At 33.2% G+C, this 72,089-nt stretch overlaps 1 protein-coding gene across 1 annotated transcript; it reads left to right on the top strand.

Annotated features, from left to right (window-relative positions):
* Window positions 1-13,700: 13,700 nt before the first annotated feature.
* On the top strand, window positions 13,701-64,658 carry LOC123551568 (uncharacterized). Its single transcript, XM_045340602.2, has 3 exons — window positions 13,701-14,446; window positions 56,896-57,056; window positions 62,254-64,658. The coding sequence occupies exons 1-3, from the start codon at window positions 14,173-14,175 to the stop codon at window positions 62,332-62,334; spliced, it is 516 nt and encodes a 171-aa protein (XP_045196537.1). The 5' UTR covers window positions 13,701-14,172; the 3' UTR covers window positions 62,335-64,658.
* Window positions 64,659-72,089: the final 7,431 nt, after the last annotated feature.

Genomic DNA, 72,089 nt, shown 5'->3' with positions numbered 1-72,089 from the left:
GAACTTAGACCTAGGGACCTGGATCTTGCGCATGACACTGTCTCGTGGTGGTGAACATTTGTGCCAAGTTATATCAAAATCCCTCTATGCATGAAGAAGAAATGCTCCAGACAAGGTTTTCATTCTTGTATCCTTTGACCTCTAAGTGTGACCTTGACCTTAGACCTAGGGACCTGGTTCTTGCGCATGACACTCCGCCTCGTGGTGGTGAACATTTATGCCAACATATATCAAAATTCCTCCATGCATGAAAAAGATATGCTCCGGACAAACTTTTTTAATAAAATATGATAAAGGGGAATAACTCTAAAAATAGGCAAGGTAGAGTTATTGTTCTTGCACAATGCACTTCCTCCCAATGTGTTCTATCAGTGTTTGAAGTTTGAAGAAAATCCCTCCAGTACTTTTGCAGTTATGCTCCGGACAAAATGTTTTAAGAAAATAAGATAAAGGGGAATAACTCAAAAAATAGGCAAGATAGAGTTATTGTTCTTGCACACTGCACTTCCTCCCAATGTGTTCTATCAGTGTATAAAGTTTGAAGAAAATCCCTCCAGTACTTTCGGATTTATGCTCCGGACAAATTTTTTAAAGAAAATAAGATAAAGGGGAATAACTCAAAAAATAGGCAAGGTAGAGTTATTGTTTTTGCACACTGCACTTCCTCCCAATGTGTTCTATCAGTGTATGAAGTTTGAAGAAAATCCCTCCAGTACTTTTGGAGTTATGCTCCGGACAAAGATCGTTGCGGACGGACGGACGCACGCACGCACGCACGCACGCACGGACGGAGAGCATTTCTAATATCCCCTTCGCCTTTGGCGGGGGATAAAAAAGAACAGAAAAAAAACTTCTTGAATCAAATTTAATTTAAAGAGTCTTTCACGGAATTTACAATACTCTTAGGTGTGCGGTTGTACATCAACACAAGGTTATTTAGTTTGTTCTTGATAGTATATGTTAACTCCATAGAAAAGCAAGAAACATTTGATGTGAAGTAACTGGAATTAGCAGTTACTGTATTTTATCATACTTCATTAGTGCCGATTTATGTCAAGTGTTATTTAGGTAGCATAGACTATCTAACAGTGTGTATAGAGAACAATTATGTTAAATGTCACTAAAATGTAGGACATCAGCTTAAAATTCAAACTGTGATTAGGGCTGTTGAAAACAAATGAGCTAGGAAAATGTCAATAACATACGAACATGATTTTGGTTACATGCAGCTTAAAGATATATAATTTGTACCCCTTACTAAATATAAATGCTTTTCGCATAGTGCTAATGGAGTTACTGATAAACATGATATATTTGGAAGCTTTGAACGAGAGTTTTAACATATAGAGATGTTTTCTTTAAAATTTTATGTAACAGCATTCTTTAGCATAGAGGCAATGGTAGTCATAATAATGCAGTGGACATTTATAAAAAATAGTTTTAGGTGTTTCAGTTCAGTTTTAAACCTGTCCTACATTAATGGTGAAACAATATGTTCTAACTTGAGATAATGTATTACATATTTACCTCTATGCAGACCTCTAAAAACTGCATTGTCACCACTGTCATTTAAAGTTTTTAAGTTACCCCTGTACACTGAATAAATTGTTATGCTTTTCCAGTGGCGTAATGGAATCAATGCAGCATGGTGGATAAGTGTCTTTAACATGTAAATCTATGATGGCGTGTAAATTTAGCATATTGTACATAAATTCTCGAACATTTTTTTATAAGAGTGAACATTAAATCTCAGGCTTCTAGTTATAAGTTGAGGTTTTCTCGCTAAATGAGTTATACGCGTCGTTGTCGTTAGAACCTAGTCACTAACGATGTCTATACGAGTCATTCTTTGAAGGTCCGATATTCTCAGATAGCTGTAATTGATCGCCAATTTCATCAGCGACTAGAGAAATTACGCATCAGAATCAGTTTACTTCTATAACCTCCGACCTTTTCTAATTCAGGAAATCAGACAGCTCTATAATGCTGCTAACACGCTAATACCTATATTGGTAATACGATATTTCTTGTTATGTGATGCCAAAAGGTGGTTGAATACAGTTGAAAAGCTATCAGAGGCTAAGTGGCTATACAGGTGGACTAAAATGCTTGAGAACTGGATTCAATTCCTGCTTGAGGCTGATATCTCAACCTTTGTTCAGTCATGGTATATGTTTCCAGCAATATCGGCCTAGACTAGAAACTCAGTAAGTAAAAATGATATCTGCGGAGAGTTCGATTGCAAAAAAAGTTGTTCTATTTATTCAGTTTTGGACTTGCCCGTCTACCCACATTACGTTCGAAACCGTTACCATTTTAAGGCAGATGTCTCTAGCGCGCTCATACATCAATGTTCCATAAAGTCATTTCACTACTTACATAACAGGGTACGGCGTCTGGTGCTTTGCGAAGACCAAAATATTAGAAATAAGCCACAATGTGCTTGTAAATTGCTATTATAGATAATGATAATAGTGCTTATTTTTTTTTTTACAGTTTTCAACATATAAGTCGTCTTCGTCTTCAAGTAAACTTCGCTGCATTTATTTTAAAACCTAAGGAAGGTCCTTTTAAAGTATAGGATGCAACCCAGCAAAGCAATAGCACACTCGGTTTTATAGAGTTTGTTCAGAGAATGATAGGTAACGAAATACTGGTATGCTGAAGCCCTAACACCCTTGCACTGCGTAAAATGGAATTTCACTACACATACAGTCAAACCTGTGTTAAAGACCACCTCTGAACAGAGACCACCTGGCTCTAAAGACCACATGTTTTTTCTTCCGATTTTAACATTTACAGTTTATTTCAACCTGTGAATAAAGCCCACCTCCTAATAAAGACCACAGTTTGGCTCCCCCAAAGGTGGTCTTTATAGACAAGTTTGACTGTATATAGAATTGAGTACATGATCATGATCACAATGGATGAAATAAGTCTGGGGGATTTTTACGGCCTCTGTTGTAATAGTTCATAAGTCTATAGGAATATTCTTTGGAAACATTGAATGCAACCAATCAAAATCTAAACAGGCTTATTTTTTTATTGTCTGTTCATAAAAGGTAATGGACACGTCCTTAGTATCAGCTTAAACGGAACTCTGTTATATAAATAATGAAACGTATCAGGTTTTATATGTGAAATGGTAAATTGTATCTTTACAAAGATTGGGATAAATATATAAAATGGCCTGTCAAAACATCTCAATTAAAATATACAATTTTTAAGTTATGACTATACACAAGAGGGTTCATTCCAATATAAAATTATAGCTGAAATTTCTATTAAAAGGTTTTAATTAAATTATAAACTGGTTGTACCTCTTTTTCTGGCCATCCATATATAATTAATAGTTTTTGAAAGTTTTCATGTACTTTTGTTATGGTTTGGTATTCTGGACACATGAAATAAACATAATTATATCTATGGTTTCAATTTACCTACAAGTTTTCTTATAGTAGATAAACATATGTATGTATTTTTATTTACCAACTGCATGTCATGGTTTCGTATAAATATAGGTATGGGTTGCATTTACGAATGTGATGGTTTTAAATTTTGTACATATTCAAAAAGCGTAAGTATATATATGAAATATACGAATATTATGGTTCTGTATTGTTGATATAACGGTATTTGATAACTATATATGTTTAGTTTTCATTTGCAAAGTTCATGACTTGTACTGTGCACTCATGTAATTAACATATATATGTTTATGATTTTCAATTGCATATTTTATGGTTTTGTACATATTTAAAGGTGGTTAATCATATTTTGGTCAACAAATGGATTTGTTCGAAACTTTGTTTTAAACCCCTACAAGTTTTAAAACTTGTTTTTTTGTTTGTTTTAGGTAGTTAAAATATCCTAATAGTAAACACTTTTATTTAAAGGGAGATATCTACTAAAATCATAAAAAGTAATAAAATGTACTTTTTCAATAGGGATCTAACTCTCTATGTAATGGGTCTTTTTGTTCCTTAAATAAATCCCTAACAGAATAGATAAAAACTGAAAATTGTCAGAAAATGTTGCTCAAATGTGACCACCTTTAACTAAACTATATAATTTCCATTTAGCTAAATCATGGTTTTGTAATCTGAAGATACTTAATAAACACATAAAATTATATATCTTTTTTGATGCACCTTCGCCAAAGACGACTGCAGACATACTATGATAAATAATAAATCCACCGTCTTGAGAGTCATTTAAAGGCTAGTCACTCACAAGGAGAGTACAAAGGCGTGTTTTATATTTGAATTATTAATTTGCAATTTGTAGACCTGATAACTGTAGAGGGAAAATAGAAATAAATGATAAACGAACGATAACAGATATTTTGGTAAAATTGCTTTTCAGAAATAGATTCCTTCCTACTTACCACGACGAAATAGTATTATAATTAAATATTTCATGCGGATCGATAAAATAGTTAGCGTGATTAGTCGTACTTCGTACCTTTATTTTCTATTAATACATACGCGTTTTAAGTCAATGAAATTTACCGTGAAGCGTGTATGTTATCACTGATATCGCAAGATTCAATATTGCCCTGAGTTACATTATATACTTAATTAAATATTCAATGGGTTTGCAAAACATCTTAGTGTATTTCTATACTTATTACAATCGTTGCTTTTTATGCCCCCGAAGGTGGGCATATTAGGATCGCACTGTCCGCCCGTATGCGCGTGAGTCCGTGCGTACATGCATCCGAATACATGTATTCCTATCCGGGCTGTAACTCTGCCATCCATATAAGGATTATTTTGAAATAACTTGGCATGAATTTTCCCCTTAATAAGACTACGTGTCTCCTGCGCAAGACCCAGACTCCTAGCTCAAAGGTCAAGGTCACACTTAGGGGTCAAAGGTTAACAAAGTCTGTTTCGTGTCCGATCCATAGCTCTGCCATCCATGAAGGGATTTTGAAATAACTTGGCATAAATGTATACCATAATTAGACGATGTGTAATGCGCAAGATCCAGCCAGACCCCTAGTTCCAAGGTTATGGTCACACTTAGAAGTCAAAGGTTAACAGGATCTGTTTCGCGTCCGGTTTATAACTCTGCCATTCGTCAAGGGATTTTGAAATTACTTGGCATAAATGTACCCCACGTGCCATACGCAAGATCCAGACCCAGAGCTCTGAGGTCAAGGTCACATATATAGGTTAAAGGTTAATATGGTCTGTTTTTGTCCGGTCCATAATTCTTCCATTCCTCAAGGGATTTTGAAATTAGTTGGCAAAAATGTTCCCTATAATGGGATGACGTATTATGTGCAAGACCCAGACCCCTAACGCTAAGGTCAAGGTCACTCTTAAAAGTCAAAGATTAACATAGTCTGTTTCTTGTCTCTCCATAACTCTACCATTTATCAAGGGATTTTAAAATTACTTGGCACAAATGTTTCCCATAATTAGTTAATTTATTATGCGCAGACAACTGTAGCATTCTTGGGCATGCTTCGGGGGCATTTGTCATAGTGACAGCTCTTGTTTTCCCCTTATTTGAAAAAAAAATAATTAAAGCGTATCAACGAGGTGTCCTATGATGGTACAAATGACGACACTCGTTCATTCCATTCAATAACAATTTCCTGCTGCTGTGTAAAGAAAAAATACATTTTGATCCTAAATTACCTTGAAATATTAGATAAACGTATAACTCCTTATACAATTTTATTCATAAATCTCCAAAGCTTTGCGTCTTTGCATTATATTTAGGAAGTGTATAAACCTAAACTATTTTTTTAGATCTTTAAACAGATGAAACAGAACTAAACATAGAGCTTAAAACTAAAACCGGTAGGTCACTAATGCGAATACAATACATTACATAAAATAAACATGAGAAAATCAGTTTGATGAAAGAGAAGTTAACTAAGCATTAATGTAGAAATGCACGTACTATGTACCAACGCACTACATGATACTCAACAATGAATGAAACTCAAAGAAAAAAAGTTCCCATGTTAAATATCTTCATTATAATCAGGTCAAATACGCAAAGTTCTGTCAGTGATTTCAACCAATCTTCTGTCACATTATCAGTTTATCTTTTTATGTGCAACATCCCTCGGCAGGATAAGGCCCAAACTAGTAAATTTTAGTTATGTTAGAAAATATTTGCCATGCCGTTTTATGGAGCGAAATATATTCAAGGTTCATGTGGGCCTTGTATATAACAGTTTCTGTTTACAGATGAATACAATGTATATGTAAAACGCTTGATATTTCCCTATCTGTTTTAGCTGTTTTAGAAAGAAGAACACAATGTTTTGTATATAGAACAAGTACAAAAATGCTTGAGTTAGACATTTGACCAACTTTTTAATGGAAAGTTGTTTAATTATTTTTTCAGTATCGTAATGCTTTGTGTAATAAAGTGTTACCATAATAACATAACATAATAAGATGTATAGTAAAATGTATCGAACGCATAAAGTAAATATTTGTAATATTAAGTTAGCATTAAGGGCGTAAATGTCAGGTAAAATGAAAATTATGTTATATAGTTTTGTTACATTTTCCTATCAATTTAATTGATTCTAGTTAGTGTAAAGATGTTTCTCTGAATTCGTTAATCAGTATATAAGTATGGCACAATGAAGCACACCTGTCTTTAAAATGCAAAGGATAAGGTTTTGCCTGACTCGGTACCCTCATTGTAACCACAAAACTTTCATGAGGTATATAACCCTTACCATGCTAGACACGATTGGTTCTGCCTTTGCGACCAGTGCAGACCAAGAGATCAGCCTGTACAGATGTGCAGATTGATCATGGTCTGCACTGTTCGCTATTCGGTCAGTAAATTTTCAGTGAAATCCCCTTTGAATAATAAGTGGTACTGCCCAAATTGAATAATGGACCAGTCCGTTTTAGAAATTTAGCAGGGTCAGGGTTAAAAGCTCAACGTTATAAATGTCTTTTTTTTTTGTTATTTGAATTTAGCTTTTCTAATATTCAATTATAATTAACTGTAATAAACTTAACCTATATGCCTCCAAATATGATATAATGTATTAAAATCAGTCACATTTGTCTATAATTAGGAACTAGCAGAATGTTTTGTGCATGTCATCAAGATTTAAAAATGAAAAACATATGATTGTAAAAGTGGAGTGCAAACTATGATATTCTGTAAGTCTTTCTGTGTCGTATTGATCAATGCTTAAAACGTTTTTCATGACAAATCCAGTTTACATATAGTTTTGTTGTAATAGTTCTGAAAAGACTTTGTATTATTCACAAAGTAAGATTGTTCGTGATAAAAAATTATATTTACATAGAAGGCATTATATTATAATTATTAAGAAATATGAAGTTGATTTTGCTGTGTGTACTCTTTGTCCTGGGCATCTGATCACATATCGTTCGGCCAGCCTTTAAATAAATTGCAACCTAGTTTCAACCAGTTGATGAAAATGTATGTATAAAACACTTATAGCAAGATCTATATACAAAAAAATGTGCCACCTGGTAATACTACGGTGGCACAGAGGTGACATCCGCAACCCTGTATTTAAATTGTGGCCACAACTTAGTAAATTGTGGCCACAACTTAGTAAATCGTGGCCACAATTTAGTAACTTGTGGCCACAACTTAGTAAATTGTGGCCACAAAGTACTAAATTGTGGCCACAACTTAGTAAATCGTGGCCTCAACTTAGTAAATTGTGGCCACAACTTAGTAAATTGTGGCCACAATTTATTAAATTGTGGCCACAACTTAGTAAATCGTGGCCTCAACTTAGTAAATTGTGGCCACAACTTAGTAAATCGTGGCCTCAACTTATTAAATTGTGGCCACAACTTAGTGACCACGACTTATTAGCCAATCGAAACGATAAAAAGATGGATAGACGGACGGACGGATGAATAGATTGGATGGTACGTACGTACGTACCTACTAATTTATTTGTTTGTACTTCCGTTCGCCAATCTTCCCTTCCTGTATCACACTTTGCAGTGACGTAGACATTTTTGTGCGTTCATTTCGTATGGTTTCTGATTTCTGCCATTTTGCGTTATCTCCCCGCAAACCTGACGAGCGAAAACACGAGATTTAACAAGTTAAAATGCTATATTTTAAACTCTATTTTAGCACTTTTTACCAAGTTAAAATGCTATATTTTAAACTCTATTTTAGAAGGGACGCGCAGCGAAAACACGATAAATACAGGGGTCGCTGGATGAGAATAAGTAACTGGTATGCCGGGGATGGGGAGCGAAAACACGATGATTAGCGCTGCTTAAACGTACCGCGCCCCGAAATTCCAGTTACTAAATCTCACCCGCGATCTTGATAATTATCATGTTTCCGCTCCTCGCCCCGCTATAAAGCGAGATATCACCCCGAGCCCCTGCCATTATTAGTTGTAAATTTCAAGTGTTTTCGCCTGGCTGGGTCACCAGGCGATAAATCGCTATTAAAAGTTTAAGCAGCGCTAATTATCGTGTTTTCGCCCCGCGCCCCAGACATACCAGTTACTAAATCTCCCTGGCGGGGTTTCGACCTGCTTTCTCGACATTTGAACTTGTTTATTCTCGTGTTTTCTCTCGACGTGGCCGCGAGACGAAAATATAATTTAATAGGGATAAAAGGCGGAATGACAGAATTAGCCAATCGAAACGAATGTTTTTTTTTTCTTCGCTGCTGTATAGGAGTGCAAAATAGGAACGCACAAAAGTATCTACGTACCAGCAAATGTTAAACAGGAATAAAAGGTAGATATATGGATGGATCGACGGAGGGACAGACCGATGGACGGATGGATTGACGGACGGATGGATTGGATGGTACCTACCTATCTACCTATTTATTTGTCTTTCTGTCCGTCTGTCTATCTTCCATTCCTGTCTAACCCGGGATGTACACACTTTTATTCACTTCCATTTTGTAAGGATGCTAAATTTTGTCAATTCGCGTTTTAGCCCAATTAAATTATATTTTCAGCCCGCGGGCCCGTCGAGCGAAAACACGAGAATTAGCAAGTTAAAATGTCGAGAACGCAGGCCGAAACCCCACAAGGTGATTTAGTAACTGGTATGTCTGGGGCGCGGTGCAAAAATACGATAATAAGCACTGCTTAAACGTTTAATAACGAGTTTCCGCCTGGTGACCGCGCACAGCGAAAACACGTGAAATTTATAAGTTAAAATGGTAGGTGTCCGGCGTGATAACTCGCTATTTAATGGGGGCAAGGAGCAGAAACATATGGGTTAACAAGATCGCGGGGTGAAATTTGGTAACTGCATGTCGGGACGCGGTTCGGAAATACTATGTTTAAGAAGCGCTAATTATCGTGTTTTCGCTCCCCACCCCTGACATACCAGCTACTAATTCTCACCCCGTGGCCCCGGTAATTATCGTGCTTTCGCTCCGCTTCCCCACTCAATAGAGAGTTTTCAGCCTGCGTCCCCGCATTTTAATCGTTAAATGTCGTGTTTGCGCTCAGAAAGGGTCGCAGGGAGATAACGCAAAATGGCAGAAATCAGCAACCATACGAAATGGACGCATAAAATGTCTACGTCACTGCAAAGGGTAAGACAGGAATGGAAGGTAGATAGACGACCGAAAGTGCTGACAAATAAATAAGTAGGTAGGTACATAGGTATATCATCCCATCTATTCATCTGTCCGTTTGTCTATCCATCTATCTATAGTTTCGATTAGCTGATATAAGTCGTGGCCACAATTTAGTAACTTGTGGCCACAAGTTACTAAATTGAGGCCACGATTTACTAAGTTGTGGCCACAACTTAGTAACTTGTGGCCACAATTAACTAACTTGTGGCCACAAGTTACTAAATTGAGGCCACAAGTTACTAAGTTGTGGCCAGAATTTACTAACTTGTGGCCACAATTTACTAAGTTGTGGCCACAAGTTACTAAATTGTGGCCACGATTTACTAAGTTGTGGTCACAATATAAATAAAGTGTTGCGGATGTCACCTCTGTGCCACCGTATAATACAGTTAAAAAGCAAATGCTTTTAGAAGATATTTCACACCCATGTAGTATAGCTAGTACACATAAATCATTAAATACCTATATATCACGTGACAGCGGTGCAAACCGTATAAACGTATAGTAGACACACCTAGGGTCGTCCTCCACCATCAAATGCTGGAAAGTAAAGTCGCGATATAGCTTAATCATGGGTTGGAACTTTATTGAAACGTATACAAGGCTTCTCCAGCTATTGTACTCAGTCAAATAAAATCAAGAATCTGTTTGAGCAGTAATATTTGAAAATTCCTTGCTGTTATTAAGTGCACATATCTATTTATAAAACAAGCTGTATGTAAATCTGAATCCTTATACTAAACGAAACATCTTGAATGCTTCTTTGAAACGTTCAGTGAACTATTTAAGATGATTTTGTTGGAATAGTTTTGGTAATAAAACCTAAATTTGAAACCTTTAAGCAGCTACATGTATATAAACATTTAGACAGATTTAGAGAGTACAGTTTTCATATCTTCATATTTGCAAGAAAATAGATCCGCGTGTTGGCATTGTTTCATGGATAAAGGTTAAGTTATGGCTGTTTACAGGAAATCGCTGATTTATGGATTTTAATACAGAAATGTCAATATTGTATATATTGCCAGTAATTATCGATGGAAATCCAGAGACAATGCATACAAATTGCAACAACGGAAAAGTCGGTGGTTTCCTGTTGGATGATCAAGACAATCTGGTGATAAAATGCATTCTAATTAGCATTTCGATTGTTCGAGAGGCAAATATCATAATATATGTCCATATGGTGACTGGTACATGTAACACTTTGACATATAAATAATTTTATGAAAACTAAGTTATTTTGATGGCTTCTATGCTATACATTTGTTAGTAAAACATACTGTTGTTTCTCTGTAAGACAGACAGTACAAATACAACGTATTTAAAATGGGATTTTATTTTATATCATAACCACGAAATATTGACCTAAATACTGTGCATGAAATACGTCCGCCCTTCTTCTACAGACTGTTTACTTTAACAGACATGGAGCAATATTGAATGATAATCACACACGTGTGCCTGAAAAAACATCTTTCCATAGATTCATTGTCCAAAGGGGTATGTTATACTTCAGGGTCAAAATTCATACCTGCACTTGTCTGAACTGTAACCTTGACATATATGGACCAGTATCTGAAGTAATAGATGGCAACATTAACCTCAATAAGAAAGCGTGTCACGGTTATGACCCTGGCTTCAACCTTAAATGCCACGAATTCATCTGTTAGATAGAAATAGTTGCGCCGGTGCGAACACTAACATAGTTTCTTACACATAATTTTGAGCTCGATCCAGTCCCCTTCTGAAAAGGGTTAATCAAATCACGGGTTTTTCATGTTTGCCCTTTTTTGTATCTATATTCTAGGCTTTATAGACATTATAATCGAAATGTTTGTTATCAAAGTGCAAATCTAAATATAAATTTAAAAGGGGTTTTCTCTGAAAGTAAATAGAATGCATACATGTATAAATGATTCAAAATGTAGCAAAAGACTGTTATGTCAATAAGGTAAATTATTTGTATATGTTCAAGGTAATATACTTATTTTGAAATGTACTCAGTTCAGCCTACCTCTAATAAGTATAAACATCCAAGAATCAGCAATAGATGCTAACATAATACCTCAGTTATCTGTATATCACAATAGGTCAACCACAATCGATTAAACACATTTACTGAGTGAATTATGTCTTAATTAATAAACACAATAAAATGATTTGAATTAAGGTTTAGGTCAGTACTAGGCGTGAGAGATGTTGCACATTTCATCTGTTCTTATCTTATGAACCGATTCAGTTAATAAAATCTGTAAAAAGATCCATTGGAAGCAAAGAATGCAACCAAACAGAATAATAGTAGACTCGGTTTGATTTAGTCTGTTTATGAGAGGTAAGGAAATATGCAACACTTCTCACGCGCCCTAGCACCGGCTAAATTAGAACTCTATTACAAACCAGTTGAATGGACTCCATGATCCCAAAGACCCAGAAAATATAACACTGAATCCATGTACTGGGAGACTTGTTACAGCCTCCACACGGCATTTAAAGATTGCAGTTGTAATAGTTAGTAAACACTGTAAAAAGAACCTTCGGAAGCCAACAATGCAACCAAGGAGAACAACAGCAGACTCGTTTTGCTTTTATTTCGCGTGGATGTCTTCTATGCTTCCGAAAGATCGTTTTATCCCTTACCCCGCTAAATTTTTCTAATGAACTTGTCTATCTTTCAATTTGGACAGTACCATTGACTGTTAAAAGGGGGTGCTTACCAAAAAGATACTGACTGAATGGCGAACAGTGCAGATCTTGATCTGACTGCACGGATGTGATCCACACTGGTGGCCAAAGCAGAATCAATCGTGTCCAGCATGATAAGGGTTATAGAAAGTAGTCTTTAAGTGCCGCGTTGCGGCTGAAAAAGCCTACCCGACTTGAACTTAGTGTTTTTATATTTAACATGGAGCTCAATCAGTTTAATTATAATAATATTCCGCTTAAAACCGAAGGGGCGTCGCATATTTCAGTACCTCTCATGAACAAACTCAGATAGACCAAGTCTGTTATTATTTTATTTTGTTGCGTTCTATACATTAAAATGATCTTCTTTTACATTTTTATTAGCCTTGAACAAATTATCGCTTCACTTGAGTATAATTAATTTATAAAATGAAGAGTAACTAATTCTTATATTTTAAACCAGTATTCTTGAATATCATGTTTCAGTAAGCGCTGTCTTTCTTTCTAAAGTTGTGGGGAAAAATGATAAAATTGTAGTAATACATGCATATTACATGCATACATATGCATGTAGTACAACAATTTCAAATCAGTTTCAGTTCTTACCTGTATGTTTTAAAACACTAATTTCCTTACTTTTAAAGGGAGTATTCGCATATTTTATATGCTCTGCCTTTGTACTCTTGCGATATAGCTTCAGGTAAGTAAGCAGCGCTTAAAGTGCCGCTCATAGTAATTTTGCGTTTAAAAAAATATTATTTTATCTTCTGTTTGTACTTTTGAAACTGCTTCGGTAGTAGTTAAATTCATTTGCGATATTTCCTAATTTCTAATCAAATATGACTAAAAATACGCCAACTCGCAATACCTGATTTGTCATTATCTGTTCTGAATAACGTTTGCATTCAACAGTAACCTTGATTATTTTTTTATTTACCACCTGGGAGATTCCGCTATTACCCAAGGTTTTTACGCTGAATCGCCGTGATTAGTTTCCATGCCATTATTGGCCATGCGTGAAATGCGATCTGTAAAACAAATCAGTAAACTGCTATGTTTTATCACAGGCGTCATGACTATTTTAACGTCGTTGATAAACGCTTCCGTTATTAATTTTCTTCTTAATAAAAGAACAAATGTTTCAAATCAAAGTGACTGTTAGTTTTCCTTTATTGTCGAGATCTTGACAGTCTTAAACATAAAGAGGAACAATATTCCTTGTTTCCTCTTGGTTTTTCCATACATCAAAGTGTTAATTCAATAACAGGAGAAACGCCGTGAACTAGCGCTTTATGAGGAGGAATTAATGATTTGTGAGCGTCATGAAACGATAATGATAATGTAATGCATTTTGGTAATATTATAGTTTTGCAAATAGGCCTACAGAAAGCCCAGTCAAATGTCAAAATTTGTGCATGAAACAAAATAAATTTCCGAGAAATATTAGCTATTGTATCGATTTGCATCATACGTTAATCTATGATTCAACCGTATTCATTTACAAATATTTGTCGCACCGCTTGGGAAAGCTTTTATCTATTTTCTATACAAAATACGGCGCTTCTGTACGAGCTGTTAAAAATGAATTAACCAGCCTTAACATGATCAAGCTACGTATTGACTATTCGTGGGTGTGTGAGACACCAAAGGCATTCGACAGAGAGCGAATGTCGCATAACTACATGGAACTTCGATAAACTTACTAGTAATTACAGCGAAAACTTTCAACTAGTTGATATAACTCTCCATGCAGCTGAGTACGCTTTTAAGTAAAGAATATTCAACACGTAAAAATAATGAAGAAACCAGAATAGTAATTACGGAAGTTCTCATACGATAATTTCGGAGTTAATAAAGGCTGATAATAACAACATACATCGGGCAATGAAGATATGCGTTTTGCTAGTAACAGCATTTCTGTGCTTTCAAACGACATACTCCTTTGCTGAAACTGACAATATCATGGACTGCCACATGGGGAAGTGTAAGAGTGTGAAACCAAATCGGCGAGTTCGGATCCTTAAGGATCTTGTGAGAAACTTTAATTTAGAACCGACAGTTATTGACATAACGCTCAAGACATTACATAATAGGAAGTATGGTACTTTCGGAGAATATGTAGAGGAAGATTCACAAGAACACGACATTCCCAAAATAGGTGAGTTTTAATAATTATCTGAAAACATATTGTGCATATTCAAAATTCATACATTCTGTTTTTGTCAAACGTTTTACACCTTACAATGCCTAATTGTAAATTTATACGTGGGCTATTTTTTTTGGTTGATAATGCTTGCAATACTGGATTTCTTTTACTGTATTACTTTTCGCAATACCTAAATGTAAGTTAATATATAATGTAATCGCGTTTTGGTGAATATGGAACTTTAAAGAAAAAACAAAAAACAAAAAAAAAAAAAAAAAACAAAAAAAAAAAAAAATAATATTAGTGACTTTTTTTATCTATACGGTACTGTATCAGCTGTTCCAGTGCCATATATTTGTTGGTTTATAAATCAGTTTGCTACGGTAGAAACGGCCATAAACAGTTAAACCACCTGTTTAATTTTAATCAAATATATAAAGTTCTTTTCTGGTTAACAAAGATTCAAGAACTCGCTTCCTTCACCTAAATCACCTATTGCACTTCCTAGATGATAATTTCCATAAAAATCGTTTGTTTAGATGAATGCGACATCCGTTATTTCTTTCAACTATATATTTTGTCAAAAAAATAAGAGAACATATTGTATATTTGCTTTGGTCAACAGGGCACTTGTCAGTGGTTGTTTTTTCTTTGAATATAAAGTGCAATACAAGACTGAACTGAAGCGAACTTAAGACAGAAGTTTGTTACGGTTGACGAAACAGTAGACATTGGTTTGGTCAAATTTTCCATTTATATTTTCAATATGTAGATGTAAACAAAAGAACATACAACATTTGCATAAGTATTTTTAAAAGTATAACACTACTTTTAGTTACTCCTATTTATAAAACGTTCTTACTTATTTCTACTGCTTGTAATCTTAAGAATCAAAACGTATGTTTCTAGACGCGGTTCATAGTCAGTGTGCATATCTAAACATATATAAATGCGTAGAAAATAGCAAAGTAGAAATATACATTAATTATATTAAAGATGACAGTTTAAACACTTTCGAGTTCTACAATGCTAGTATGAACATCAGGAAATCAGTTTGTTAAAATAGATTATTTATTCCATTCATAATTCTTTCTTTATGATCTGAACCAGTAGGAAACACCATTTAACTATTGACTTATAAATGTTGTCTGTAAATTGCCTACTACACATTAATTGAAACAAGTTGAAATGCAATTGTTTCTGGTTTATTGAAGATAACTCGCTTTTAGATAATTAGAAATAAATTAATTATCAGATATTAATCCCTTGTGCTTTTAGCGCCTGACATTGAAAGGACATCGCTATTATTGTTTCAAAGGTTATCGCAATATGGTCAGGATTAATGTACTTGTAGGCGGTAAGGTACATGTGTATAAGGCAGGAGTTGTTCTCCACGCCCACAGGCCCGGAGTATTTGTACTGAGATTTGGTCAGTGCAATGTATGTCGTAAATGACGATTTTGTCCTTTCGATTTGCAAAATTCAAATTTTCGTTTTCAGTATCTGACCTGGCCGTCAATAATGGCATCGACTTTAAAAACACAAAATAGAAAAATAAACCCATTTTTTGTCGGGCATCACTTGGAAAATTCCTTTCCTTTTCAGTTTGATGAGCGCGCCAGAAAGAAATAGTTTTGATCCATAACTCTAAAACATGTGAATGTGCATTTCTAAAGCACATATTGATGGCTAAGCAATGTTGTTTTAAATGTAAGCGTATCCAGATATTTTGTTAATTGTATTGCAATAATTACGGTTTGTGTAATTTGCGTAATGATATAGGCAGTAGCTGCGCAAATGTTTCGTACAAATGACCTATCTGCGCGATAAATCTTGGAATTTTGTAATCGCGCAGCGCAAGAAACAAATTTGTGATTTAAGACCTACGACAAAATTTCATAAGAGGACCTTTTATATAAAATTGTTTAATGATACAAATGCCAAAAACCAGACATGCTTGGTGTGAATTTTCCGAGCCGTTCTGTTTTAAGTATACATTTCTTTAAATAATAAAAAGGGTGATCTATATATTTATGCAGTTATATAAAGAAGATACGTGATAATTTATGTACTATTTCTTTAAAAGTCGTCATCCTATGTGTATTTTATAAACACTTATTATTCTTAACTTTTTAATGCTTTTATTGTTTAACATTTAAAAACTATAATTGTAACTTTCACAAATACACGAATAAAATATCAAATCCAAATATTCTAAGTACTTTCATACAATTTTGTTAATTTTACAAAGGACGTTATTTGCGTCCTTAATGTCATTTTTGTATGGCATTATAGTTCAAGATTAAATTATGCCAATAGGTAATCTAAAGAGCACATTAGTCTTTCCTTTCAAACTGTGAGTTACACGCCTCTTTGTCCAGCCTTCATGAAACCCCGTCATCTGTTTGCCTAGTGTCTACAACAAAGACATCAGCATCGTTATATCACCTGCTGTTCTACAAGTACTACGTATATTGCTTTGTCCGGCGCGCTGTTTCCCTTTGCTGCATCTTGCAGCAACTTTCGTACTTGTAGGGTTTTGTGCAGTACTTTTTCTCCGCTATGATTACGGCAGTTGTTTTTTCCTTTATCGCCTATATACCGCGAGCCAGTTGTTATCACAACAGAACAGAAATATTTCCTAAAAAATTGATAACATACCTTCACGTGAAATTATACGACATTAAATGCCAAAAGTTCTTTTCAATATAATTTGATTGATAATCTAGTCATTTACTCTTAGAAGATATAACGATAAAAACAGTCATCACCTTTTGTCGAATCATTTAAAGAACACGTAAAAATGATCAATCTAAATGTATACACGTTTAATTGAGTGAGTAAATTATTAAATGACAAGAACTGAATAGCGTATAACCTTTTTATTAGGTGTAACTACGAAAAATCGTCTACGAAAGAATTTTTATCCTAGTCTTCTTGTGGTGTTCTTATGGTGTATATCGCGGCTTAGTGCAATATGTCTTGTTTTCATACTATGAGATGAAAATCAAACCTTATTAATGATGAAACATTGACTCTTCTGTTTATACACAAGTGATCGGAAACGTCTTTTTTTTACTTTTTTGTTTACAGTTTGAATGAGCGACAACAACCATATTTTTCCATACAGACGAAATGTAGTCGTTTTTAAGTCTTATTTACTAAATCAATGAAATACTTTACAGCATCATCGAAGAAGTTAAACATTAAAAGGTAGCTGCACGCGTTGTGTACGACTCATGAGTAATGAACTACACTTGCACTTTAGCAACATTCATAAAATAATATTACTAGTAGCGGATAATGTCTATTTATAAATAGTATTTTTCGTTTTAATGTGCTATAAACATTTGAATTGTTTATCTGATGTTTAAGTTAATGAATTGATGTTAGTTCTGTCTGCATAAATGCCGTGTTAATGCATTTTGTTATCGTTTGTTAACATTTGGGCGCGGATTTTATACCTCTTATATCTACGGGAAATATAAATGTTAATTGGGAATCATCTCCACAAGTGTAAGATATCTTGCAATCAAATATTTTGCGATTTCATACCAGAAGTCTACCTGAAGATTAATTTTCCGTTAAGCAGACGGATGGTGATATCTTTAGACGGCTTATCCTAGCTTGCCCTATTGGTTAAATAGGTAGAGCACAAGATTTCTAATTAGATTGCCGTTGGTTCAAATCCGTTTCACTGCGATTTTTTTGGTCCATGATGATGGCACAAGAATATTCGGCTATGGATATACGTCTTCCACTTCTGGTCAATGTAGGAAAGTTGTCAGTTACATGCAGAGAACAGATTAAAAGTGATACATATATTAGGAAATCCAAGACTACTGGTTAGGTTACATGGCTGAAAAACAATTGAACGGAATTGAACTGATCAAAACAAACTGAATTTATTTTGCATAGAAATGTAAATTATTATTGACGGAGTTAACGTCTTTAAGGGGATATCTGCTTGTTCTACTAGCTAATACTGGTTTGGCAAACATAAAAACATAACATAAAAATGGCGTGAAATATCTTAAATGCAGGAACATAACATTCCAACATGCCATTACCTTCTAATTCAGCAGGTTTTAAATACTTAAGGCAAGTTATGTGCCAGCATTAATATAGTCAGGCAGGTAAAACGAGGGGTTAGTGCCAGAGGGTAAGTGCGTTCTTTATTTACATGTTCGACCTTCTGGCTCTAACCCCACGAAATGTTTGATTATAGACAGAATACAAGAGGTACGCAGTGAACCGCAGGTAAAGTAGGCTTAAAATTGAATGCTCAAGGTAAGCTGGTTGTCCAAGTGCAAAACCAGAATTATGACTGGTAAACGGTGCTATCATTATTACAGACACACAGGCTGGGTAAGAATTAGGTAAACAAACACAGATTTTTGCTTTGAACGAACTTCAAACAAATATAAAAAGTCATGTTATCTAGTTAACAATTTTATTGATGTGAAAGAGTTCAGCTAGAAAAAAGTTATCGGAAGAATTTCCTAGCTAAAAGGTTTTACAAAGTATCCTGGAAATTTGTTTATTAATTCGCCGAAACGGTATTTTACACGAAAAGTGTATGCAAATCTTCTTTACTAAATCTTGTTTGGTTTTTGCACTTGTATGACATTGGTTGAAAGCAACAGCGATCTATCGGTTTTGATAAATTGGTTTAAAACGACAACGAACTACCGCATATAATAAACCGGTTGGGTCAAAATATTAATGAACAGCCTGGTTTGGTTGACAGCAATAAGTAACAACCTGTTTTGTTGAAATGGTTAATGGCAACTATAAACTACATTTGTTGTAATATTGGTTCAAGGCAACAATCAACTACATAATTATTTTTGTTAAATGCTTGGCGATAAAAGTCAAATTTGTAAGTATATATATGAGACTATTGTGTTTTCCCGTATTATGTGTAATATGGTGCATAAAACATTCTAAAGTTCAGTATCGATAAGGGGACTGAATCAATTTTATTCGACTTTAAATCAGTTTCTATATGCATACAGCATGAATCATTTTGACAACTATTTAACATTCAGATAAGCTTGTATTGCCTGTATCAACTCACAACTGGTAGCATATTTTTCAAATGCATGACAGTACGTTTATTTAGATAAAAAGATATAAGCTGTATATATTAAGAATTACTTAATCAAGATTGTTCTTAATGTTGGAAATAAGATAGGTCAACAACCATTCTTTCATTCTTTCAACAATAGTTTCTGTTTGTGGTTAGACGATTTTGCAATGCTCGGTCCTGTCTGTGTTTGTCGTGCTTCGTGCTTCCAGGGAGTCTACTTTTGCCCTTTTTTTAGTTTTTTTTTTTAATTAATTTTGAAATCTAAAAATATTACAGTACAATCTTTAAGATACGTTCAACGATGTATCAAAAGATTATTTTAAAAAAGCTTTCAATTTGAGTGTTCTTTAGAAAGGCTTTTTGTTTGTTTGACATGAAGAAATTTGACATTTTATCAGAAAAGGAGCTGGTTTACACAATGTTTGTGTCGGACTTGGTAAGAACATCTTCATCGTGTTTCTACTGAAAAATAATCATTTTCATTTAGTATATTTGAAGAACATTCAATGTCTTGGTCACCCTTTTTGTACGTTAATTATTTTCTTTAGATATGCACTGGATACTGTTTTTACTTCACCGACATGAATAGCTAAACATGTTTACAGTGGATTATTCCCTTCCTGCAAAAAGACCAGATCAATTCCAGAAGATAAAATCTGGTGGTTTTAAATATTTTTAAAAACACTCTGCACATTTTAATTAATCATATTGTTAGGCATATTCAGATGAAATCTTTAAAGCTTGATTACATTTTTTTTTTTTAAATTTACGTATCAGAATGAAATTAAAGAACATAATTATATATATACCTTTTCGAACCACTTCAGTTATTTATATATATTAAAACATACATTTGAACTTCCCTTGGGAATATAGTGTTGATGCGTAATTGATTTATATTTTTTTCGTTTGATACTAAAATCACCAAGAGCATCATTTAATTCATTATAAGTTTCATCCTAATTTAGCTACATTTACAGCATATATGAATACAGTCATCCTATGCGAAGTTAAAGTGAATGCCTTTTTTGACATCAATACAAGCCAAAATCTTAGTCTTTTTTTTAAACATCAATACCAGCCGAAAGGAAAATCGTTAGGGTAAGAATCCAATAGTTTCCTGCCGTGCAATCTCAAGTGTACGATACTGTAGATAAGCTGACACCAATTCACTGTAAAAGTACTGAGAACAGCGTGTTTAGATCATGAAAATTCTTTAATGAGGCCCTATGGAATACTTACACCCACTCGAACGATAACACAAACTCCAAAAGAGTCTATTTTCAGCGTAACATCCTAGGTTCTTCCGTGTAAAAGGAAACTATTTCGTGACATAAGAAAGTTGGTAGCTAAAAACCTAATCTAATTTGAAGTCAAAGGAGAAATAAGAGATCATTAATTTGTTAAAAATGTTATGTTGGACATACCGCTTTGAAGACATCAGATGTGAAGAGAATTTTCTTTTAGCAATAAACAAAACCTGAACTCCTCTTTATTTGTCGTTCCTTTCACATGTATCTCAACCTAAGTCAGGAGTTACGATGAAGAAGTAAAATCTTCTCTCGCTTGAACTTGTATCCGAGACCTCCCGTTTCGGGTTGGAGGGGGGGGGGGGGGGGGGGGGTTGGCGAAGAGAAAGCAACTCAGTCTTGCTACCATTACCAGCTGATAAATACAGATAATTGTCCATTCTTTAAAGCGTGCTCTTAGTTTAGATCCTACAGAAACACTGTCTGCGTTTTTGGATAGAAAAAGGAGAGAATATAATATACGAATACAATTCAGTGTAAATTTGCTGATCGATATGGTAATGTCTCAGATGACTGGAATAGAATTTTCTCATTAATTGTAACATTTCGTTTAATTAAAATTTTAGAAGAGTTCGTCAAATGCATCTATTGGCATAATGTAATCACTTCCGTGACAAAAATAAGATCTTGATTTGACAGAATAGCTTCTGGATGATAGAAAGAGATCAGCAAATTTAATTTTCCTTCTTGCAGTACAAATTAAATCACATTTCTGAGATTTTTTAAACAAATAACATGGCAAAAGCGTTAAATTGATATTCTTCCGATTGAAAATCAACGTAATAACTTTGCTTTAGTTCCCCTATTAATCACTGTATCGCGTAATCACTGTTTCAAACAGTAGTTGATCAAACAAATAGTTTGAAAGAGCGTTGTTTGCAAAAACGCACTTTATCTGAATCTTGCTTTCTGACTGTATAACATTTAATAGTTTGAAAGAGCGTTGAAAGCAACTATGCACTTTATCTCAGTCTTGCTTTCTGACTGTGTAACATTTAATAGTTTGAAAGTGCGTTGAAAGCAGCTATGCACTTTATCTCAATCTTGCTTTCTGACTGTGTAAAATTTAATAGTTTGAAAGAGCGTTGAAAGCAACTATGCACTTTATCTCAATCTTGCTTTCTGACTGTATAACATTTAATAGTTTGAAAGAACATTGAAAACAACTATACACTTTATCTCAATCTTGCGTTCTGGATAAAGCTGAATCCTCACAATGCAAAACTTTCGTGTTGTAAGAAGTGAAGACATCCAAATTTGTAGAAAGATGGTTATTTTAAATGGCAGGAACATTGATGACAAAAATGCCTACAAAAATGTCATTGAGTAGCTTTACATTTGTTCCGAGAAAGAGAAAAACATGTTACAGCTTAAAAATCCATCTTTTGGCTTTATATTATATCAGCAGTAGTCCAAGGGGAAATTTCTTTATTGGATATCGCTACCACAAGTGCGTTCAGAAAGAATATATTACATGTTTTAAAGATATTGTTTTTTTTTTCATCGTATTTCGAGAATTAAAAAAAATCCGCATACCTAAATCTCATTTTATGTATTCGTTGCTCCTGGTTAATGACGTCTGGTTTGTATGTAAATGCAATTTTTAAGACTAAAAGAGTGAAAGTAAAATGTGAATGGAACACATCATTCACCATATTTTATTTCTGTCAAGAGCAAACTGTTTCACAGTCTTTATTAGCACTTTCCTTGAGTAAATGTTTTTCATGATAGACGGTATTTAAAATGTTCGTAAACAGCAAACTGGCATCTCTTAGGACTTTAAAATTCAGTCAAGGATTCTACTTCCATTATGCCTTACTTCTTCAGAAGAAAATGGATTGAACTTGTCTCTCTTAGTGTTGATATATTACGTTTCAAAAGTAAATGTCTATTATCATGTATTGCATTGCAATATTACCTCTTTTAGTGAATTGCTTTGCGAATCGATAAATAAAATCTATACTTATTAGATTAACATTTAATACTTCCAACTGAAATCATTGTTAGCAACAACTTACCCTGTCACACGAAATACACAAGTCTTCTAACGTCTACAAATTGACAAGAAAGAAATAAAAGAAAAAAACTAGAACGTAAGTGAAGCCATGAAAGCATACCTGCTATTGAAGACGGAAGCACATAGGCACATACAATGTTGCAAAAGCAACAAGTCAAAAATCAAGTCCAACACATATTAAAAATTTCCAAGCACAAGGTCAGGACACATCTGGCAAGGTTCAAATAATATTTCGCATACCTCTAGACTGGCTAGTTCTCTACTAGGACTCTTTGTTGTTATTATTTCATGTCTTTTTATATCAAGCGAGACTTTCTTTGCTCATAACCACTGACTTATTTCATCTTTGTATTAATATTAAATTAAAATAATAATGTCTTGTATAGTCGCAAAAGTGTCTTAACACTATTTTATGCGCATGGTCTGTAATATTATATCTCAATTTTCCTGATTTAGTGCGCGAGATTTCAGTTTTTACAAAATGCAGCTTAACCAGTTTAGAATTTATTGAGCTTCACAAAATCAGAAACATCTACTATATTGTCACATTATGAACATTTTATGATTTAAACATGTTTTATTAATTTTTATGTATAGAACACAATTCGATATATAACAGTGATACATATACAAAATGAAACTGAACGGGCTACAAGTCATTCCAACATTAGCTTCAACCCTTCTGGATTGTGTAAATATTCTTAGAATGTGAACAAATGTGAGTGTATCCATTCTTAGAGGAAATTAGATGAGAACATAGAACTATGGTCATTGTAAGTCATTTCTACTTACTGATGATCGTGTCTTTAACACTTAAATATATTCAAACGCTTTTAACAGAGAAATATCACAAGTGGTCGCGCAAAATTACACTTAAATATATTCAAACGCTTTTAACAGAGAAATATCACAAGTGGTCGCGCACAATTACACTTAATATTTGATTCGCCGATACAATGCCAAAAGAAAATATATCTTTAAATTTGTATACACATATACATTAAAGGATATATTACTCCTAAGCAAAATAGCCTTAAAAAACAAACACAACTGACAATTACACTGTATTTTTCAGCAGAGAAGGTCATCGTTTCATGTACGAGTTATTAGTAAATTATAGGACAAAACGACAAATAGAAAATTGTTATAGTTTTAAAACACCTCCTCATGTACAGTATGTTATAAAAGACGGCGTCCCTTGAGTACATCGATATTATTTTATAACATATTTGCATATTCATATAATCCTGCCATTAGCGGATGTCAAAATAATCACTGTAACACTGCGAGAATTGTTAGATATATTTTTCCTGTATCCTGCGGTTAAAAACGTTATTACAGTTAGATCGACATATATTGTAACTGAGATCTACGTGCATTTCTCTGGGGTTTTATCTTAAAATCTCACAGTAGAGATATAAGAATGTACTTTTGACTCAAAAGATGATAATTGTCGCTGAAATAGTTTTAAAGCATCATTTGGGATGAAAATTATTTTATTTGGCGAATTTTTATACCTCATTTGGGATGAAAATCATTTTATTTGACGAATTTTCAACCACATTTTTGATGAAAATTATTTCATTTGACGATTTTTAAACCTTATTTGGGATGAAAATTATTTTACTTGAGCTGGCATGGGAAAGTGGGGCGGGCCTGTTCTTGCTTGAAATAAAGCAAGATATGCATCTTGGATATTCATTTACCATAAAGCTAAAAACGTAGTTTTTTTCCGATCTTACTACACACTGAAAGTAGTAGTAGTATATAGTGATATTACTAGTAATACTTAGAGTCAAAATATTTCACATATTTTTACTGACATGTCTACACAGTCAGTAAAAACAAAATTCACAGTCACAATTTTCGCCTGTTTTTTTTGCCGATGTGATTATACAACAAAAACAATAATTAAATCAACCAAATTTTACCTATATTTTGTCGAGGTGACTACGCAACAAAAATAATATTTATGGATTAGATAGCGAGATATCTCAGTTCAGAATTATTAAAAATAGTTCATTTCCAAAGTCAACATTACCAAAAGGATTTTTTAAAATTTAATTTAAAGCTTTATGGCAGTAATTAAAAGTTAAACCCTATTACATGTACCTCTAATTGCTTGATATACTCTTTTATTTTGTGATATCTCTAATATGGTATGATATCAGTATCATCATTTGCGTTCGCTTAAACGTAACTGCTATTAGCAACACTCGTAAACAAACAGAATATTTATTGAAACCATATGTAAAGAAAGCAATAAACAACATACAAAACAACAATCCTTTACAAAACCTCAATCGGTAAGAACGTTGGATACCGAAATGCTTTGTAGAAGAGATTATTTTTGAAATCAGTTTGGTGCTACAAATAGTGAAGCTGCCCACAACGTCTGGAATAGTTAAGAAGGTGATTACATTGTTTGGCCAGTACCTAGATTGCCAATGGTTTTCTCTAGTTTGACTTGATCAACGTTGTCGGCTGTTTATTATGTATTGAAAATTCTCCGCTTGAGTGCTTCTTAATAATGTCAATAAGTAATAGCTAATTCAGGTGTTGAATTGATTTTGGTTAGACACTTGTCTATTTTGTTCTGCTATATGATATATAATTATACCTGATCTGGGCTATTGATATTAAATAAAACCTATCTATAAACTGAAAAATGATCAAGGAATGAAAGGTCATACATTATATTTCTTTCAAAGGCTTGTACACATGACTTTAAAAAAAAACCAGTAACTTTGCCTATTGCCGCTTGTAGCCAATGCCGATACAAAAATACAAGACACTAAACATTGCTGATTGTTGCCGAATTCCGTTAACAGATATATATTAATTTCGTTTGTTGCCGATTGTAGCCAATTGCCGATATAGCTATACAAGAAACAGAATCATTAACTATTATTTCACTGGTACATAGCTTTATTTGAACTTTGGAGAATATGAATAATAGATTTCTTAAAATAAGTCAGGCTATAAATACTATAGCTTTCATGCCCTTTCGTATGAAGATCCATTTATGTTTTAGACGAAAATTGAATACATGGAAACATGAACGCAGCGAGAGCTATATATAACAAAACAGAACCACCCTTAAATCTACCCTGTAGTCCTGTTTGGCGCCATATAATCTATTCTGTGTTGATGCACCGTAAAACCCGAATGGGGACATCGATCCCTAAGCGGGGGATGGTAAAATAACAAATATTTTGAATAAAAGCTTATAAAAGTAAATAAACAAAACAATCTGGTTAAAAGTCTTGTAACAATTAAACAGAACTATGGATTTAAACTATCGTTATCAAGCCTGAAATTTGCCCATTCAGATTGCTGGACTAGATGATAAAATTATAATAAATTCCTTCTCTGAAACTCTAACAATAGTTACCAAGCTAAGCTGATTTTCAAAGAACTTCTTTATTTCATGTCATGAAACGAAATTGCAATGTATCTGCTTTTGTTAGTAAGTTATCAAAAAACATAGTACGCTTAGCCATTAGTGAAAAAATACGTTAAGTAAATTTCGATCTTCCACACAGACAAAAGTTAAACCTCAACACGTTTTGATTACAACATCAGTAAATGAAAATTAATGAGAAAAGCATGTTACCATTGATAATCTATGTCAGTTTTCTTCGTTACAAGCATATTGCATTGCATGTAGTCCAATTAAAACGCTAATAAGACTACAATAGTGACTGTTGGAAACATTAATGTTTGGCATATTGTATGAACAAAATGTTATACAAAGTTAATGATAGTAAATGTATATTTAAGGACCTCCGCACTGTTTTTTGCAATCAATTATGAACGCAGCCATGTATGAACAAGTGTAAAACTTAGACTTTACATGTTTTAACTAAAGTGCCTGTAGAGAAATGTTGAGTAGAGGCAATTTAAAAATTTAAATGGTTGAATATTTTCAATATAATGTCTATGTAAAAGAAAGGTTCACCTAACCATTAATTGTTTTAGTCTTAGTTGGTAACATTGCCCTTTGTTCCAATTATTGATTCATGTTTAGCTTGTAGGTCAGCGATTTTGAAATTTGACAATTTGGGCTACGTATGACCTGTAGAAATTGCTATAACATGAAGTAAAATGATACTATCAGTCATTCCACGAGAATGCCTGTATTAGTAGCATGATACAATTATTGCATAATAAATGATTTAATAAACACTATTTAAATTGATCTTAGATTAGCGATCATTTTCAACGCTATAATTTATAAAATAATTTATTCTGTAATGCCTAAATGACGAGAGGAATTCTTTCATCAAACTCTACAGCTTGTTAATATTTAAAAATTAAACTGTCTATAAACCACAGCTTATGGTAAGGCTGAAATGTTGTACTTTTTTTCGAACTATTTCGTAAAATCCACAGAGACGCCTTATTGATGCAAATGAACTACGCTATATAACAGATCTTTGCTTTAAGGCTAGTCTTAATTGACAGGATACTTCATAAAAGATTTCTTATCAGACAATTGCTATTACTTTAGTCCTCAGCCCAATCGTATCTGCTATTTATAAACGGTACAGTATTTCTGTAGCTCCTAAGTGTCCAATCATATATCTTTCAAGTGCTATCAGACGAGATGATATCATTGCTTGTTTAATTTCCCGTACCTACTCTTCTCACTCTATGAGCGTATATCCACTTCACACCGGCGTCGATGTCTATCCTGCTTAATGTAATATCTGATAAATTCTTTTACGCAATATTAGTCAGAGCTTTGTTTATACGTTTAGTTTAAGCTGTCTTTCAGTGTACAGATACAACGTCAGTTTCAAGTAAAGAAAAAATACGATCAGAATAAATATCGATTTTATTACAGGCATTCTTGTCATTCTAACAGAAGAGATTTTTATTAAAATCAAACAGGAGAAATAAAGAAGACAGAATTTCATATAAAGGTTTGTATTGGGTGTTTTTTGTTTTGAGATATGCTTCGAAGTGATAGTGAAAGCCGTCGATTTAGTAATTGTAAAAACAGTCATTTGGGATTTATTATTTCAATAGTATATATTTCAATGTATTATTACGCTTAACACATGTATAACATATATCTGTCAAATATTCGCTGGCACGTGCGTGAAAAAGTACATACTTCTAAACAATCAAAACAACTGCCCGAGGTTCGAAGCACTTTTAATGAATGTTTTGTAACATGACGTCATGGATTTTCACAGATATTTTTCCTGTTTTGGTTTGTACCTCGGCAGGCATGTGATGAAGAAAGAACGGTCATACAACTAAATAGACCGGCTATTTGTTTAAAAATATTACCATTGAGTGGCTTCCCGGTCAATAATGAAACTCATCTGCCCGGGGTCTGAACGATAAAAATAAATTTAAAAGAAAGAAGAATTTGACTTGCAAATTTGGGTTGAAAAGGCAAAAGTCCAGTTTAATACTATTTTATTTTAAACGTTACTGAACAAGATTTAAATACTACGTAGGCTCACATAAGCAATAGGATTATCATCTAAAATTATCAACATGCATTAAAATCATTATAAATTCCACAGTGGAATTCGGCAAAGATATGTTTAGGGATATATAACATTCAAGGTTGTCAATCTGATTTAATCAAGAGGATTTATGTCTTACGTTAACATAACTCTCTGATCACTTACTTTTTTCATTGGCCCCGAATGCACTAAAATCTTTGACATGATGTGTAACTAAAACTAGATTTTTTAATCCTGTTTTGCTTTCTTAGATAGAGTTAGCATAAATATTAACTTGAAAGTGATAATTCAATGAGAAGATCTTTTTGGAGCATATAATGTAACCAAGCAAAATAATAGCAGACTTGTTGTGATTGGGTCTGTTCATGAGAGGTAAGGTAATGTGCAACACCCCGCATTACACTTGGCCATAGACATACTTTGCATAAAGGAATATATGAATATATATTACAGTGTTTAAAGATTTACACATATAATTATAAGTTAAGCTGAAATTCATTAGAAATAAATGAAACAATATTTGTTACAAGCAATCTGATTGGTCGCGACGAATTATACTCCACGGCTGATGCTATGTTTTATTGTTGATAATCATGGTTGACTGAAGTATGTTATTCGGTTGAAAAGTTTGAAATAAATGTACAAATAAAAGTGTGAGTTGCTTTATTGAAGAAAAAACAAATGCTGTACTTGTAATAAAAATTACTGTCAAAACTTTACGTGATGAGTTTTATGGTCATGGCAGCAGTAAAATTTTGGAAAATGGCAATGATAATAACTTTTAGGAAGAAAAAAACTGAACATTCGTACAACAGCTCATATTCTTACCGAACACATTTCTCATACAGTGGTCATAGTTTTGACCAGGAATTCTGAAAGAAAATATTTCACCGAGAGTCTAAACTACGAAGCTATTGAATCTTTATCAATCTCCACGTACTTTTGCAAATGTTATGCATACAAAATTTCGGAAAACAGAATACCTGTCCTATAAAACAAACAACTCTTTCAAGTTATACGAGTTGAAAGTTTATCATTCCTTCATTACTTTATTTAATGGTCGTATATTAATCGAGTACAAATTGAGAGCAAACCTGATGGCACCACCACTCAGGATCATATTTACTGAAAGATCGTTCACCTATTATCAATCAAGATCTATGTTTGCAAATCTCATTTTACGATGGCTTGGAATGCAATTATGTGTGTACCAACAATTTGATGAACTTCTGATAAACATGTTTACTATTTAGCGATACACATTCATTGGATCCATGTGATTAAATCATGTCAGAAGCTGCGAAGCAATATCTAAGCGATATTGATGTATGGCGTATAAAAGTGACCATAACACGATACAATCTGAATCTTATATTGATATAGTAGTGCTTTAAAACAAAAGCAAAAACCGGAATAGAGCAATGTCTTACAAACTGCATGTTAGCAATTACTTTGTTCCTTTTATTTTGTTAGTGATTACTGTTCTATAGAATTAACAGACCGTTCAAGTATTTTAATGAATGCATTCTGTCTAGAACTCGTAGAATACTATTGCTTTTACTTTTTCAAATTTGTCTCCAAATGAAAGTGATAATAAGTTTCTAACAGTAAAATAAGAAAACTGACGTTTTTTCTTTTTGTTTTTTGTATCTGTTCAACCAACCATGTGTTCGGGCCAATAACAGGAATTTCTTTTAATATATTCATAGTTTTATGTCAAAGTTTTCAAGCTCTTAGATAGCTTATATTACCTTACTTTCAACTAAGAATTTCGATACATAAACATAATATCTGTAGAACTATGCCCGGCAAATGTCAGTGAAAATACAGTTGAAACGCGATCTCAAACTCGCTGGCTTTTACGAAGACTTTTTCAAGTCCCGTGTCGAATTTCGGTTACACACTCGACCCCTTGCAACTCGAGATACTTATAAATAACCAAGACTCGCATGATGTTCTCATTGTGTTAAAGTAACTTGTTGAAAGTTTAGTTCAGTGAATATAACCTCAACATTTGCCTAAAGAATACTTTTTTAAAAATGATTTTTCGTATGTGCGAAATAAAATGTGATTATTTTTTAAAAATTTCCAGCAAGTCCCCCCAATATGTAAGCTTTTGTGATCATGTTTTGTCTGTCGACAATTTCGTCTGGTGTCTATGCTTCAACAATTTCTTGTTTAATATATATAATAGTTTTCTCAGAATATATTGAGTGCCAAATGCAACCTTCAGAACAAGTATTTTTCTTATAAATTATTATCGACATAAGATGCAAGTGTGTTAAAATGGATATACGTCACTGGATTCCATATAAAAGGGGCAATGTCGTTAATAAAAAAATAAGATAAAAATAAAAAAATCCGCACTGCCTCATTAAATTTTGCAGAAAGTGGCCTGGGAAACTAAACATTATTTTTTTTGGGACCTAAAGCAGAAAACAGGCGCAATATTTCTTTAAGACGTTCATTATCTCAAATAATTATCAAAATCAACATTTTTGATAAGTTTTATCAATTATATGATATAGCTTTTTTTTCATTTTTTTTTTGTTATTTTTCGGTGTTACATTTGTATTATTTTCAAGCTCCGTGTAAATGAATAAACATATAATTTTCATCTCAAATTTTGAGTGAAACTTCACCTACTATTTTACATGAAGGATATCAAAGTGTATTTACTTGGTGATATTTTACCTTATTACAATTTTCGTTTTTTATCTGTTTCATGCAAGTTATATTACTATAATTGTTTTCAGCTTCTATGACTTTTTTGTCAGTTTTTATTTCAATAGACTCACATTATCTAAACAGAGTAGATGTAATGTCAGTAAAAACCTTAAAAAAGAATGATAAATGAGAGATACTGCTGGGTGCGTAGTGGTTTCAAGGGTAAGGGAGTTATTTAAATCAGATTCTTAACTGACGGTTTAATGGAATAAGTACAACAAAAAGTACAATGATGAGTGGTCTGATAATCATCAGAACGGCAAATCAAAGAGGCACGGCATCATCTAATTTGTTATCAAACAATTCTTGGGTGATAAATTCGGTTTTAATGGGAAGTGATTCTTGTAACAGTAAATTTCCTTCACTTGGATGGGAATGTTATATGATCAACAATTTAACAGATATAAATTCCTAAATTGATTAAATTTGAAAAATGGAGTAGTCATGTTGGATATTACGCTATATTTTACCATTTTTTTCTGTGATGATCTAAATTTGTTTCTGAAATAAAAGGTATCTACTATTAAAGACAGTTCTATCATAAGTCGTGGTACAGAATCAAGGAACACTGGTTAGGTTAACTTCCTGATGCTACCTAACTGAAATGCTGTTGAACGGCGCTAACACAAAACTACTATCATATCGTGTGATATCATTGCATGTGTAAGAGAATCACCTGGTGGGAACAACTTTTACTTCCACTTTCTCTTACTATGTAACATGGTCAGAATTAAATGTGAAGTTTGCTGCGTATACTAGCCACGTTAAAACACTTTTGCCGCTGACCTTTCCGATGCAATGTCCCAAAGTGGTCTTAAGTTGCTCTAGGTTAACTACATGATTTTCCTATCCTTTGGTATTATGTCTGCGCAACTATCATATATACTTATATAGTCTATATATATAGTCTATATATATATATATATATATATAAATATATATATATATATATATATATATATATTATATATATGTTATACTGCTTATGCTTATGAGGAGCTTTATGCACAAACGTGGTTTAACTTGTTTTCCGTTTGTGGGTTGTCTTTTGTGTATACGCACTGGCAACATAGTATTGGAATTTTACTTAATAGAGGAAGACCCGTAATGTCCCCCTCAGAACTTACTTTACTATTCTTGCATTAAAAGTGCACACGTGTAAGTGTGTAGGAGTCTAAATAGGTGCCTTCAGTTGCTTCTTAGGTTATATTATGATTATAAGCTTAGTAGAAAGTCTAATGTTAGTGGTGAGAGAAGTCATGAAATTTACTACTATATTATTTACTGCAGCGAATCAACACAATGCTTAAAGTTACAAATATGCAAAGAGCATATGTCTTGTAAGTATATTGCGCCTGGTTTTTGTTTTCTTTTTTGTTTTCATTTTTTATTTTAAATGCATGCAATGGTTCCAGTAAAGCGACGTATAGGCTTGACTTTCAAGATATTCATCTATATCAGGATAAATAACATTCCGCATATAAAATTCAGTTTTACGCAGTAACAGATAACGCCAATTATGTATGAAAAAAAATCGTTTAGCTAACTAAAATGATTCCGATGATAAGCAAACAAAACAAAGCACATTTTTTAACTTGTTGAGAATCCGATCTTGTTTAATTGTAAAGTTTACAACTTAACCATTGTTGCACTGGAATTCCTATGACACATACTTTCCGCAGTACACTTCAGTTTCATTCATTCATTCTAAACAGATTATATTTTTGTAGACTTAAAGTGTTTGCACATAAATTTCTGTACAAAGCAGAATAACACATAACCATCTTCGAACAGAAACAACGGATAAACAAGTGAGCCGCGCCATGAGAAAGCCAACATAGTGGCTTTGCGACCAGCATGGATCCATCCCAGCCAGCGCATCCGCGCAGTTTGGCCAGGATCCATGCTGTTCGCTTTCAAAGCCTATTGTAATTAGAGAAACTGTTAGCGAACAGCATGGATCTTGACCAGACTGCGCAGATGCGCAGGCTTGTCTGGATCAATGCTGGTCGCAAAGCCACTATGTTGGTTTTCCCATGGCACGGCTCAAGTGTTTTCTACACTTTTTAATTAACCAGTTACTTGTTGGAAAGAAAGCTGCATTAATTACTTCAAATAAAACTAATATATAGTAACTCAGACACAAGGAACTTAAAACACTTTATATGGATCAAAATGTCGTGAGTACAATACAAAGCTTGAATCTGCAATATTTGAATTCTGCCCATCAATGTTATAAGCTTTCTTGAAAAACTCAGTTCCATACTATAAATAGTAAAACTTTTAATTAATGATGTGTGCAAGACAGATGTTGGTTTAAATACGTACAAAAATGTATTTATATGCTCGTCTTTGTGGGGACACAATTTATCATTGATGTGCGCACATAACGTCACAAAATTGCCAACGTGCGACAGCAAGGCATGCATGCAAATTGACAATTACTCCGTTCAAAAGTAACTGGCAAATTAATCAATGATGTTTTATTTGATCACTTAATATAGTTACAGAGGGCGCTAATGATTTCATTTATCTGATGGCAACACGTCACAGAACCATAGCTTCTCATAAAAAGCCTGTGAAATAGAAGCATAATGTACTGTCTCAAATTAAGGCTCAGAGAGTGCTTGTATACAAACAAATAATGTGATTGAATAATACAAGATTGTTAGAGCAAATTGATGATGTTTGATGAATGTTACAACTCGTTTCGGACACCCACGTGTTGTCTGTTTTAGTGCAGAAGAAATTGTTTGTGCGTGTTTCGTATTGAAAGAATATTTAATGAAATAAAAATATAGCAATAGCATGACATTTAAATATAAGTGTGAGAACTTGAATAAAAAATTGCGGAGCATTTGATTAACAAGAAAAATATTTAAAACTAATCAAAAGGAAATGCTCTTGATTAGCATCACACTTTTATAATTTTAAAAAAGTCTCTGAAATAAATTATATTGTGCTTTCTTAATTTGCCTTTTATGCCGTCAAAGGATTTTCTGATGGGCAGATTTGATGAACTTACAACTGTGTCATTTTGGAGGCTTCACAACCCATCTTTATGTATAATGTGGCAGTAAAACGAAGAGGCACCATACCAAGTAGTGTTATTGTTTGTTGTTCTGTGGAATCATAGAGTCCATGAAATATCATTTTATAAAGGAGTTTTAATTCGTTATCTTGTCTCCAAAAAAAAAGTTTGGTCTGAAAACTTGATTTTCTCAAATATTTTGATCCGGGCCTTTAGAAATAACGTTGATGTAGCATGGTCTCGATGGATCATCAACGTGTGAATTGTATTAGTCTTACAGTAACAGTCTTACACCAATGCATAACTACGATTTATGTCAACAATGCCGAGGCTTGAAAATGACTTACATAGGGTTTTTATCGCCACATACCAAACGCTCCTCTGAGGGTGGTAATCGGGTCTTTTTTACGATTAAAGACGCCAGATTACAAATATTGTACTGGTGTGACTTAAACACAACACAATGTATAAAATGCCAGTGTGTCTGAAAGAAGGTTAATATGGTAATCCGAAACACAAGTATAAGGAAGTTTTTTGTTGTCCGACACAAGAACTTTATCTGTACGCATAAATGAGATTGATTCGATCGCATACATAAGTGAAACCCAATAAATACCTTTGACAACTTAAACAAATAGGCCTGCAAGAGAGCGCCAATGAAGCTTTTGTGATTGCGAATGAATCTGATATTGGATATTCCATCCAGTTTTGCCGTTTAATTGTAATATAAGAGTCAATCAACACGTTCTCCGCCAGAATATGTCACATAATGCCGTTAGGAAATAAACACCCATTATTCTCTACCGTGGTCACGATTTGACATTTCATTCGGTAATAATTCGAACATTTATTACTCATCACAAAGATCTAATTTATTAATGAGGCAATCATGTTGGCGTTATTAAATTGCCTTGCGGGGTTTCATTTAAAATTCATGAGCGCTGAAACAACATATTATTTCATTAATCACCCTTTTTTCACCATCACAGAGAAGATAGTCATATCTTTCATGCAAATTGTATTAATAAAAAGTAAAACAAGAGATTCCTGACAAATTACCATTCTGGCTTTTGCATTTATCATAATTGTATCGCTCAACATTGATAATTAATACTACTCTGAAACAATGCCTGAACTTGATTATCTATTTAATACCTTAATTCCAATCAGAATTAAGGTTTATGTTTCCCTTTTGTTGAGCAATACGGGGAAATATATTCTTGCCTACCTGGCATTGAAAAAATGATATCCGGGGAGAATTATCTTGTCTAGTGAAAGAGTAAGCTAAACGTGCGCATATTAACGTCGCAGTGTATGAGCAATTTTTAATTTGCATGTCTGAAAATATTGCAATCATATAAACTGTAGGCAAGAAAGATGATCTAACATGATCTGCCTGTCTGAGTCAGGCAGATGTTTCCCAGCTTTCGTGACAGCGTAGATAAAAACACGCTAGCGCTCGGTTTTCCAACCCAAGCTGTTTCTCGGGTTTGGGTAAGCTATTATAATTTGCCTTAACAGTCTTACTGACATGTAATATTATTCAAATTAATGAAAGTATCTTATAGATATTATTCAGGCGATAAAAGTCATTGAAAACTGTTTTGCCTATTTACTGAAAACAGCTAACTGGAAGACATATATCGGAAATGACGTAAGCTGCTTAATCTATTTTCAAACGAATTCTGTTGTATGGTTTCATACAATGTACTTTATATTTCATACGTAAATCATAATTACTAATTATATAGAGGTCATATCTTAGTTTTATTGTAAAGTCCTTAAACTGACATGCAAGAGGATTTTACATTTGAAAGTCCTTGATCTAAAGGCCTTTAATTGGAATGCTGTAACTTGTAAGGTGGCTCTTTTCGACAGACTTGAATCGTCACACTAAAACGTTGCACTCTATAACCTCCTTGAATTGGCCTGCTAGAAGGTTGCACGCTGTAAGTTCATTGAAATGGTATGCTAGGTTGATCAGAATAATTGAAAGTACACACACATTGCAAAACACAATTGCAAATGCAAATGTATCTACCTTTTCTAGTGTATATCAATTAACTAAACAATGATTTACTAGGAACAACCCTATTAACTGTCTCAATATACGCTTGGGTTAGGGTTCCTATTTAGTTCTTACTTAAATGTTATATCGACAAATGAACTACAATGTATGGCAACTGAAAAATAACGCTTCGTATGTTAGTAAACCATATTAAATATTTAGTCAAAGTCCAAAAGAAGCTGAAAAGAGGCCTGTTTAACAACAAATATATCATTTAAGTCTTAGGCATTGACATTGTCCAACACCACTTCAGACCATTTCAGGTCAGAACAATCAATTTTTAAAGCTCATCAATTCGTTATAACATTTAGTGAAGGGCAAAACACGGAGGTCAGTCTTCTGTAAAAGAAATGTCTCAGTAGATCTATAAAGCATATTATGAACATCTGTTCGGTGAATCCTTCAAATGCATGCATTGTAACGAGCACAAAGGGTTTGTTTAAAACCGCTGCAAAAAATTCCTTGCAAACGAAAGTTACAAATGTGGCACTATAACACTTTATATTCTGAAAACAATAAGCTAAAAATCATTTGCCATCATTCCAGTTGTTTTTCATTTTCACTTTTTCAAACCTCAGATCCAGTTTAAACTAGTTTAACGAAAGCATGTATTTGCATCTGCAAGTCATTATGTCACTATTTAAAGGTCAATGCTCATCAAACGATATTTTCACAATGACTGAATTCTTGGATTCTAGCATATGTTACCATTTTAAAGGGGTGATACATTTTCTTAAATATTTTACCGTTTATACGAAAGTATTACAAAGCCGACTATTTGCATTTGATAGGCATTGAGATACTTCGATCATCTGAACCAAAAGGCAAATTTAGAAACAGCGTTAGAGTTCTATCTCCAGCATAACTTTGTTGCGCAATCAAGATACACAAAACGACGTAATAAAAATAATAACAATATTGCATTTCTTATTAATGTCGGATTAATACATGATTGCCAATGCAGATCTTTGACAAATGCCATAAAATTCTATTTTTATCATTTCTTATGTATTATTATACTAAAATAACGTTTTCTTGGATGGGTAAACAGGAAAGGATATTAAAATCTTTAAAATTTATACTTGATGTGAAAATCTCACTTGCAGCAAAACTCAGTTAACACAACTAAATGTAAATGATGAGTTGTTGAAATTTCAAACAAATCCATTACTTGACAGAAAAAGATAACCATAAGCAATTTAAACTCAAAATTGACTCTCATTTGTAAATCATACCTCTTTCAGTTCAACACTGACAGTTGAACTTTGAATTCACAGAAACAATTGTAGGTCATGTTCTGTTTTAGCTCACACAAAGTTCGGAATAATTACGCCTTTTATGTCTAATTATACTTTGCTTTACTGGTCAAAACTGGTTTTTCCATTACAATCAAAGAGAATATGCACACTCCAAGATTTAGGGACACACTATTAATGATATTTATCACATTCGAAAGATTTAGTCAATTTAGAAAAGCTAGATACTGGAATGCAAAAGAGAAGTTTTGGAGATTGTCTTCATAATTAAGTGGCATTTTGCCAATTATAAAAACATAAAGCAAGTTATGAATTCTCTTCGCATTACAAATTTTTTGTTTGATTGAATATTTGCAAAAGCGTATGCAGAAGAAATAACATCTATCTGTTGCATTGTTAAGTTTTGATACACATTCTTATTTAGCACAAACATGTAGCTGAATTTAAGAAACAAGTGACGTGTTAAAGAAAAACATTCAATATCAATACATTAGTGGCAACGCTGTAAAGAAAAATCTGTACGTCAGCTATATTGTAAAGTAATAAATGTTCGTACATGAAAGCTTACGTGTTGAATAGATTATATACTTTTAGAGCTGAAAAGTTAATTGGCGTTTCAAGTCACTTATCAGGCGCAAAGACAGGTGTATGCTCATTCATGAAACTTGTTCTTTCATTCAATGCTTCTATATGATTATAGATTATATAAATAGCTTCTGAAATATGGAAACAATGCGTAACAGACATTGACAGTAGGACAGATTTTTCTATACGGCCAAATAAATGACAGTTAAAATCAACTAAAACAGTGCCTGTTTACAGTAAGAATGAAATCATGATCCAAGAAAAGGAACACGAGAAGTGGAAACTGAAATTACGTGTTAAAACCTTTGGACAATTCCTTTCATTTTAGAGTCTCCAAGGACTCCCGGCAAAACTAATTAAATGTAAATAAGTTTATATTAGAAAGCCCTGTTACACAAATAAATACGATATTGGAATGGGAGGATTTTCATGCAGAAACTGAATGGAATGTTGGCTTAGAGTTTCTGTTCATTTTTTCTGCAACATTGTCGCTAGGAAAGTTTTATAATCAAATGCATTATACTTTATACTCTTTGAAAATCAATTGTCAACAAATGTAAAGTATATGATGTTTATTTACAAATGATGCTACCGCATAAAACCAAAACAAGACAGAAACGGATGATAACGTTTTTAAGTGATTTTAAAATACTTTACTTTAACCAAATATTCAACACATATGTTGAATGCAAGCATATAGAAGAATATAATGTTTGAAATATCAAAACAAAAAGAAAATAGTTTGTATATAATGGCGGCTGATTACTGCCATTTCTGTCTGACGTGTGGGCGACAGCAAAACGTCAGACTAGTGCTCAAATACGACAAAGTCCGTATTTGTCGTACTGACGCGCTAACTTGGCATGTTAGTGTGTTTGAAGCGCCCCAATTCGACAGAACGACAAGTGCCTTGTTAAGCGCCAATACATTAGAAAGAAATGGCAGAAATGTCCACCATAGGTAGTTTGCAGAAAGTCTTCAATATTAATTTTAAACATTGCAACAAGGCAATATGGCAAAAGACAGTATAGCAATGAAATATACCTCATATCATGTTTTCAGTGCAAAGAGGTTGTAAGCTCACGCATTCACTATATAATGCTATTTGCAGAGCATATAAAGGAATAATTAACTTGACGTTTCGTGTCGGTTTGCAGACACAAAGACACGTTAATATTCTTCCTGTGAACCATTTGCATTCATTTCAAGCATCACTAGTCTACAAAGAGCAAGAAGTAATGATGAAATATCAGTTGAAAAGGGAAGCTAAATCATAATGAAGTTTTCAAAAATTTTGTATTATATATTATATTTTCCATTGACAGGTCTACTGGTGTAGCAAGAAATTTTCCACAGGGAAATCTTCCCCCCTGGTCCCAAGCAAAATAATAGCAGACTCGGTTTGATTGGTTCTATTCGTGGGTACATGAGTTGACAAGTAAAGGCTGAGATCATTATTAAAAAAATACTTAGTATTAACATTTATTCACGAGTTTTGTTTATACCTTGTATCGTGGTTCTGGTCATATTCTGCTAATAAACACTTTGGGTTAATGAAAACCAGATCAAGTGGTACTGAAGAACTGCAATAAAATGTCCTATCTACGGTGTGTTTTTCATGGAAGTGCAGATTTTATCTGTGTTTTCCCTTACAGTTACTGTTTCAAAGTACTCGTTTCGGTCTTCTAATGAAACTGTATCTGTTGGCACCTTAATAAATACCCTTTTACAAAGTTTTACTTCAATAGTCTAACACTTTTATTTTTTATTCTACCCAGACTTTACAAATATAAGAAGTGTCTGTACTGTTTTGGTTTCGTATTCCGTGCCCTGAAAAGCGAACAATAAGGAAAAGTAGAATCCACATTACCAGCTTTAAATCCCAAACACCCTAGAAATGAACCCATTCGACGAATCAGGATATACATTCGCATAACTCATTCCAGATGCAGACATTTTTTTAATTCAAGTTCCCTTTGATACGTACATTTTACATTTTGTTTATTTCTGTCTTACTGCTTAAAAACGCGCGCAGGATGGATACTATTGATATCCCATCAATGGTCTAGGCGCCTTACATAATGTAAAAATCAGAAAAAAGTCTAGAGAATCTCCATACATAACTATGAACATCAGTATGGCTAGATTATTTGAATAGCAGAAGTCATATGAGAATTCTGGAAATTAGTCATCTGCAGGCTTCTGCAAGTTACAGACCTCTTCAAAGGTGCAATCTTTGATATTTTGATTATTCTCTCCATCAGACTAAAAACGCGATTTAAGTTATTTCCAATTCTACCCTCCCCTTCCTGAATATAATATGCAAATGCGAATTTCCTTTCATTTTAGCGTCAATACATCTCTTGGGAGCTGCGAGAATATTTCGTATCAGTTGTACACAATCCACCGGAGAATAAAAAAAATTCATGTAGATTAATCCTTTATTCAGTGTTAATGCTAATTTAACTATACAATATTAGACACAAATAATCACTCCGGAGAGCAGTCATGTGTATATGAGCCTTACCGAAATAAGTTCAATGTTTAAAGATACTTAGTCATATTTACGCAACATTTTGACATTTGTTTCAGTTTTCGTATATTCGTATATCGTGTATTTTTTACAGATTTATTGCTCTATTAAATAAAGTTTGATCCCGTTGAAAATTTTGTATTTATTAATATTGTGAAATTTTGTAAGAATCATTGGAACCCTCTTTGACATGAAAGTATTTAAAAAAACAGACTTTCTCTTGACTTCAATTTCAACGGGACAGGCTTTAAGATAAACATCAAGACTTCAGGTTTAAACAGATTGAAATTGCTGTCAGATATTGAAAATGATTGCCAGTCCTGAAATCATGTTGGATACATTAATACAGAAACTTGTTACGACATATATCGACCTAAGGGACAATTTCACCATAGTAGTGAAAAAATAACGTCATCAATTTATGAGTGAAGAATGTCAAATATGATACAAATCTTACAAATCAGTGCTGATAAACAGTCCCATGATCACTAGTCCCTTATGACTTGTGTCTTATGAATATCTGGTTCATTTCGGCCCTCCGCTTAAAATTTGTAGACTCTTGAAATATATATATATATAAATGTCATACAATAATAAGATGTATAATGAAAACGTAAACAAGTTGAAAGTTCCATATAACTCAGTTGTTGAATGCCAAACTGCCACGTTCGTAAAAGTCTCAAATTCTTAGAGTCTTTTAAAAAAACCGTTGCAGAACAAAGCAAGTGTTTTCGTGTGACGACAATTTCTCAAAATTCCGTTTTCGATTTAGAGGAGTAATATTGTCAATGATCAATTATTTGTAATTATAGAGCTTTTAATGGATTTGCATTATTTTGGTTTAAGCTTGTCAAGTTATCAAGAATTTGTTTTCACACGGCCTAAGTATTCAAATTTAGAATTGATGTGCTTGTGGCACACGTTATGTCATTGCAAAATATTACAAGAGTTTTACGGAACGAGTCGTAAGTAAGCAAATATACAAATTTTCATGCTCTTTTCAAATGAAAAAAATATACGAGTATTTTCATGATCTTTTTCAAATTTATAATTTGACGCTATATCTCAGCTAATATTTCAATTATATTCTATTACATCGGATTTGATTATGGTACACTTAAAGCAATAAGTAAAACACACGCAATAATTCTGGCTCTGCTGTGAGAATACTAATTGTGTACCTGTACAATGTATAAAGACTGAAATATTAGAAATATACAAGTCTAACAATTCCGAAACAGTTTAGATCACAAGTTAACGGGATCATTACCGCGGAGTGACCTGTTTATCACAAAAAAACAAACAACGTTATTAGTTTCTAGTATGACCTTTCGTAATGAAGGTAACGTTTGATTGTGTTTCTGGGTCTACGTTGCTTATAATTAAGTCGGTTTTAGTAATAGCAAATCAGCTAGTAATGACAAGGTGTTGTAAAATAGCATATAAATCGCCCATTATGGCTTTCTCCACATCAGCAAATGCATTTAAGCACACCTACGTATGGCTTAAATCTCTGATTGGTGGTAGATCATTTGGCTGAATAGTCCTCGTGGGAGTTGTCTTAGACTTCTAGAGATCCAACATATGTCCAAATATACAAATACTAAATTTGTTATTCTGATTACTTGAACTAACCGTCTGAAAAGGCTAAAATTGTTTCCAATTTTGTCCGGTGTTTGTTATACATAGTATGCAAATGTGTATATAGTTTCATTTTAGCGGCAGTATATCCCTGGGGAAATGAGGGGATATTTTATATTAGTTGTATACAATTCATAAGGGGGTGAGTACTTGGGTACGAATTAATTTGATATCAGTGTTGGACGAATATTTAATTGTAATATGTTCATATGATTAAGCTAAATAACCACTTAAAATGAATAACAATTATGTGAATACAAACCTCTTTTCAACTGGATGCATAGTTCAGATATCAAACATTTTGAGTAAAATTAACGAGGAATTATTTTCACTCCAAGAATGTTCGCTTTCTCAATAACTTACATAGTGAAAGGCCAACATTAAAGTTATAACAAGTGTTTTACCTCTTGAAAACGCCGTGTGCTTAATCGGTGTATACTGATGGTTAACCGGTGTAGAAAGGGTAAACTTTTAAAGATGCGTTTTGGTCCTGAAACCAAATAATTTGTATCATGGAAATTTGCATTGCATGCATATTACACACGAACAAAGTTTATATAATAAAACTCCATCACAGGCATTCGCGACACACAGATTAATTAATAACAGTCCAAGCAGAAGAATTTTGATTGACAATAAGCAAGAGATTACGTAAATGGAAATGATATCAAGCCTTTGATAAAATGAAATTTAAAGGTCATGCTGAGTCAAAGGTACAGACATGCCTTACATTTATATCGAAAAGATTGTTGTTTAAGATATTCCGGCTTCTAAAAGACACAGATTGAATCATTTGCGTTTCTTTGTCAACTTAAGTCACAGTAGTATTAAAAATGAATCACGGATCCTTATTATCAAATAATGTCTTAAAGGTCTGTCAACAAAAACAAAAATATGCAACAATGCTTATGCCAATAATAAGACAGTTTGCTATCTTTGGGAAAAAATACATTGCAGGATACAAACTTACAATTATTGTTATATAAATAACGACTAATTTGTCAACAAGGTATGGAATTCACAACGCAAAGTGTAATCATGCGCAAGGCACACCTAAAGCATGTTTATATAGAAAGAACAACTGAAATGTCACGGTGACACCAGTTGCAGTGGACGAATAGCGTGTTAACGGTATCGTCAACAGATCAGTCCTACATGAAGTTTTAATAAAGAAATATTATAATCACAAATGTCTAAATTGTTACATTGCATGTTGACAAGAGCGTGTACACGAAATCCTCACATGCAAAAACGCAAAAAAGATCTAATCATCACCAACGAATAATTACAGATCTGCAATAGTTTAAATAGCAGTGTTTCTAAGCATTCATTTCAATATCTAAAGTATGTTTATTTCCTGCTTATTAAACCTATGTTTCAATGATGTTTATGTTGTTATTTCAACAATATAGTTTTACTTCCGTTTCAGCCTAACTCACCTTAACATTTTACATACTTTAAAGATTTAACTAAATTTGATTTTTTACGATTCATCATTTCATTACTTACCAATATCATATATACATTCCAAAGTGACCTTTTCTATTGTTTTCTTTCTTTGGAATTCTGTTTGTGTTGAATTTATATGTTTACACATAATCTTTAGTTATCTGAGACTTTCAAGGAAACATTACTCAGACAGATGACAATTAAACAAAGTGTCGACCTTTTACATGAGCTATAAAGGAATTAATTCTAATAAGCCGCAATGTTCCCTCACGTGATATTGCATTGCATTCGGCCAGGAAATGTGCTAACGTTGAACGAAGAATTTGCCGCTCCTGAATTGACATGGAAAGGATCGTGATACTGCATCCCAAAAGAAACAAAAATAGTAGAAATCCAAAAATAGCTGAGTCGATTCCTATGAGTTAAGATATAAATCTTCTCATATAGTATTTATAAAGAAGTGGTGATGAACATTTTCATTATTAACTATGCCAAATGACTCGTGTCTTCATATTTATTTTGCACTACTCCCGCTATGTCTTCGGAGACTCATAAAAAGAGACCCCCCAAAAAAAGAAAAAAAAAGAAAAACGCAACAAAATCATGAAATATGATTTTAGATAAAAATATGTTGTATGATGAAACGCGAAAATTGATAAATTATGTGTATAAATCCTAGGTGTTGATTACGAAAGAAAATGTCTCGTTCAGGAAAATTTAAGAAAATCTTAAAAAATTTTTTATTTTGAAAATAACATAAAATTAGTTGAAATATTCTGCAGGTAATTCTTAAGATCAGCTTGAACAAATTAAAATGTGTGGATCTCTTTAATCGTTTAAATAATGATAAGGACAAGGACCTACACATTTAATTTCACCATGTTATAGACAATTCAATATTTATTTATAATTCTTGTGGAAAAATGACTATTCGCAAAAAAAAAAATCATCAGTGTGATTGTGTGAGGTCCAAAAAATTCAAATCGGTCTGGCAAACAATCCAAGCAAGACCCTGTCTTTTTTATAAGCTGCATTTTCTAGCCATATCTAAATTTTTGAAACTATAGAGCTTAATCAAATTCTGCATTGTATAACAAATTTTGATCCTACCGTGCAAGATAACCGCTATCAATCTTATTTAGACAGGACTAAAAATGAATTTGTGTATTCTAGTTTAGCATATTCGTTACAGTTTCAAGCCTTTCTGGTAGAAATTATGTCTAAGTCATTCAAAATACAAATGTCTGTGTTGATGAATCTCGTTGTGTCATTGATAAAGCTATGACGGGTGTTATTTGCTAAGATACTTTATTTTAAAAGTGAGCACCATATTTTTCCCGAATAATTCACTTACAGGTACAATTAATGCATGATAGAATATACGTTTTCGAAAGAATTCTGGTTTTATTATGAAAACCACCCATTTTTCCCTTCAGGTAAGATTTAAGTTACGTATTAAACATCTAGAACTTATTTGTCCACTGCGATATTTTATCCATTTAATATTAAGACTTCATTGTCCATGCCAATATATAGTCAAAAAGTCAGATCTGAATTTCAGTATACGGTAAAACAGCAATGTTATTAAAAAAATTATCGTAATGACATATGCCGTCATTGCGGTGCCTTTTCATCGAAAAACGTTACCATTTTCTATCATTGACCTTTCGTAATGACGGTGACCTTTTATCTTGTTTCTTGATAAAATATGCTATTACATTTAACTCTGTGTAGAAAAAGCAGGTCAGTTAGAAATGAGACGGTGTTGTAAAATAGCATATAAACCAGTCTTGATATTTTTCAAACTTTTCCCGAGAACAGAAGATGCTTCTGCTATTTACTCATATATCACTACAGCTTAACATTTTCTGTTTTAATACTGAATACTGAATAATATTTCTTTGCAATCGTTCACAGTGTTATGTAAGATGTTACAGTACCATACATTCTAACTGTTGCATAAACACTTACTGTTACTAAATTTAACCGCCTCGGTAGCCTAGTGGTAGAGCGTCCGCTTCGAGTGCGGGAGGTTGTGGGTTCGATCCTCGGCCGCGTCATACCAAAGACGTAAAAATGTTACAAGTAGCTTCCTCGCTTGGCGCTCAGCATTAAGAGGATAGTGCTAGGACTGGTCAGCCCGGCGTCAGTATAATGTGACTGGGTGGGGTATCATGCCACGTGTCTACGGCGTGATATTCCAGTGAGGCAGCACTATAAAGTTGGGCATTGTGCTCACTGTTTCGTAATCAGCCTGGAGGAGCTACCTTGATTTTCAACAAGAATGGAACAAACAAATGAGCAGTGTCTGCATTGTTTGAAAATCACTAGTATCCTTTGGAAGGATAAAATGTTTGAGAGCTGATGAATTCATGATGCGCACTATGTGTAATACCACGACAGAATGACAAGTTTCAATATCAGTTTTTCTGTACATTCCTAATTAATAGGTTTAGTGACTAAAATATTCACTCAGTGATCACACTTAATAGAACTGAAAAGGGATTAACACCTCTAACACCTGATTGTTGATACAACAATACCTGTCAGCTATTTACTGTCACTGTGAAAATTTCACACGCCCATTGATCAGTAAAAAAGCCAAAGTAATTGAAAGTAATTAGATTTAATTGACAATTAAAACCCAAATCTAAGTCAGTAATTAATTAATTTCAATTACTTTAATTTAGTTTGTGCTTAATTATTCATTATTTTCAATTAGAGCAAAATTTGTAATTAATTATAATTAGGCACATCCCTGATATGTAATAAACGTGTCTATATAATTTGGATAAATGACAGCCGTGGGAGATCTCCTAGATTTCTGCAAGTCATAGACCTTTTCATATGTTCGAATTTGGTATTCTGATTATATAACCGTCTAGAAAGGCTAATATTATTTCCAATTGTAAAAGGAGTATGCAACGTTGTATATTCTCTTATTTTGCCGACAGTAAATCCCAAGGGGTGTGTCTGAATATTTTATATATCGGTTGTATGTAATTTGTGTAGGAGTGACTACGCGAGTTTGGGTTTATATGTTATCAGTGTTGTAAAGAATATTAAATTAGAATATATTTTTAAGGTATCAAATTGGCATTAAAGTGAAATACGATGTATTCTTTTTTATCTCAACTGGATGCAAAACATTAGTTGAATAACACTGTTTTGACTTAAAGATTTACGTACTAATCAGGAACGGATGTGCTGAGGTTCAAGCAATATACATACTATAACATGCCAATGTAAATTTATAAAATGCCTGTCTTATTAAGTGTTGTTATATTTTCTGGTCCCTTTAGATGATGGAGTCCATTCCATAAATGTGTAATAGAGTTCGACTTAAGCCAGTACTAGGGGACGTGAGAGGTGTTGCACATTTCATTACCTCTCATGGACGGACTCAATCAAACCGAGACTGCTATTATTCTGCTTGGTTGCAATCTTCCAAAGGATCTTTTACGGATTTAATTATTTATTAGCGATTGTACTATAATAATGGTTTTATCTCTAAAAATGTGTTGATACGTAACAATGTTATCAGCGTAGGTGACATGAATAAAATGTTATTCTGTAATATGAAAAGGGTTTATGCATTGGTTCCGAAAGTCATTTACATGCTAACAGTAAATTGTATCAGCCAAAGTTTTAATAAGTAATTTGATTTTTTAGACATAATATTCCATACTCGTATTAAAGGGTACTAGGGGAAATTTGTCATTTACAAACTACACATTCGGGTATTTTCACAGAATCTAACATTGGTATTAAATCAATATTTATAGTCCCTTGCATTGGTCTAGATGTAATAACATGATCAATGATAAAAGGTCATATTGAATCGAAGGCGGAGCGAAATACACGTTTTGACCTCCAGCTGTGATGTCATCACGGTTTCACGTCAAAACAATGCGACGTCGTACACAATTTGCTACGAAAAACGACCAAAGGCTGAAGATATCTGTATTTAATTTTCTACGTCTTATGATAAGCCCTCGATCGACATCGCTTTTATCAGGTTAATAAATCTACATATCAATCTCACCAAAAGGCAATAATTGTATATTGTCTGCCATGAAACAACATTCTCTTTGATGGTACGTGAGACGAACCAGGAAACCATGGTAAACATCTGGTATGCGAGAACGCGAATGAATAACTTGTAAATATTTTATTGTCATCCGATCTGGATAATATTAAGTAGAAATTAATCATATTTAATGAGATATCACTATCATAAGACGTAAAATAGGTTAATTAATGCATTGCATCTTGGCGTGAGTGCGCACATCAAAACCTCGTATACAATTAATGCATAGAATTTGTTACCGGCTGCAACGAATAATAAAACGTCAGGAATATGTAAACGTGTACAGGCACATAAATTATAATGCAATCAGATGTTCATGTCTGGCATTAATCTGACGTTAATCCCCACTTTTACAAATATGTAATGTCATAGTGTTGTAATAATATGTTTACTAACTGCATCAGTTTACGATATATCATTTCATTCTTTTGAACGAACCGATTACGATATAGGTCATTGGAGATGTTTCAAATTGATTGCATTCTCTAAATTAAAGACGGCCAAAATCATTTCGTTGCACCAGAAGATTAAATAACATTAAATTATTCTGTTTCTTATATTTATCACTTAATTTTTAAAAGAAATTTTTCAAATTTTTGTTCAAAATAATTCCTTTAATCCAGCATATTCCTAATTTTGGAAATATTTATATACACACCAATGCTGACAAGCATCAAAGGAAAAAGACTTAAAATACCAATTATATGGGCTTTTCAAATGTTGATTAAACATCTTTTTTATAATTCCCACTTAGTATAAGTCTTAAACAAGGTGATATACTTCATATGGATAATCCGTTTTTGACTCAGTTGGTGGCCGGGAGCTGCAATTAGATAAAACTGACAACTCAAAAAAAAAACATATGAAAATATTCTGTTTAAAGTGTTATTTCTTAAATAAAGGATTCGACAGTGTGTAAATGACGTCATAAGCACATTAAATGGCTGCCTCCATGATCAGTCATTCTCTTAAATTTCAAACTGCCATATCTTTTTCAATAGTGGTCCGATTTTAAAAATTATTTCAGTGTTATGAAAGGCTTCATGATTGCTTTCATATTCAATAACTTATTCTCAGGCATTCCTTGCCCTTTAAGCTCCTCAGTGGTGGTTTTGCCACTGACCGTTCCAAGGCGGTGCCCCACTGTGTTCCTTTATTTGTTTGTTTTGTCCTTGTCGGTTTACGTTGTGTGCGTGTGTTGGTCGTGTGCGTGTCTGTGTGCTGGGTTTAGAACGTGGCTTTCCCTTGATTTTTTCTTTCTTTCTTTTTTTCTTTTTTTTGTAGCACTCGGTTTTTAGCAATGTTTTATTTCCGCAATTAAAGGGTAATTTCATAAACTCCGAATTGAAAATAAAACGAAAAATGAGTCGGGAAATTCAAAGCAATATTGATTTGTAACAAATTTTGTATAGTGTATAAAATATTTAGTATAATTATCTACATAAAGGGACACCCAGAGAAAAAGTCAAAAATAGAAGGTAAACGCTTTTATGTTAGTTCACGTGCTCTAATTGAGGAATGGGATAATTTCTGCAAAGTTTTGGAAATCCCCATACGAAAATTTTCATGTAGTTTTAAGTGAATACAATGGCTTATCATTATTCTACATGAGGTGCCTACCAAAGGTCAGTCATATCACAATAAAGACATCCTTATTATATTTTAAAATACTAATTGAAATACACTGTAGAACAGGGCATTGTTGACCGTAAATCACTGTTATCAAACCATTATTATTCACTTATTAACTATTTTATAAGGGCACTCAGAAAAGCAGAGATTTATTGTTTGCTTAATGAGAGATTTCTCACACTTTAAAAATAATACTATCACGCACATTTCCTATAATTTTTTGACTGACTGCATTTCGTTTGCAAACCCGCATCGGCATTCGACTCTCGGTATTATTTCACACGAATCTCAAGACTTATATTTTCACTACGTTGTAAGAGCTTTTTTCTTCTTCTGTCTACAACATCAAAGCAACAGTTTCATCTTGAATTCTAGTTTCGTCTGTTTGACAGCAGAGAATCATTTATTTGTCTAATTTCAGTGATAAAGCGCCATCTGTCATGACTCTGTCCACCCACGGCAATGATTACACCTCGGAATATCCCGTGAGATTCCGCGAAAAATAAAATATTGGTGCATCAAACCTTCATCGGTGCGAAAACCAGACGAAATTCTCATTGTTTTTGTGAATGTTGTTAAAATTGATACTTTTGTTACGTGGAAATGTGTTATTGGTTTGTCTGAAAGTTTTAAATCCATAGACAACATATTTTACAACAAGTCAAGGACATACTAGATAAATTCAGAAATGCAAAGAGACTTTTAGTTGCTCCAGGACGTTATTGTAGAAATCCAGGATGAAGATTGTTATAAGCGTTATTGTATTAACTATACATTTGTTTTTTTTTAAACAGTAGGAAATGAAAATATAAAAAAGTCGAAAACCACAGGTCCCAACACGACAAAAATGAAAATGTTGCAGGCCCGGTTTAATAAACAATGAAGGAAATGTTCATTTGTAAACGGATTAAAGTCTATTAGACTTTTATCTGATGCTCTTACCGATTGAGATTACGGAATGTTTAAGTTATTTGATTTTGTTTCTCAGCCAACGAAACGTTTTATGACATAGCACTCAATATTTATAACACGAAATTTTATTAATTCAAATTAAACAGAAAAAAATGAATGTATGTTTTCATAACATAAGTGTCAAAGAAAAAAAAGCATAAATAAATTTCTTACATAATGTCATTTTTTTATTGCTTGAAAAGGATGCAAATTTGTCGTTAGATATAAAATAAGGCATAAGATTTTTACAAATTGAATCGATTCCATGTTATTAATATGATAAAAATATCGCAAATTTTATTATACAATAATTTTCTATTTTCACTTTGTCATTTATTAAAAACACAGGAAATTGATTTATACATTAATGTATCTTAAGTTTTGCCTTCTGTCCCTGGTATGAGCTGTTTGCAAAAGTGATTATCGAATTCACATCAAAATTACAAAATGCTAAATATCAGTACAACACAGCTGGTCTTTTAACAATTTTGTTTTTATGCCCCCGAAGGGAGGCATATAGTTTTTGAACCGTCTGTCCGTCTGTCAGTCTGTCAGTCTGTCCGCAATTTTCGTGTCCGGTCCATATCTTTGTCATCGATGGATGGATTTTCAAATAACTTGGCATGAATGTGTACCACAGTAAGACTACGTGTCGCGCGCAAGACCCAGGTCCGTAGCTCAAAGGTCAAGGTCACACTTAGACATTAAAGGATAGTGCATTGATGGGCGTGTCCGGTCCATATCTTTGTCATCGATGGATGGATTTTCAAATAACTTGGCATGAATGTGTACCACAGTAAGACGACGTGTCGCGCGCAAGACCCAGGTCCGTAGCTCAAAGGTCAAGGTCAAACTTAGACGTTAAAGGTCATTTTTTATGAATGTGCATTGATGGGCGTGTCCGGTCCATATCTTTGTCATTCAAGCATGGATTTTAAAATAACTACGCATGAATGTGTGACACAATATGACGACGTGTCGCGCGCAAGACCCAGCTCCGTAGGTCAAAGGCCTAAACTCTAATATCGGCCATAACTACTCATTCAAAGTGCCATCGGGGGCATATGTCATCCTATGGAGACAGCTCTTGTTTCAATATTTAAAGAACTCTATTATTATCTCATAATTTAAATAAAAAGTAAAAGAAATTATATCAAACTTCCATTTTAAGCTTGGGTTACGCCCTTTTAAGTCTAATGATATTCATGCCCCATTCAGCTAGAAAAAGGTCAGACACTATGAAACAAAGTTGATTTTATATTTAAAAAATCTGCTTTAAACCGCCATTATCGTGTATTTTATTCTCCATAATATTGCTTATAATGGTTATAAAATTACACTTTTATTACTTATAGATATTAATTTTTATTTGAACGTCATCATTTGATAATGCCTGTTTTCTTTTTTTAAATGTCTAATGTAATAAAATTGTAAATTTGTGTGTATTTTTGTAAGAGAAAAGTCGGTTAATGATTAATTGTACTTAAAATGCAGAGGTCGAAAATTCTGTCTTAGTACGTCAAGCAGAATCACGCCTATTATAACAGTACTAAAAGGTTACTACACGGCTTGGTAGTGCCTTCTAGCCATAATGGTATACATATTGTCATATTTTTCCGAGGGTCATTATGAATCTCGGTGTGCCATTATGGCTGGAAGACACAAACTAGCCGTTTATTGATTTTCTTTTATTATATGCATTCGCTTTCATAGTTGTCTTGGAGTTTTCATTTCACATATTTTCCAGACATTGATCAGCATCATTTGTATTGCTTTTTCCATCAACAATGCCAACGTTATTTCATAATCGATCTAAAAATGATTCAGCATCTATTCACCCGCCATAATGACGTTGCTTCAAGACGTCAACGTCAGAACGTGCTGACATGGAGGCCGTAACGGCTTTGTTACTATTTATAGTAAGGAATATAATAAATGAAGTTATTACTTAGTGTACCCGTAAATGCACTTGGTAATTTTCGTATAATATAGAGGATTTTTGTTTTGTGTCGGAGTATGGTTGAAATATCTTTCACGAATGAACACCAGATGCATTTTTTTTTTCACTACATTTGCTAATTTTACAGTTATATACCAATAAAAAATATATTTGTTTTTTTTTTCATTGTGAAAATACCAGATATATTTCTCTCTAATTATTAGATAACTCACTGAAAACTCACGTATTAATAATACGTGCACTCGTTACGCAATATGGCTTTCTTCGGACGTGCATTTAGCCCAACGAGTACATGACTTTTCGTACAAAACGGAGAAAGCCGAAACCGCATAATAGTACGAATAATACGGAAATTTGGCGATTGTCTTTACGGGTGCATTATACATACATGAGTTTATTCTGGTAGGCCTCGTTCGTTTTGCAACCCACAGTTCTTGTACGAAGTTGAGTATAGTCAGTACCACGCAAAGTACGAGTATTATGCTATTTCAAAAAGTTTTTGGTGAGCGATCCAAGAACATTTGAATCGGAATCTAACCGTTACAAACACCAAAAAGCAAACATGCCTCCAAGAGTGTATTTAAGGCAATGAATCCGTAGTAATAGTCTGCATTTTCCATGGCACATTCTCCGGCATGAGATTTCGGCATTTCTCTGATTTTATAAAATCATAATTTTCTTGTTTGGCCGAAAGATGCCAATGTTGCATAATTATTATAGAGATCACGTAATCAAACGGAACTTGCCGAGTGTCCTAACGGGTCAATTGCCACGATATTTTCTTTTTAAATAACTAAAACGAATAGAAAAAGTGTTTACAATAATTTTGAATTCCCATCCGTGGATAATAAACTAAATGACTATAAAACCAATTATTTTATTTTCTCTTAAATGTCTGTTCCTCCCAGACTTTTTATCATTACTTCTTCACAGAAAACATAGGTTATATATTTTAAAAGATAAATCATATCACGTTAAGGCGTAGGTTTGTTTACTTATTGGAAGGATATTAAGAAATTAAATTTCAATTATCATGTTTACTGCATTATATTGCGAACTACATTTTGAACCGCTTTGACCCATGTATTGGTGCTACGAAATTGCGTCGGAGTTGGATATGTTTATATCAAAAGTTTTATCACACGGCATAATAAAATAAATTTCACTATTTACTTTTTCTTATTTTTCATCATAAACCCAAGAAACCTGTGTTTGAACCATAGACCTGTCAGTAACTGTATATAGAGTCTACAATTGTACATGATAGAAACATTCACTTCGAAAATTTGAAGTCTTGTCTTACTGACACAAAACACGTTTTCGTGAATTCAATTTGGATAATGAAAGAAATATGCCATCAACTTCCATTTAAAAACAGTAAGTTGCATCTCAGAAAACACCCGATGTATCAGAAGTATTTTCATTTACGTATATTAGTCACACGCTAGTTTCTCATGTCTAAGTACTGACTGATAGAAGACGTTTTTACGGCCACTGTTTTAGCAGGTATATAGGGGACATGTCGTCTTCTGTACATTACAATATCAACATTTTTAAGCTTTAGAAATGCCTACCAAAACTCATCAATAAGAATGATTTTAGATTCTGTTAATGAGTTTTTGTATTGAATGTTATTCATTTCCTTTCAGAATAACATAACCACATATAATAAAGTCTGTAAAATGATCCTATGGAAGCAAAAAATGCAATCAAGAAGAATAATAGCAGACTTGGTTTGATTGAGTCTGTTCATGAGAGGAAAAGAAATGTGCAACACCTCTCATGCCGCCTAGCACCGGCTTAAGCGGAACTCTATTACACATATGTTGAATGAACTCAATAATCCAAAAGGACCAGAAAATATAACAACACTGAATCCAGGTACGGGGAGACTTTTTACAGCTGCCACAGGGCACTTAAAGATTGCTGTTGTGATAGGTAATAAAATCATAATAAGTCGTACAATCCATACTTTTCCACTTGACGAAATGACAGCTTTCTCTCTGTCTATTTTCACAATTTTGAGCAATAATTTTAGGTTTGTGTATTTTTTTAAAACATACAAATGTTCTGGCCCGTCAAAATTATAAATTCTGGTTTGCTTACAGTTGAGGGTTGTTACACAGCTATATACAAGGCGTGTTCAACGTTTTATAAGAATAAAGCCGTAGTTATTTGAAACTATGTAAGGATCTGTGCCAAGAAGTACTGGAATTTGCAATAAAAAACATGTCCATCAAAATAGGTATTGGTGAAAGATACAACAGATTCACTTTATAAATCTTTGGATAACAAAGGTTTCTATGTTCATCCTAAATTCCTTAAAATGGTGTATCTCATTATTGCATATTTTGAGTATTAAATGAAATAATAAAAAAAACGTTTTGTTACATTGACTTAGTAAGATTAAACTTAAACATATTATGATTTCCTTAAAGCCACATTTTGACCTCGAGATATATACCTTTTATAAAAAAACTCAGTATACGACACTAAACAGAATTAAACACAGGAACGCATTCTTACAAGGTTGCTCGAGATATATACATAAAAAGCTTCATATCGGCACTAACTGATATAATCACTGGACGCATTTCATTGCGGTGTTTACTATTCAGATTGACCTTTGTCATCTGCTTAAACTGCATGTAATACAAACTACTAGTCTTAGAGATGCGAAACGTTCAGATGTTTAATATACGGAGTATTGATTCTAAAATTTCTACCGATAACTCAATCAACACTAAGAGTGCATATAAATCAAGTAATCAGCTTCTTAAATGTCATGATATGTCAGCATAGCATTTCTTATGAGAGCCTAGGAATGCAATTGCCATAAAGTTAAGATAATTTGCATAAGCCTTGCAGCTTTAATTTGCTGTTTTTAAGTATTTCATCTTCAAAATAATTCCGAAACAGTTAAGGAAGTAAAAGAACATATACGCATCAAATAAGAACAGATATATTTACATGGGCAAAGGTATTGTTAGGGTTTTTTTTAGATAACGAAATAAAGACACTACTACTGACTGTATATATTTATGAAACTAATTTGTACACAGAATCTTGTATGATTATTTGTCATGTACAAGCATGAGCGTTTATTTCTCACATTCCTTTCTTGCCAACTTTGCACATTCGCACAAAAATGCTTTCTTTTGATCATAGTAATAATAGGTCTTACTCGTCAAAATGTTATCATGAAAATTATTGTAGTGTGTGCTTCGTTTATTGCTTAGTTAATAATCATCTGAAAAGTGGAGCTCAAGCAAAATGGGAGGAAAGGTCACAATTTTGACAATATATTTGCGTAAAACAAAATCATGTAAAATCTAACGGATTTTCTAATATTTGTAATATAACTTATTTCTTTCACACGGTCAGGTTCATGTGCTACGTCATTAAATGTCATTAAGATCTTAATGCCGGAATAAAAGTGTGACGGCAAAGTCCAGTCATCGCCTAAATAGTTACCCTTGATCCAGATATATTCACCTGTATTAAATTCTTCTAAAAAACATATAAATGTGGCAAAGACTTCTGCAATAGACACAATTTTGCAAAATAAATGTAACACACTGATATACAAGCAAGATCATTGTCACAAAAGCCTATACTTATTATAATCGCCTCATTAACGCACATTTATAAGCAATGGCAAACCGATACACAAATGTAAAATGTATAAATTACACGATAGTAGTTAAGTGTCTGTTGACGTATTTTTTCAACAGTCATTGTAACATATTCGTATATGAAAAATCAGATCGAACAGTAAAATGGAACCTGAAAAAAGTCGAGTATAGAACGTTTCGCATTTCTGCACTACTTATTATCGTATTGTTTGCTCAAACCCACATCGGTCAGGGGCAAGTGATTCGAAGTAAGCGGCCGTACCCACTCAGTTACGAAGGCCCCTCCTGTTTAACTAAAACTTTTTGGTAACACATGCATTTTACCTTTACTGTGTGTTATGATATATTTGGGATTGAGCTGGTAGCTTGGCATTATCTCTCTATTATACATCAGTGACATTAATTGTGTAAAATTTCGAATTTTGCATTTCAAAGAAGAGAATGGTGTGGTATTACAATTTGCTTTCAGTGTTTGGGTCGACTAGTAATAACTAACAGAGAGATTCTAGTAATGCACCTTGACTATATTTGATACACTTTTTACCGTTATTTCAGTAAAAATTCATATAATATGTTCTTTTTACATTTTATGTCAGTTTACCTTGTTAGTCTCCTTTTACCGTAACGATACTTATATCCTGAAATTGGTATACGCTTCACAAATAATGAGTCTGCCAAAAATACAGCGCGTACTTATAACAATGGTAACTTTACCACTTTTTGTGATATTTTGACCTTTTGATTGCAAACAATATGATAAATATATCTTGACAAACCTTTAATCTACATTCATTAAAACGTCTAAAAGCTTTCCATCACGTTTTGATGATGTCTGGAGGGATAGGTAGACGGACAGACCATTAGTCATCAAAACAGTTTCGAGGCTGAAGATCAACTGTCCAGCCTCATGCTTTTCATTATTTACGTTGGTTCCAGTATTTTCTTTCCAACAGGTCAATATACAAATAACTTATATGTTTTTTCTGTCTTCTTTTCAGTATGTCCAAAATCAGAGCATAACAATGACATGTTAGCTTGTCCCACTCCTGATACGTGGAAAAGAATACATTGTATTGACTATTATTCATTGTGTGACCGGAAGATAAACTGCCCAAACGGCGAAGACGAGGACCCAATCATGTGCTTATTTCACTCTGCAGTAAGTTGTATTTTTATAATCTCAGGAGATATAACTGTCAAGTAATAGAAAATAATTTTAACTGACTTTGGTTATTTAAGAATGGCTCCTTTTTATGTCAAACTGGAACACAAACTTAATGCATATATATACTGATTAATTATATACTCATTTCGATGAACTTAATAAAAAATCGACCGAATATTTTCCTAAATTGACATGCTTAGGCCATGTTGGAATACAACATCATTAGGTGTGTGTTATTGTAGGAAAAACGTTCCGTGTATTTTTTCTTAACACAATAGATTAATAACAAAGTACGTTATCGATACAAAGAAATACTATTCATAAGCACGTGGTTTTGACGGAAATAAATAAAAACTTGCAAGAGTGTAACAAAATGCGAGATAGTGAGAATATGAGACATGTGGCTAAAACAGTAAACGACTTAATTATTGAGGATAATTAACAAATTCTTTTTTCTGTAATCTCTTATGTAATGCCTTATTATGAGGTGAAAAAAATATGTGTGTGTGTGGTGGGGGTGGGGGGGGGGGGGGCGGTCAGGGACTTCATGTTTGATGTTTGTAAGGCATATCAATATGAATAAACACTTGTGCCAATATCATGTAATGGTTACAATGTTCGTGTTAAAATTGAAAGTTAATCCGTGTCTGTTACTTTTTCTTAGTCTGCCTTCAAACAAGAAACCCTTTGGAAAAAGTCTTTAATGTAAAACTTATGAAAGTAAAAATTAATAATAACGGCTTATCTTATCATGTCTTTCTGTTTCATTCTACATAATTTATATAAGGCCTATTATAACTAGAACTGTGTATAATTTAAATGTCCCGTGAGTAAAAAAGCTTTTTCGGTACCAATTTGTTTTCAATCGAACATCTACGTTACCAACTTATGAAATTGGAAAGTTACTAAGCCTGTCTTGCACGTGCAAAATGATTTATTTCGCTCGTGATCTTGCACTTGGCCTTATTATTACGCTAAAGCACATTTATTTCATAAGTTGTGTGTTGCTAAGCAATAAAAATGCTATTGTTATAAAATCTAAAAATGTCTCGTTGAAAGAAGAAGCATGGAATTAGAATGATGCACGCGAGAATGTGTCACAGAACGGTTTTTATCTAACTATAATAAAATAAGCAAGTCTTTTCAAAGTTGTTAAGTTTAATTATTCAGTTTTATCTAATAAGTAATTTGAATAGGTCTTTTACAAGAATGTTCGGCCAGCAAAATACCTCTTTTTCTTTCTTTAACGATGCGACAGCGTCCTTAAAATCCTCTAGAATGAATAAGCATTGATCACAGCTATACCAGGAATTAAAAAAGGTACTGATAACCACATTTTCTTAGAAGTTAAAACGGGTGAAATCAGTGTTAAACTAAAAGTCTATCTTTTCGTACAATTCTAACTCGCAGTTTTGATATGTTGACTGCATAGATCTTGTTACTGACAGTTGAATTTTCATTGTTTATATGCTTCAATGTCATGACATTTTTACACAATGTGAGGTAAAACATTAACCATTTTCAAAACAATTTTTAGAAGATGTGTATCATCGAATTCATAAAAGTGTGAGGGGTCGGTTTGAAAAGTCCGTAAGTGTAACTATTAAATTACTGATTTATATCCAGCAAACAGAAACCGTTTTCTTCATCAGCTTTATGTAGGTTGTGTTAACACATTAATGATAGTTGAAAGCAATGTTTTATTGCTTTTTTGCCAATAGTTAACTCGGTCTTTAAGGAAAACTGCACATGTGTTTTTAGCTCACCTGTCACGAAGTGACAAGGTGAGCTATTGTGACCGCTTGATGTCCGTCGTGCGTCGTCCGTCGTGTGCGTCGTGCGTAGTCCGTCGTCCGTTGTCCGTCAACAATTTCTAAAAAAATCTTCTTCTTGAAAACCACTGGGCAGAATTACACCAAACTTCACAAGAATGATCCTTGGGTGGCCTCCTTTCAAAATTGTTCAAAGAATTGAATTCCTTGCAGAACTCTGGTTGCCATGGCAATCAAAAGGAAAAACTTCAAAAATCTTCTTCTCAAATAGAGCTTAGATATTTGATGTGAAGCATTGCCTAGTGGACTTCTACCAAGTTTGTTCAAATCATGACCCCGGGGTTAAAATTGACCCTGCCCCAGGGGTCACTTGATTTTACGTAGGAAATTCTTTAAAATCCTCTTCTCAAAAACCAGAAGCCCTAGAGCTTAGATATTTAACATGTAGCATTGCCTAGTGGACCTCTACTAAAGTTGTTCAAATCATGACCAAAGGGGTCACTTGATTTTAGATAGGAAAATCTTCAAAAATTTTCTAAAAATAAACCAGAATGCCTAGAGCTTAGATATTTCACATATAGCATTGCCTAGAAGATCTCTACAATTTTTTTTCAAATAATGACCCCGGGGTCAAAATTGACCCCGCCCCAAGAGCCACTTGTTTTTACATAGGAAAATCTTCAGAATTTTTCTAAAAATAAACCAGAAGGCCTAGATCTTAGATATTTGCCATGTAGCATTGTCTAGTAGACTTCTACAAAAAATGTTCAAATCATGACCCCCGGGGTCAAATGGGGTTACCTGATTGTACATAGAAAAATCTTCAAAATTTTCTAAAAATAAACCAGAAGGCCTAGAACTTAGATATTTAACATGTAGCATTGCCTAGTGGACCTCTAAAAAATGTGTTCAAATCTTGACCCCCAGGGTCAAATTGATCCCGTCCCAGGGGTTACTTGATTGTTACTTGATTGTACATAGGGAAATCTTCATAAATTTGCTAAAAATAAACCAGAAGGCCTAGAGCTTAGATATTTGATACGTAACATTGCCTAGTAGACTTCTACAAACTTTGTTCAAATCATGACCCCCGGGGTAAAATTGGCCCCGCCCCAGGGGTTACTTGATTGTACATCGGAAAATCTTCCAAATAAAAAATTCTAAAAATCATCAGTTTGACATTTGAAACATGTAGCTCATATTACTCAGGTGAGGGATCCAGGGTCATCATGACCCTCTTGTTCATTATCTACTCAATAATACGTGCAATATGTTTGCTTTTTATTTCGGTTTAATACTTGTAGTAGAATTGTTCATTCAAAAAACAAGAACTATTCCTATGCCTCAGAACAAGATGATAGTAATTAATTATTATTCACTTCACTGCGAAATCCTTTCATTTCGTGGGCATGTGGATTCCAATATAAGAACATAAAATGAATGGAAACTTTACTTGTTCTTCTGGGTGTAAATTTATGGTTTCGTGGTTATATAGTATATTCAAAGGATTGTGTCTTCTAACATGATTTGATTTTATTGCAAGTTCAAACTGGTAAGAGAACATAATGACGTCAATTATGATGTCAAATTGCCACATGACTTCCTGCTCATCACTCCTCTGATAAATGAAGTCCACCAAAATTTAAAACAAAAATCAATTGAGCATGTAAGACTAATTGTAATTTGGCCTGTTGTCTTATCTATCACCATTTTATCGCTCAGATGTTTTGATATGTAGTCACTCGAGCTAACGCTCTCGTGGCTATGTTCATGCGCATATGAACACTGAACCGCGACAAATCAGGCGACAAATCAGTCGAATGCCTTAATTATCTGATACATTTATTCCTATCCGCTTCAAAGAAGTTAATGGAATTGTGAATCAAAATAGCTCATGTTATTTTTATTGCCAAACGTTGGTATTATGCTGCTAGTCTGTCTTATGTAGACTGTAGTGTTGATATCGACTGCTCGTAAACAGACTTTGTTTTATTACCAACAATGTAATTGTTCTGTAAAATATATCTGGTGTCAACCAAATGCTTGGTCTTAATGTTTTACGAGTTTAAAAATTCAATATGGTTTTATTTGACAATATTTCTTCATTCTCTCATACGCAGAGTAATGGACAAGCGAGTTAGTACATGTCCGTAATGTTAATCTGAAAAACATATAAAAGCACATTTTTGGTTAAATCACTCTTTGTTCTTTGTTCATTATTACATTACCAGATAAACTACCTCAAACCAAATACTCACACGGGAAATAAATAACTTTAAGATGCAATAACGTCATGCCATCAATACTAATGTTAGGCTTGTTCTTCCAATATTGACTTCATAGCTTGTTCAGTTTCCCTTTAGCACACTGTGCACGACACTTCTATGAATATCTTGATTATTGCAACAAACATTTATATATAGTTTATAATACTGAAGAAACTTCGTCCTTAAATATGAATTTTGCTGAAACGCAGAATTTTCTGAGAGTGACTTTTAGTTTTATGTTTTATATGGTTTCAAACCAACTTTTTTCCTGATTACACAGAACCTATATCAACGCCGGTCCATAATTTATGCCGTATATCAATACTCTCCACATGCTTTCTGGGTTAATGGGTATCAGTATTTGAATATAAGAAAATTAATTTCTCATGTCATGTAACAAAACAGTATTTGAACGAATGTGTATACAGAGCTGCTTTCCCCACAACAGACTCATATTCGTATAGTTTCATTTCTATAAATGGGTAATGTACAATGTGCCTGTAAAAGGTATAGTGAGCGATAGATGTAAAAGTTAAAACATTACCTCTATTAAGAAATAATCCATTTGACAATTTCATTTTTTCAGACCTTAAAGTGGCATTATAAAAACACACAAACTATTTTTGTTGTCGTTTCTGTTATCTCTGTTACATGTTAACATATTTAAATACAACATGAATATTTACTTTTTAACACATTACAACGATAAATCTTTCGAAAGTAACCCATTGAGCCGTGACAGTTACAAAATCATTAACTAACCAAAACCGAATACTTTTGCATTTATGACTGTACTACGCAACGTATGTAGTTCGTAATATGTTATCATGTTGGCTATAAACATATCTAATCCTAAAGATGAAAAAGATGACACTACTTGCCATATAGTGATCCACACCCAAATATATTCATAATGAGAGGCTTATCTATTTTGCTACAGTCACCGCATAATGAATTTACTTCCATACGTTTCATCACATGAAATGATCGTGAAATAGTGTGCCCATTTTCTCTGAAATATGTAAGTGTTTCACTGTTGCACAAACATGTCAAAGAATACCATAGTGCGGAGTTAGTAAAATTGTTTACAGCATGCTTGTACATGTAATGTAATATCATGACTAATATATTTCTTTTCCTTTTTAATTTCAGACGGACATGAAAATAAAGAATATTATGGAAACTATGTATAAACTGTACAGAAAATCACAGGAAAGACAGCCGTATTTTTGAATACCAGGAGCAAAGTCTCGCGCATGCGCGATATTTGTGATATAATTAGAAAGACTGGAGAGTGTATTTTACTGAAATGCTAATTTAAGGCAAAAAGATCAAATTTGTTAAAATATTTTTTTTATTATATATTATATTTCTTGTTTGGAAATTTATTCCCATTTTTAGACCAAAAAGCATTCTGTCTACTTAAATTTGGTACATGATGTAGGTATAGTTATCAAATTTCTAATATTAACAAAATTTCAGTTAATGAAAAGGTATATACTTCCTCACTTACTAAATTAACCTATCTGACACAACTTCTTTTTCTTGTTGAAAATGTTATTTGAGCTTTTTGAAAAATACGTTGTATTGAAATTTACTGTGGTATTGTCGTCTTTACACAGCTGTATATCGCAAAAATATATTAGGTACTGAAATATCATTTCACCTAAAAACGTAAGCATCTCAAAAAGTATAGAAGAAACAACCGGATAAAATAAATTATTAACCTGTTTCATTTTCTTGCTTGTTTTTCCAGAAGCGTACTGTGTACTATAACATTACATTTGGAAATTATTAAGTATGTGATACTTCCGTTTTGTGTTACATTTTGTATTTTTTTTTTGTTTAAACGTGACTTTAATGGAATCGAAAGCATTTTGTCTTATGATTTTCTACTGATAAAGTGTTTGTAAACATGAAGCTATATGGAAAACATAATTATATTACAGCCTTTTGCATTAAAATGGATGTCTGTCCTAAAGGAAGAAATGATCTTGTATAACTTTCTGAAATTTACTTTAAAATTCTTAGTGTGTACAAGTTTTCTATATAAATTTATTTACAAGAGTGACATTTGAAGTTATGTTTTTAGTAATGAAAGTTTCTTATTTTTCATTCATTTGAACGATATATCTAATGCTAAAGTTAGGCTTTACTTCTACTGCAGAAAATACAACTGTGGTTTTGACTTAAATATATATTACAAGGTACGTTGCAGTGACATTTTCAAACAGAATGTATAATATTACTGCTTTGCAGCTTTCCATATTTCTTTCGTTTTATTCGTATTAAAACTAAACATTCTTTTATAGGAATTTCTTGCCAACTGTTGTAATAATTAGTAAACGTCAGTTTTATTGATAGTTTGAAACCTTAAGTTGATCCATGCTGTGTTGTCCACTTCAATTGTCTGTTTTCTTAGGGACCATCGACATACTTTGTGATATTTTAGCTGTGGTTGGCCCCATGTTCTGTTACTATGTGTCAAAATGTGTATGTTAATGGATGATTTGTTATTGATTCTGAGGACTTGTTCTATTTAAACAAACCAAGTGGGGAGAAAGCCTTTCTAAATTTCTTCTTCACTTCCAGGAAATGTTCGTTACAATACTTTAACGACAAAACAATATATTAGAAATAAACCAGTTCTTTCTTCATAACAGTATCCGTTCGTTAAAGCAATTTGACTTCATCACAATTAAGCTAAGCCGCTCATATATCGATGAATCTCTTATTTTTATACATAGCCGACACCAAAAGCATCAATATTCGAAAACCGGTGTGAACGTTCTTATGTTTACAGGAAACATTTAAGTGTGGGCACTCATTTTCCTAGATCATTACTATCCAGTGATCTTGATTTCAATTCAAAATTTGAAAGAAAGTTGTTTACGTAATTTTAAAAAAAAAATTCATTAAAAAGACATTAACATCTTGGCGTTATAATGATTAACTTATAATAATTTTCTGGTGTTCATGTATGTGTAAACCCAGAGTGCACACAATTATCATAATGTTTCTTGACTTTATTACACAAGTTTGTTATTTCTGCCCTGATCAGTTTACTACTTTACATTATACGTGCATTGATTTTAAAAGAAGAAAGTATGAAGAACTTGTTAATTTTGTTTATTGTTTTATATAGCTTTTACCCACATTTCTAAACTCCTTTCACTGTTGTAAAGTTTTAAGCCAACTGAATTCTGAGCTCGTTATATGCTAAATTCACAACCTAATTGTACAATGATACCTGTCATTATGTAAAATACAAGCACTATAATTTACCCACTAAAATGAGCGTCAATGAAAATTAAGATTCAATTACTATTACATGGATATGTCAGAAGTGGTGTATGATGTAATGGTCAAAATATGAAGCTTTGGCTAATAGTTCAATTTTGCATCGCGGGGAAATGATTTCAACTTTACAGAACGCTTAACATTAATTGTGGTACTAATCTAAATTATTTATTTGTAAAATAATCAATAGATCAAATCAAGTCCTGATCTTTTATTGAAATAAAGTCTATAGAATAAATAAAAAAACAATAAATAGCTTTTTGTTGTTTCTTTTACGCCATATGTACTGTTGCTCAAAATTTATATTATACAGATATATATATATATACATTTACTGATGTTAGTATAAGGTTGCAATTCGTTTTCTAGAAGTTCAAAAGGAAGAAACAGATTCAGCATTAGCACAACATTACTTGATTGAGGAAATCTACAAGCACTCACGTGAGGGTACTAATTGATGACAGTTGTTCTACTTATTCGATATTCTATAAAAGGTCTTTTCTCCTAAGCAAGTCATGCTTAATGCCAAATTGTCATGATATCGTATCAATTAGACGAAAAACATGCAGAGATATCGTGTCGCACGGCCTGTTCCTTTTATAGTGTGTATAGTTGTCATTCCATGTGGCTGCATGTCTTCAAATTTTAGTAATCTTCTGGAATCTACGAAACGTAACAAGTCCGGCTTGCGCTTCGACGAAAGTGTTAAAGGTATTACTTTGTAAACATGTGATTTCATTTTCTTTTATATAAGATGGCAAAATATGTCGGACTATCAGCGTTAATATTCAACATGCCACAAGTATGGAAAGGTTAGGGTAATCCAAAATGTTTAGCTATCGACAGAATATGTACTGAAATCTTTTAGGTCAGACTAAATTTGAACTAAATCAATTAAATATTTCAGCAATAATATTCTAAGTGATATCTACAATTCACCAAAGTAAATAAGAACATTTTTATAGAAGTATTTTATTTTTCAAACTGTATCTATATGGTGAAGTTTTTGTAGACGTTTCACTTTATTTGTAAATATGTAGTTGAAGAAGGTGTAATATAGTATCTTCTGACATTTAAGAATATTTGCAGTCTGAAAAGAACAATAAAATATGTGAATAGATAGAAGTATAGAATGCAACCAAAGAAGAATAATAGCAGACTCGGTTTGATCGAGTCTGTTCATGAGAGGTAATGAAATGTGCAACACGTCTCACGTCACCTAGCACATCTATTGAATGGACTCCATGATACAAAAGGACCAGGAAATACAACAACACTGAATCCAAGCCACGTTCAAAGAACACAGCCGCCAATCAACAATTTATTTGAAAATAGGCGTATGTTTAATTGCTTTCACACCGATCGGGTTCATATAAATAGTTTTACATATATGAATGATACAATAAAATTAAATTGAAGTAACAAACAGACACAAACATGCGTGAATAGGAAATACACAACAGGGCACCGCCTTTGAACTGTCAGTGAAAAGACCACATCTTGGTAGTTAAATTAGTTTATTGGTTCCAGTTTTCACTATTGAACCCCAGACATATACCTTTATTGATTTAAACATATTTAATGTATCTATAAGTCATTAAATGAATAGTATACAACAATTGAGATAAGGGAATTGGACAGAAAGCTAATTAGCTTACGGTTGTCCTTTCCCCGAATTCCTTTATTTCATGTGAATACAATTATATCCTGGCAAGGGAATCTCCTACACAGGTACCGGTAACCACAAAAAGACACTGTAAAACAAAAATATGATAATGTAAAGATATATTAGACCAAACGCATGGAACAGCAAATGTATGTACTCAACGACTTTGCAGATGTCACAGCACCAAGGAATCGTCATTAATGACACAGCGGAGAAGGACAATTATGAAATAAAGGAACTTATGAGTTAATTGTCACAGAGCCCTTACCTGCTCAGTGATCGCACAAAAAGGAAATCATAGTAACCAATTGTACTTTTGATGAAAGAAAGTTTGATAATTCTAATAACAAACGGATATGAGGTCTATGGTTATACCCTGAGCATTTTTTTGAATTTTACAAAGGACTTTAGTCACTATCATATACTTCTAGCCTACATTTTGAATGCAAAATTCTCCTTAAGTATTTAAACAGTACCCAAATCGTTTCGAATCATATATAAACCAATGTGTTAGTTAACTTATTACAGCAGAAACTGGTTTGTATCTGTTCTTATCAAGATGTTTTTCTTATTTAATCTAGGCCAATGTGTATTTTTTGTTGAACAAAAATAGAATGTTTAATTTCCATAATAATATAATGTCATCACTTTACGGAAGTTTCAAATATATTAAATTTCAGTTGAAAAAGTGGCAAAATATGTCTATTCAAGGAAAAAATAACATTTTAAGATTAAATTCTTATAAATAGATAAAAAAAGAGAACGATAGTTTTTGTAAACAACCTATTCTTAATTATTCTTAATTTAAACTTACCTTACTTTCTTATCTATACACTGTTCGTAATGAAAAGTTATTGATGCATTACATGTGTGAATAGGAAAGCTACATGTAGGCATTGTAACTAAAAATACAAACTTCAAGTAGGAGCTATCTATATTAATTATATGTGTAGTTACCTGCATTAAAATACAAGAACTGAAAAAAATATTAATGTATAATTTCCTGAAAAAGAGTTATTTGAGCTGAAAAAAAATGATCCCGGGTAAAATATTTGGAAAAAATGGAGACAACTCTGTTTAGACTTTATGATAGGCTTAGGTGGCTATTGACCTAGAACCTCATGCAAACTATGCGCTTTTTACCTCTGTGCATGGAAAAAGCATGCATACTTGCCACATGGATTAGCAACCTGAATACAAAACTATGTAAAGATCAAATAATTGATTGCCCTAGGGAAGGGGGGACATTCTCTGTGATGAAATTTGTCAACAAACAGAAGATTTTTTAAAAAAAACGTCAAAACCCACAGAATTTCACAAGGTGAAATATGTTGGCAAGGCTACTGCTGGAAAGAGAACAATCTCAACTACCCACAATATTCGTCAAAGTATGGGAAAAATATCTAGAAATATGAGAAATTCGAAGAAATCAATTTCAGGACTGTAAGATGCTTGACTGTGTTATCATGCATGGCATTTAACATCGACAGGTTACTTTTCCTTTGTACTGATATAATACAGGATTAGGAATAACAAACGGTGTTTACTCAACAATTTCACTATATAAACTGATTATTTCCCTTGTGTAAAGAAGGCTTAGGGTAAGTCTCTACTACATGTATAAGTGACCGGTCAGTTTTATTACAGTGGTTCTGTTGGTTATTTAAGTATATGTAATGAATGTATAGCTCTGTTATAAGTGATGGCAGATATGTGTGTGCTGTAAAATATTAATACTAAGAAAGAGGAGCTATCTTATCAAGGTTAGGGGTGGGTTCTCGCTTGGGATCAGTGGCACAGACAATATTTGGCTTAAACACGTAATAAAAATGTATCCCACATGACAGTTCTTTGTTGGGCTTGCCTAAAGAAGCTGAAAAGCTACCTCGGGACGAGTCTGACTGCAACCCTACTAAGATAATGTTGTGCAAATCAGGCCTGAAGTTGTGCGCAAAACACATTCGAAATGTGTAATTTGTTGGGCTAAAGTAGAAGCAGGTCGCTGCATAAAGATTTCACTTGAAACTAGGCGGGACCTTTTAGTTTGTTTTCGAGTCTAGCCGTATTTGTATATGACATTTGCATGGTAATACCCCAGTCACACATACGGCGCGGATAGCTACGTCTAGCCACGGATAGAAACGTAGTAATCCGTATCGAACCGTACCTTAACCGTACGGATTGGTACGGTTTGATACGGATTACTACTTTAAGGTACGGCTCAGGTACGGATCGATACGGATTACTACGTTTGTATCCGTGGCTAGACGTAGCTATCCGCGCCGTATGTGTGACTGGGGTATAACCGAACTGACACATCACTTTCATGGCATCACACTGAATGTGAAACTACTGTCCTTGACCTATGCATTACAGGCATATCAATGCCAAGCGTTATTTCTGTTGGATTTACTATAGTCAGGATCAGATTAAATGCCGTGCACATATTGCCTCTTTGTTGTGGTGTTTGGGCCTAGTCCGCCACAAAGAACAATTTTCAATTTAGTTTTTACAGAAAGAAGAACATGAAGTAATGAATGCGTGTGACAATTAGTATGTGTCTAAAAGAAATGAATATAAACGCACAGAAAAATATATGAAATAATAATTGAAAAATATATATAAAAATACAAAAAAAAAAAAACAAATAATAAAAAATGGAAAACGAATAACTTCCTAGTGGCGTGTGCGTCGCGAGGAGGGCATGCAGTGTGTTGCTAGTATTTTACAGCACACATTTGCCAATCTACTGCAACAAACAACTAGGATAAGTCAATGAAAATTTAACCCAACGAATAACAATGAATTCAAAGTAATTGCTTCTATCACTACTATGCAGGTAAAACATACCTATGTGTACGCCTTGCAAACATTTTTATGTTATCTGAGTTACAAACAGTTGTAAAAATAAGTAACTATCAAATTATTTAAAATGAATATAAAAAAAGTACTGGTTAGTTTATATTTGGGAACACCCTGTAGTTATATTTTTTTTGTTTAAAAAAAGTGTCCCGACCCCACCCCCCCCCCCCCCCACCTTGCATTAAAACAATAGTCACAAAAGCATGTATAATTAATATCTACATGTGCTGACAAAATATAGTTTTGATGCACGGGGCTGGGAGAGAACAATGTTGTATAAGGAAAAATAGCTTTTATATGTATATAACAGGGTACGTAATTCTGTTTGGAGCAAAAAAAAAAAATCACCATTTTATGAAACAAATATTGAAAATTTGACTTGAAGAAATAATCTCAAATATGTATTTTGTCGGTATTTGTAATTTAATATTTATTTCTTAGTGGTTTAATTTTCACTCTTGGAGTAGGCAAATTCATATAGAAAGTGTCCGAAGTTCTTACACAATAAAAAAAGTTGTTCAAAAATATTAGCATTTGATAGAACTTGATGCAGAACTGCTTTTAGATTACATTTGTATAACTATTTCCGAAACACGGTGATAAAATGAAATAAAAGCAAGGTGTGGGAGAGTTTAAGTAATCTCCCTTGTCCAGTTAAATTCCATATATGTTATACCATTACTGAATAATTATTGTTAATGCAGCGAAACTAAATTTTAATTGTATCGGTATCGTAAACGCATGAGCTCAAATTTCTTTGCGTAGAATTCAACAGAAGCTTACTTTGTTAATACGTTTTGTTTGGTTTAAATGTTCCACCAATTTTATTTTAATATTGAAATAATATGTAGGATCCCATAAGGACATTATTTCTTGTTCTGATTGAGGTGTGGGCAAACACCCTGACCTTTTAATGTGTAGCTTGATGTCCTTCTTACATGAAAGCATTCGACATTCCAAGAAAGGGTTATAAACAATAGTCTTGCAGAGACTCGATATTAGCTACATTTACCATATGACTACTATGGTGAGCCCGAGACTGTGTACGTTTAATATGAGGAAAACAATTAACTACGTGTTATCATACAAATCAAATCAACTTAACTTTACAACAATCAAGACAAGCAAACATAAAACCACAATATTATGTCGCTGTCAGGTAAGTCAGATTATAAGATAAGTAAGATTGCCTTTCGAGATATAAGACAGCAACTGTGTTTATTTTATGTATCTTCTCCGCTGTTTTCAGTCTTGTAATGCTAGTTTGGTGAGATATACAGCGTTCCTGGTTTCTGTAATGGTGTACGTTACTCATGGCACAGAAACAGAGAAGAATGTTGGACCACTACACATTATATGTATTGTATCAGGTTAAACGTTTCGAACACGCAGACCTTTCTATTGTTTAATTTAGCATCGGCTTTGTAAGTGCTTATATTGCTTATATTACGGTTTATCACATTTCATAAACAGACCCAGCCAATTGAGCCATATTTATTTCTTTCATTTTGCTTGCTTTAACGTATTATCTATAAAATAGAAATCATATTTTTCTATCTTTTTTTCTGGAGAGAATTTGAGAGTCAGCGACCTATCTCAAATAGAAAATTGTCAATTTGTTCGAGTAGAATCATCAAAAATACTGAAAGGTCGTCTTACGAATCATATATGCCTTCTATTCATTTACCTTACAGATTAAGAGGAACAAATGTAAACGACCTTTACTCATCGAATGCTCCAAAGAAAACAAAAGGTTGTTAACCTCTGACGCGGCCAGAAAATGAATCCAAGACTTCCAGTACTCGAAGAGGGCGCTCTACTACTAGGCTATCGAGGCGGCAAACCACCGTAGCAACTGACGGAAAACGTTCCTGATTTTTTTGACAATCAGCCTCTACATGTATTAATCGTTTTTACAGGAAACAAGTCTGATTAAAAAGTGCATATCCTTATGGTGGTGTTTGTCAAACCTCACCTTTTGAATATGATTCAGAAAGATCTTTTAAAATAACATATTAAGTCATATATCTGCAACAAATGAATAAGTTTAATTTGTGCATAATGCAAATATAGTAATAAAATATCATTTTGTCACTGTGACAGACGGTTAAATCTATTTTATCAGTCGCAATTTGAATATATTGAAATAAGCTCAACCGATATATCTCAGATAACCTAGTTTCTTAACCATTAATACCAAATTAAATTAATCATACATTTCTCCATACGCTGTACTGGTATTTATAACACAAGATCTCTGTAGACAGCACACAGATGCGTCAAACTTGTAATAATTTATATACTGCTGTAATGATTTGAAATAAATTACACCCCTCCGCCATTTCCTAAGAGCGATATCTTTGCAACGAGAAAAAGTAAGTGTTCAGATTTTATTATTTCTGCTGAAATAATTAAATATAACAATATGTATCATTAAATATATTTTTATTGTCCGTTGGTCTAAAACAGTATTATAACTAATGATAAATCCTACTGACCAGGAGGCGGAACTTTAAGCTCGTCTTGACATCCAACAGTGACGTCATAATATTTTGACGCCATAATGTAATGAACACAATTTAAGACCCAAACACTTAAACATTCCAAACCCTGTAAATGACTGTATATGAATTGATGCTTTTGAAAGTAGCCCCCAAGCTGTTTGATTTAAGAATAAAACAATTGTTACCGTTTGTGGTTCGGTCAACATGAGGATTTGCATTACCACTTTTTCCAGACCGATAAATCCTTATATTGACCTTACTAAAAGGCAATACTTGTACAGTATCATCTTTTTGTATTAATATATTGAGTTTGGTATTGCATTGAGGGCTGGCAAAATATTTGATTTTGATTGTGTTTAATAAAAAGTATATAAGATTTCACGCCTTTGCCAGAATAAGCTGTGTTGTAAATATATGACAAAAATGTATGTCAATATTCCTTTAAGTCCAAGCTATTAAATCTCTGATAGCGTTCGATTGTATTTTCAACTATCATGATTGGAACGTAGATTTTACAATCGGTCTACATTTATAATTTTGTTTGACATTTTAATGTTTAATTCGTTCCGATCAGTATGGATTAATTAAATTAATTTTGTCTGTGATGTATAAGCTTCATATTAGAGGTGTTGGGACATCCTTCAAAGATATTAAGA

The sequence above is a fragment of the Mercenaria mercenaria genome, chromosome 4, assembly GCF_021730395.1.
Source record: "Mercenaria mercenaria strain notata chromosome 4, MADL_Memer_1, whole genome shotgun sequence".
NCBI classification, from domain to species: Eukaryota; Metazoa; Mollusca; class Bivalvia; order Venerida; family Veneridae; genus Mercenaria; species Mercenaria mercenaria.
This window is presented reverse-complemented; position numbering and strand designations above follow the sequence as displayed.

What these genes read in the sequence shown, in the direction of transcription:
- LOC123551568 (XM_045340602.2), top strand. Translation starts at nt 14,173, where the DNA reads ATGAAGATATGCGTTTTGCTAGTAACAGCATTTCTGTGCTTTCAAACG. An exon ending in ACACGACATTCCCAAAATAG is followed by an intron (nt 14,447 to 56,895) that starts GTGAGTTTTAAT and finishes TCTTCTTTTCAG; the next exon opens with TATGTCCAAAATCAGAGCAT. An exon ending in TGTGCTTATTTCACTCTGCA is followed by an intron (nt 57,057 to 62,253) that starts GTAAGTTGTATT and finishes TTTTAATTTCAG; the next exon opens with ACGGACATGAAAATAAAGAA.